Source organism: Microcaecilia unicolor, chromosome 5 (assembly GCF_901765095.1).
Source record: "Microcaecilia unicolor chromosome 5, aMicUni1.1, whole genome shotgun sequence".
Taxonomy (NCBI): Eukaryota; Metazoa; Chordata; class Amphibia; order Gymnophiona; family Siphonopidae; genus Microcaecilia; species Microcaecilia unicolor.
The window spans coordinates 140255845-140327933 of record NC_044035.1 but is presented as its reverse complement, the minus strand read 5'-3'; positions in this window follow the sequence as shown (position 1 = coordinate 140327933).

The following is a 72089-nucleotide window of genomic DNA, read 5'->3' as shown; positions in this document are numbered from 1 at the left end:
ATGCCCCACTATCTTTATTGCAGGTCATACGTTAATGTTCTCACTAGAGTGCAGTACTTCCTGAGAGTTAATGCAGGATGACTTACCGCCTCCCGTGTTTAAGTCTGCATTAGTCACTAAGCATATGGTAAGTGAAATGTGCTAACTAGCTTAATGCTTCTACACAAACTCTCTACCCAATCACCCCAGTCAAGATAGCCCCCCTTACGGCCTATATAAACTCCTTGACGGTCCAAGAGGGTGATGGGGGAGGAGTGAATTCCTAGCGGCTGCTTCTCCAAAATGGCTGCAGTGGCCTGAAGCAGCAGGATTGGGAGGGTCTACATCTAGGAGTGGGGTCCTGACAGAGGGTGAGAGGAGGTTCTGGACATCAACGGAGGGCAGGAGAAGACACTGTAAGCATATTGACCAGTACCAGAAGTTATGGGGCTGCCAGCCAATATCATTGCTGGCACCTGTATAGCTAACTGGGAGAATTTAGGACTGCTTTTTATGTGGTCCTACATGCCCAGTTAGCTATGATGGTGCCAGCACCCGCATAACTCCCAGCTCCTTCCAGACTCCGTCACTCGTAATGCTGCTGTGAGACACAACTCCAAAATTACCTTTATATGCTGATATTCAGTGGTATTGCCTGGTTAAGTGGCACTGAATATCGGTGGTTAGCTGGCACCAACCAATATAAGCAAGCAGGAGTTTCTCCTACCCCTAGGCCCTAGTGGACTCCCCTCCTAACCCACCACAATGAGTCTTTTATGTGGTCCTACCACATGAACCCATCCTAACACAACATCACCTTGTATTTGTTTACCCTGGAGCCTGTAACACCTCCCTGGTGCTATGTAAGCCATATTGAGCCTGCAAATAGGTGGGGAAATGTGGGATACAAATGTAACAAATAAATAAATAAAGTAAAAAATCCATGGTGGTCCTGTGGACCCCCCTCCTAACTCCCATAAATGAACAAATCCCCAGGGATCCAGTGGACCTCCTCCAGACCCCCCCCCCCCCACAACAAAAAAAATCCCAAGTGGTCCGGTGGACCTCTAGACCCCTCCCCCCACAACCTCAAAACAGTGGTCATGGTGGTCTGGTGACCCCTGACCCCTCCACATGCCTTTGAAAGTTGGAGGCAGGAGGGCAGGAGCAATGCCTACTGTCTTCTGCCTCTGGGCCTGTCCTTGTCAAAAGGGTGGTGCCCAGTCCTTGCCTGATGCATCCTAGGATGCATTGGGGGGAGGAACTATGTGTGGCACTTAGACCCTCCCAGTGCGCATCCCAGGATGTACCAGGCAAGGGCAGGGCACCACCTTTTTGACAAGGGCAGACACAGAGGCAGGAAGGGGTAGGCATTGCTCCTGCCCTCCTGCCACCAACTTTCAAAGATGTAGAGGTGTCGGGGGTCACTAGACCACCATGGCCACTGTTGTTTTTGTTGTAGGGGGTGCTCAAGAGGGGATCCACTGAACCACCAGGGATTTGTTTGGTTGTGGGGATCATAAGGATCTTAACTGAACCACCAGGGAATTCTGGTGGGGGTAGTCAGAAGGGGTCCAAATGTTCCTGGACATACACACAAGAGCTGTGCTTACCACATGTCCCTGTTTAAATTAAGATGAAAACTAAATTAAAGTTCCATCCACCAAGCTTGCCATAAATGCAAAACTATCCACGGCTGCCTGTTCACCACTTGTAATATAAAAGGTCTTTGGATTACTTCTTCCAGGGTTTAAAACACAGAAACAGAATCAGACACAGTAGATCAGAAATCATATGCAAATGAGCCTCAAAGCTCCATTGGTGACTTCCAAACCAACCCTTCAGAACACTTTTTTTCCAGCTTCAGTCTCCAAGAAGCTCACTTTCAGGCAATTAAGGTAATGAATAGAAATAAAACATAGAAAAGAAAATAAAACGATATATTTTTTATTGGACTAACTTATTACATTTTTATTAGCTTTCAAAGGTAAACTATCTTCTTCAGATCAGAAATAGGCAAATGTTGGCATATATCAGTATATATAAGTGAAACACAAAGGCATTTCAATGACAGACTCACAAGAATGGGGTGGGGAAGGTTAGGTGAGAAACAGGGGATGCTGGGTGGATGAGAGACAGGGAGAGGTGGATAGTAGATAAGAGGCTGACAAAGCAGTAGAACTTTATGGATTATAATGGATAATGGACTAGATAACCCAGATCTTTGTTAAGTCCTGTCTGATGGGAGTCAAAATATTTAATCATTTTGACTTCAAAGGTCTTACATTCTTGGATTGTCTTAAAGTTTTCTTTAAGTATTCTCACCATAAAATCATTGATGCAGTGTTCTGGTTTTGTAAAGTGCTGTCCCACAGAGGTGACATCCGAGTTGGCATTTGCATTTTTCATATGATGTCTATGTAGATTAAATTTTGTCTTTAGCATCTGGCTTGTTTCGCCAATATAGCACCCTTCTTCACACTTTTTACATTGAATGATATATACCACATCTGAAGATGAACATGTGAAGGATTCCTTTGTATTGAATGTTTTTCCTTTGTGAATGACTGTGGGATCCTGTGAAATTTGTTGGCCTAGATTGCAGCTAGATATATTGCAAGGATGTGTGCCATTCTCTTCTTTTGAGTTTCTATCGGGAGCTTGCTTTTCATTAGTTTGTGTTTTAAGTTGGATGGCTGTTGGAAGGCCAGTACTGGTGAGGATGGGAATATCTCGTTCAGTAGTTCATTCTCCTGTAATAGTGGCTGTAGATCTTTTATGATTCTTCTCAATTTTTCTAGCTCTAGGTTGTATGTCACTACAAGGGAGATTCTCTCTGTGGCTTTCTTTTCCTTGTACTGCAATAGGTTTTTCATGGGTATTTTAATGGTGGAGGCAACATTCTTGGATTATTTTGGGGTTGTAGCCCTTTTGTTTGAAGGATTCAGTCAAGATTTTGAGGTGTTTATCTCTGTCTCTTGGGTCAGAGCACACACAATGGCATATTGTGGCTTGGCTCTGTATAATGGATTTTTTTGTATGTGAAGGGTGGAAGCTGGAGTTGTGGAGGCAACTGCATCTGTCTGTAGGTTTCCTGTATATAGATGTTTGTATATAGTCATTGCTGATGGAAACTGTGGTGTCCAAAAAATTGACTTTTTCTGGGGAGTAGTAAATTTTGAATTTGATTGGAGAATGGCATGTATTCAAAGAACTGTGAAATTGTTTTAGAGTTTCTTTCCCCTTATTCCAAATCATGAAAATGTCATCAATTAATCAGTAATATTTTGGGGGCTTAGTCTGAAATGTATTCAAAAATGTCTCTTCCAGTTCTGCCATGAAGAGGTTAGCATATTGGGGTACCATTCTGGTGCCCTTCGCATTGCCCATGCTTTGCAGATAGATGTCATTATTAAAGCAGAAATAGTTGTGAGTTAGAATAAATTTGATTAATTTTGTAATAGTTTCCGGTGAAGATTGGTGGTCCAGGGTGAATGGTTTTAGGAGTGTATCACATGGGGCTATGCCATCTACATGGGGAATGTTGCTGTACAGTGATTCTACATCCATTGTGACCAAAAGGGATAGCATACACCCCAGGTTACTGAAAGAACTCAAACATGAAATTGCTGATCTGTTGTTAGTGATCTGTAACCTGTTGTTAAAATCATCCATAGTACCTGAGGATTGGAGGGTGGCCAATGTAACGCTGATTTTTAAAGAGGCTTCCAGGGGTGATTGGGGAAATTATAGACCCGTAAGCCTGACTTCAGTGATGGGGAAAATAGTGGAAATTATTATAAAGAATAAAATTATGGAACACATAGACAAACATTGTTTAATAGGACAGAGTCAGCATGGGTTCAGCCAAGGGTAGTCTTGCCTCACCAATTTGCTTAATTTCTTTGAAGGCATAAATAAACATGAATTAAGATAAGCCAGTTGATCTAGTGTATCTAGATTATCAGAAAGCTTTTGACAAAGTTCCTTTTGAGAGACCCCTGAGGAAATTTAAAAGTCAAGGAATAGGAAGCAATGTCCTTCTGAAAACAGAGGACAGGTTTAAATGGCCATTTTTTTCAATGGAGGAGGGTGAATAGTGGAGTGCCACAGGGAACTGTACTTGGACTGGTGCTATTTAACATATTTATAAATAAATGATCTGAGAAATGGAACAACGAGTGAGAAGATTAAATTTGCAGATGACACAAAAATATTCAGACTTGTCAAAACACATGCGGATTGTGAAAAATTTCAGGAAGACCTTAGGAAACTGAAGATTAGGCATCCAAATGGTAGATGAAATTGAATGTGAGCAAATGCAAAGTGATCCAAATTGAGAAGAAAATTCTGAACCATAGTTACCTGATGCTTGTGTCTAACCTAGGAGTCAGCACTCAAGAAAAGGTTCTAGGTGTCACTGTAGACAATACACTGAAATCTTCTGCTCATTGTGCGGTGGTGGCCAAAAAAGCAAACAGAATGCTAGGAATAATTAGGAAAGGGATGCAAAATGAGACCAATAATATTATAATGCCTCTGTATCACTCCATGGTGTGACTTCACCTTGAGTAATGTGTTCATTTCTGGTTGCTGTAGCTAAAAGAAAGAGTAATTAGAAAAGATTCAAAGAGCAACCAAAATGATAAAGGGGACGGAACTCCTCCCATTTGAGGAAAGGCTAAAGAGGTTGAAAAAGAGCCGGCAGAGGTGGAATATGATTGAGGTCTATAAAATCCTGAGTGGTGTAGAATGGGTAGAAGTGAATCAATTGTTTACTCTTAAGAAGTACAAAGACCAGGGGACACTCAATGAAATTACATGGAAATACTTTTAAAACAAATAGGAGGAAATATTGTTTTCACTCAAAGAATAGTGAAGCTCTGGTAACAGTGGTTAGCATATCTGGATTTACAAAAAGGTTTGGTCAAGTTCCTGGAGGAAAATTCCATAGTCTGTTATTAAGATGGGCATTGGGGAAGCCACTGCTTGCCATTGGATTGGTAGCATAGAATGTTTCTACTAATTGAGTTTCTGCCAGGTTTTTGTGACCTGGATTGGCCACTGTTGGAAGCAGGATACTGGGCTAGATGGACCATTGGTCTGACCTAGTATGGCTGTTCTTATGTTCTTATGTTCCTAAGGTTTCATGATCCTGCTGGTGTGCTCACCTCTCCCAGCTCTTAAAGGGTAAGACTCCTTTGGGTTTTCTGAACTCCTCCTTTTCCTTTGGGTTCAGTTGGGACTTTCCCGCCTACCCTTTGATGCATTCCTCTAATCTCCCCTCCCCTTCAAAGTATCTGACATTTGTTTTCAGGTAGGAAAGAAGCCCTTCTCTGCAGTGTGGGTTTTTATTCCTGGCTTCTTGAGGGCTTTTCCCTCAACTGCCGTTATGTTCCATCACCTCATTATCACAGTATGTATGGTTTTGATATATGACATAATGATTTTCACAAAGAAAGACTGCAGTATGGCTAATTTTTAAGTGCATTAATTTATTTGTATGTTATTTTTTATTTATGTATGTATTTTCATGTTTATTTACATAAGTTATAGATTATAAACCCATAATCGTTTATCATTTATTTTTAACTGAGAATTTACTTTACAGCTTGTCAGTATTTGCCACTATAAAGTCGTTCACAGACTAATAACAGATAGAAATGAATATCAAAATTTCAAATAGAAGGGATATAGAAAATAAATAATAAAAGTAAAAGACCGAAAAAGGGACGAAGCCTAGAAGGCAGACGTACTGTCTCTTTCAAGACTCACACTGCCATCAATCTAAAATAAAGGCAAAAGAGAAGTAGTGAGTCTTCAGGCCCACTCTGAATTTTGTGTAATAGAGCTCAGGTCTAAGTGGCAATGATAGCGAGTTCCAAAATGATGATGCCAAATAGAAAAAGGCTAAGAAATTAGTAGAATCCAGGTAGGATCTCGATAATAGTGGGAGAGTGAGCAAGCGCAGGTGACAAGCGATGAAATAACAACATAAAATAAGAACATAAATGTTGCCATACTGGGACAGATCGAAGGTCCATAAAGCCCAGTATCCTGTTCCTAACAGTGACTAATCTAGGTTACAATTACCTAGCAAGATCCTGAAACAGTAAAATAGATTTTATGCTGCTTATCCTAGAAATAAATGGAAAGAGGAGAAAGTCTTTCAGAATATTTGTAATTAGTGTACAGGTGGAGTCTCATATATTTAGTTGCACGGATATTCACATCACTCCCTTGGTGACTCTATTAACGTGCACAGATTTAATCATTGACTGAAACCACCTCCACCCTAAAGTTACAATTCATTAAACTTAACATACTAAAAAGTGCAAATATATATAAATATGTGCAAAAAGACACTTAACTTGCGGAGCATATAAACTCCCTTATTCAGATTGAAGTGTGTAGAAGCCCCGACAGTGCCTGTTTCGCTACGCTTCTTCTGGGGGAACCCACACCATTTAACCTGATAATATAAATCATAAAATGTAAAGTGTCAGTCTTTCGTTCCTATTGCAAATATTCAGAATGCTTAAATTGACGTGGACTTACTGTATCGTGTCTTAACGAAGCTCCTTGGCTGTTCACACTAAAATGGCGCTTCTGCTCTCTTTCAAATCCAGTTACCGGAAATGATTGTACATCACTTCCGCAAGGGGAACCTTGAGTACTCACATAAAACTACCCCATTGCAACATAGTATTGAGACCCTCCGGTTCCACCGTATTTAAACGATGTATCCAGAAGGTCTCACGCTGCAACAGTTTCCTATTAAAGTCCCCACCTCTTGTGGCTGGATCAACTCGTTCAATCACTGTACATTTGAGATCTTCAAAACTGTGATTTTTAATCACACAATGTTGGACTAAAGGAGCCCCAAAATTACGTGCATTGATCCTGGATTTGTGTTCTATAAGTCTAGCATGCAATGATCGAGTAGATTTACCTATATATAGTTTTTGGCAAGGACACTTGATGTAATAAACAATGCCTTGAGTCCGGCACGTTGTGTGTTTTTTAACTTATATATCTTACCATTATGGAAAAAATGGTCACCCTCTTCTGTGATCTCACATGTCTTACAATGGGATTTACCGCACCTATAGTGTCCCATTATTTCTAACCTGTCAGGTGTCTCATTCAATAACACAGGTAATTGTGCAGGACTCAAAATTTCTTTTAAGTTCTGCGAACGGGAAAAAGCAGTCCTTATTGAATAATTCTCAAAAAGAGGATCTGATCTAACTATGTCCCAATGGTAACGAATGATGTCTGCTATTTGCTCACCACCGGGAACGTAACGCAACACGAAAGTAAAAATATCTTCCGCTTGCTTGTTTGAATGACTAGGTTGCAATAGTAGTTCTCTATTGTTGAACTTAGCACGTGTGTATGCTTTTTTCAAGATCTTGTGTGGATAATGTCTTTGCAGTAATTTCGCCCCTAGGGCATCTGCATGTATTTTATAATCTTGTACATCAGTACAGATTCTTTTGAATCTGAGAAACTGGGAAAAAGGCAAACTCCGTTTCAAAGCCCTCGGATGGCAACTATGGTAGTCCAAAAATGTGTTCCTGTCAGTTGGTTTGGAGAAAACCCGGGTAACAAAATGGTTCTGAGTTAAATGCACTTCTACATCCAAAAAATTAATTTTTGTATCGGACCATGTCATTGTAAATTGTATGTTGGTATGACGTGCATTCAACCAATGAAGAAATTTCATTAAGTCATGTGTGTCCCCAGACCACAACATAAAGATGTCATCTATAAATCTGCGCCACAGTATGATCTTGCTGACATAAGATGAACTATATAACCACTTCCTCTCAAACATCGCCATAAAAAGATTGGCCAAAGTGGGGGCAAAAGTGGCGCCCATGGCAACTCCAGATTTTTGCAAATAAATGTCTTCTTGAAATCTAAAGAAATTTTTGCATAGCGCCATGGTGGTCAATTCCATTAGAAAATCAGTTGGGACATCATGGGGTCTTGCCCTGGTTTCCAATATGTCTGAAATTACTTCCAATAGTTCTATTTGCGGAATCATAGTGTAGAGTGCCTTAATGTCAAGAGTTACCATTAGTGTATATGATTCATCTAATTGTACTGTTTGTAGTATGTTCAAAAAATCGGTGGTATCTTTGACAAAAGAAGGACACGATTTTACATAATCTTTCAAAAAGGAGTCAATATAGACGGACAATGGTTCCAATAAGGATCCCCTAGACGACATAATAGGTCTGCCAGGTGGATTGGTCATACTCTTATGGACTTTCGGCAGGATGTATAATACAGGAATAACAGGAGTTTTTCTGTTTAAATACCTATATTCTCTATCAGTCAGAAAACCTTCCTCAATTCCAACTTGGGTTATCTCTTGTATCCTTCTCTGGAGAGTAGTCGTAGGGTCTTCACTTAATAATTCGTAAGCCAAGGTATCGGATAACTGCGTAGAAACTTCTCCCACATATTGGGTTCTATCTAGTACTACCACAGCACCGCCTTTGTCTGCATGTTTCACTACAATTTCCGTCTTGTTCTTAAGCATACAAATTGCTTGCCTTTCTTCTTTTGTTAAGTTGTCTCTCCACCTATATTGTTTATCTTGGTATAACTGATGCACGTCCCTGAGAACTAGTTGTTTAAATACTTTAATAATCGGGTCCGTGGGAATCGGAGGCATCCATTGTGATTTCTCTTGCACCCTTGATATATTTCATTCAGGCTCTCTACCATTGAAGTATATTCGTAACTGTAAAGTACGTATAAACTTTTCCAGGTCTATCCTGAATTGAAATGCATCGAATGATTTGGCAGGAACAAACGATAAGCCTTTTGCTAAAAGAGAGAGTTCTGCATCTTGCAACTGTATGCTGGATAAATTCATCACATTATCGTTATCGTTCATCGGAACTGAGACCGAGTCCGTGGCCGTGACCTGGGGTAGCCTCGATTCATTCCTCGCCTGCCCCCCCTGGCTCTTGGCATCTGTGCTTGACCTTGATCTAAAAAATCATCTGTGTCACTGCCTGATGAGTTGTCTGAAAATTGAAATACCCGAAAGGTTACTCTTTTTTCAGTACATTCCGGTATTTCACCCATATTATCCGAATTACTGTTCTTTTTCTGTGTCCAAGGATATACTCGATCATGAATATAATCATTTTTGTCTCTTGAAAACTTCTTGAGTTTGGATTTGCAAATAGTGTCCTTTAAAAGCTCTAGACTTTCTTTTAATTGTGTATGTTTATGGTTGAAAACTTGATCAGAAACTCCTTGTTTCAAACGTTGTAATTCTTTGTCGAGGAGCTCTTTCTCTTTGTTTAAAACTAGTCGTGAATGTTCTATGATCAATAACATTAGATCAAGTGAACATTGATTTAAAATCATGTTCCATTTTTTGACAAATTCTTCATGCTCCTTGAAGATCTGCGGAGCTTTGTTCATTCTAAGCCCTCTTGGAATTAATTCTGATCTACAGTACTCAACCAATGAGGAGCAATTCATCTCCAATCTTAATGATGATTTGCAATTAGAAAGCATTGCTTCCCATTCAGTGTCCAAGGTTTCACCTAATATTGGAGCCAGATCTGTAGATTTCTGTAACAGGTCTGACGCTGTATCTGCACTGAATCTAAAACCAGTCTTCCACGAACTGTGAGCCATTTCCTCAAAAACTAGCAAAAACAAAAAAACTATATGGCTTGACTTGCTCCTATTATGATATAGGTTACTACAATAAATGGAAAGAGGAGAAAGTCTTTCAGAATATTTGTAATTAGTGTACAGGTGGAGTCTCATATATTTAGTTGCACGGATATTCACATCACTCCCTTGGTGACTCTATTAACGTGCACAGATTTAATCATTGACTGAAACCACCTCCACCCTAAAGTTACAATTCATTAAACTTAACATACTAAAAAGTGCAAATATATATAAATATGTGCAAAAAGACACTTAACTTGCGGAGCATATAAACTCCCTTATTCAGATTGAAGTGTGTAGAAGCCCCGACAGTGTCTGTTTAGCTATGCTTCTTCTGGTAACTGGATTTGAAAGAGAGCAGAAGCGCCATTTTAGTGTGAACAGCCAAGGAGCTTCGTTAAGACACGATACAGTAAGTCCACGTCAATTTAAGCAATCTGAATATTTGCAATAGGAACGAAAGACTGACACTTTACATTTTATGATTTATATTATCAGGTTAAATGGTGTGGGTTCCCCCAGAAGAAGCGTAGCGAAACAGGCACTGTCGGGGCTTCTACACACTTCAATCTGAATAAGGGAGTTTATATGCTCCGCAAGTTAAGTGTCTTTTTGCACATATTTATATATATTTGCACTTTTTAGTATGTTAAGTTTAATGAATTGTAACTTTAGGGTGGAGGTGGTTTCAGTCAATGATTAAATCTGTGCACGTTAATAGAGTCACCAAGGGAGTGATGTGAATATCCGTGCAACTAAATATATGAGACTCCACCTGTACACTAATTACAAATATTCTGAAAGACTTTCTCCTCTTTCCATTTATTGTAGTAACCTATATCATAATAGGAGCAAGTCAAGCCATATAGTTGTTTTTTTTTTTTTTGTTTATCCTAGAAATAAGCAGTGGAGTTTCCCCAAGTCCATAATGGCTTATGGACTTTTCTTTTAGGAAGTTATGTAAACCTTTTTTAAACCCTGCTAAGCTAACTGCTTTTACCACATTCTCTGGCAACAATTTTCAGAGTTTAGTTACACATTGGGTAAAGAAATATTTTATCTGATTTGTTTTAAATTCACTATTTAATAGCTTCATTATGTTCCCTCTAGTCATAATATTTTGGAAAGAGTAAACAAGCAATTCATGTTCACCCATTCCATTCCACTCATTATTTTATAGACATCTATCATATCTCCCCTCAGCTGTCTCTTCTCCAAGCTTTTGCTTCCTCATAGGGAATTCGTCCCATCCCCTTTATCATTTAATCGCCCTTCTCTGTACCTTTTATAAGTCCACCATATCTTTTTATCACATGAGGTGACCAGAATTGCACAATAAGGGAAGTTAGACATTGCAGGGAACCAGTGTGGGGTGCTTTATGTGTGACAGTGAGGATCTTAAATTTGAAATGATAAGAAACATGATGAAGACTGAGGCCGAAACAGAACGGCTTCAGGTGTTTTTTTTTTGTACAAGAAACACATTGGTATGCCATATTACTTGTGATGTGGTTTATGTGATCCAGCTTTTTGTCTGTGTGTGATACCTTTTGAAATACATAGGAATTTATTTTTGTTCTCTGAATAGTTATGCTTCACAGCGATCACTATATCAATTATTTAAATGCCTTCTTAGTATACTTTATAAACCTATAGTAATAACTTCATAGGCAGATTTTTGAAGCCTTGGCTAATGGATAGCAAGTTTGAACGCTTCCTGTGTCACAGGCCGATACTCTGATTGATATTTATTTCTGAAGAACCAAAGTTCCCCTTCTCATTCTACTCTTCAGAGAAAGAAGCTCTTTTGGATAAAGGGACCTATAACTCCAAACTAACTAGAAAATGGTGAGTTGGTAGCAAAACCGTCATTACTCTGGCTTTAGCTTTTTATCCGATCTAATAATAGTCAGAAAATGCACACTGCTTGAATCCCAGATGTCATTATACTACTGTCTTAGTGTAGAACATAGAGATTAAACATGTCAGACAAGTACAGATTGCATCATAAAAACAAGGACAGAGACTCAGCATAGGGTTGACGGATACAGATCTGTCTTCTGGATACCTCCTGCAATGTCGAAATGAAATATCCCATTGGTATCAATCTCTACTTGTAAGTGTCTAGCCTTTTGTTATAGAAAAATAAGACACAGAATAGCTGAGTTCCACTAGGTAAAACTCTCTTTAGCAAGAAAAAATAGTTTGCTGCCATCAATAAATCAAAAAATATCATAGTTCACCTTTGCATGAATGTTTTTATAATTTATCATTTTTATTAACTTTTCAAAACTTAAACAAAATATATTTGCTAAGTAAAATACAGCCAATAGGAACATTTTATAACAAAATCAGCTACCATAACATATACTGGCTTCCTTAGACCCCTATAATAAAGGTGTGGGGGGGGGGGGTGGGGGGTGGTGGTGGTAAGAATTTAGCGAAGATTATAGTTCAAACATTTTATACATGCATTGAAAGTAAACATGTCGCCGTACTTGTCATTGTACTTCTCAATGTCCCTATCGTTGTTTCGAGTCTAGGAAAGACTTAAGCTGTTCAGGAATATAAAATACATGCTTAACTTGATTAAACCTCACAATACATTTACATGGATATGCTAGGAGGAAAGATCCTCCCAATTTTATTGTTTTTAATTTCATAGAAAGAAACAGTTTTCTCTTTTGTTGAGTTACTTTAGTCACAACCGGATAAAGCCATATTTTTTACCACTAAATTTATGGTTCGCTGATTTAAAGTAAAGTCTCATGATAGAATTCAAGCCTTGTTGAAAAACAAAAGATACAATCAGCGTCGCTCTTTCGGTGACATTGTCCAATGATTGTTCTAACATCATAGTAAGGTTATTCACATCAAGTGCATTTCCTGCTTCAACATTATTTTCTCCATCTGCTTTTTTAATTGTATTTGGTATAAAATATATTTTATTTAAAGGATGAATTACCTCTTGTGGATAATTTAAATTCTCTTTAAGGAATCTGGTAAACATTTCTAAGGGGGAAACCCCGTAGAGTCTAGGAAAATTAAGCAGACGGAGATTCAATCTCCTATTATAATTCTCTATTTGTTCGATCTTCCTTCTGATATCGATATTGTCTTTCACTGCTGCAACTTTGAATTCACTTGTTTGTGCCATCTCATTTTGTAAAGTCTCAATTTTTACAGAGAAATCTTGTTTAATCGTTTCTACTGATTCTTTCAGAATTTAAAGCTTTTACCTCTCCCGAGGATTGTTGTAAGGTTTTATCCATGTCTAGTTGTTTCAGCCATATCTTCCCAAGGCTAACCTCCGAGTCTCTCCCTGCAAGTGTAGATATTACAGCTGAGCCGGTTGCCCCACAGGGTCCGCCAATTTCCACTCTTCTGGTGTCCGTTGGGTTCACCTCTCGACTCGCTAACATTGCAGGGCTTGGAGGGATCATAGAGAGCGGCGGGGGGGGGGGGGGAAGAGAGATGTTTCACCTTCCAGTGGGGGAGTCGCTTCACCGAGTCCTCCAGCTATGGAATCCACCCCGCTTACCACCTGAGAGAGAGCGGGGAAGAAGCGCTCCAGTCCCGTTCTCGCTAGTGTGGACATCCCAGTAGGTGGGGGTACAACCGCATGACCCCTTTTCTTTTTGAATGGGGCATTATGTAGCAGGAAACAGAAAATCTTAGCGAGACTAGCTGGAGCTAACTCACAAAACGTCCGCTCTCGGCGCCATTTTGACACACACCCCGAATGGATGTTTTTATGAATACTTCAGATCTGTCACACTGAACTTTTACCAAAGATATGCAATTTGATCTTTTTGTTCTATATTTGCCAAAGAAAACATGAAATTCTTTCTTGCTGGAGTGCTTTGTGAATGTACTTCAGGAGTATGCTTTTATGTACAGCTACAGGGAAAGCCATTTAAAAGCTTTCCAAAGAACACTCTATTAGGTATTTCAATAAAATAATATTTAATGTAGTGCACTTCTTGTTTCACAAATGCCAGGTATTGCATAATAGAGCAGTAACTGTGGGTTCCCAGAACACATTCCATTTGCTATTTGTTGTGTTATTGCATGAAACATTGGAATATCTCTGGCCATGGATATCTAATGCTTTGTTTGAAAAACAATGTTGCAATATCCCTGTAAATGTGTTGTTTAATTTGATAACCATACCTCTATCTTTTATGTTTCTTCTCAGCTATAATTTTTCTTAGAATGCTAAGAATTGCCAAGACGCAGGTACTGAGTCACTTTCTACTGAGCCAATTGAAGTAACAGTAAATACTTGGTATTATTCTCAATTCTTTAGTTAGTATTATATACCTTCTTCCTCTGGTATTCAGACCTTTTGCTTCCCCAGTGTAGATTGTATTTGAAGGGAGATATTATAGAGGTCTATAAAATAATGAGTGAGTGGAACGGGTAGACGTGTTGGAAAGTGCTCATCCAATGAGATAAAGCAGCTTGGAGTTCTGCTGCCAAAAGTCCGAAAAAGTATGAATGCTGTATAGGCAGTAATAATTACTTTGAAAAAAGGCGTGGATAGTAATTCCCCACACATGTGTGTGGGAAAAAGCAGGAAGAGAGGAACAGTGCATTCTATAAGTAAATGGGCTAAAATGAACAGTATAAGAGAGGAATAACAACATAAGAAGATAAGAGTAGCCATACTGGATCAGACCAATGGTCCACCTAGCCCAGTATCCTGTTTTCCAAACAGTGGCAAAACCAGGTCACAAGTTCCTAGCAGAAACCCAAATCGTGGCAACACTCAATACTATAAATCCCAGGGTAAGCAAAATGAAAACCAAGGGAAGGAGGACAGTAAGAATAGATACTATCAGGCTTATTTTCAAAAGAGAAGGACACTTATCTTTCAACACAAATCGGAAGATGGGTGACCTTCTCACAGGGTCGCCCAAATCGGCATAATCGAAAGCCAATTTTGGGCGACCCCAACTGCTTTCCGTCGCAGGGATGATCAAAGTTTTGGGGGGCATGTCGGAGGTGTAGCGAAGGCGGGACTTGGACGTGCCTAACACATGGGCGTCCTCGACCCATAATGGAAAAAAAGGGCATCCCTGCAGTGGTGATCCTAGGTTGGCTGCCACCCGGGGCGGATCGCCACTGTGCACCCCCCCCCCGGGTGCAGTGGCGTCCGTCCCCCCAGGGTGCAGCAAGACACCCCCCCTGGGCGCAATGACACCCCCCTCCCCGGCACATCAAGCCCCCTCTGGTGCAATGACACCCGCCTCCCCAGCGCATCAAGCCCTCCCCCCCCGGGTGCATTCTTGGCTGCTGGAAGGTGCAGAGAGCAGCCACGCGCCTGTCGGCTCCACTGGCTCCCTGCTCCCTCTGCCCCGAAACAGGAAGTAACCTGTTCCAGGGCAGAGGGAACAGGGAACCAGTGGAGCCGACAGGCGTGCGGCTGCTCTCTGCACCCTCCAGCAGCATGCACCCGGGGCGGACCGACCCGCCCTTGCTATGCCACTGCATCCCTGACAAGCATTTGGATGACTTTGCCTGGTCTACTACTACTACTACTACTACTACTACTACTACTATAAATCACTTTTATAGCGCTACCAGTCATACACAGCACTTTACAATTGAACATGAAGAAGAAAGACAGTCCCTACTCTAAAGAGCTTATAATCTAAATCAGGACAAACAGACAGGACCAAAAGGATAAGGGAAGGAGAGAGAAAAGGACACATAAGGATAAGATAAAGTTACAAGTCAGGAGTCGAAAGCAGCATCAAACAGGTAGGCCTTTAGCCCGGATTTGAAGGCTGCGAGGGATGGAGCTAGACGTAATGGCTCAGGAAGCCTATTCCAGGCATAAGGTGCGGTGAGATAGAGTCTGGAGTTAGCGATGGAGGAGAAGGGTGCAATTAGGAAAGATTTGCCCAGTGAATGGAGTTTTAGGGAAGGAGTGTAGGGAGAGGTTGTGACATTTTGGTATCTGTAATATTACATTAAATAGAACCTAATCAAAATCTTTTCCTCACATGGAATAAAGGAGAGGTCTTGAAACTTCTGACTATAACCTCTGGAACTGTTTAATCTAGGTTTGACCAAGTTCAGTCCTCAAGGGCTGCAAACAGGCCAAGTTTTCAAGATATCCTAATGTGTATGCATGAGAAAGATTTGCATGCCCAATACATCTATTGTATGCAGATCTTTCTCACACATGTTCATTAAGGATATCATGAAAACGTAATCTGCTTGCAGCCCTCGAGGACTGAACTTGGACAAACCTGGTGTAGACATTCTCAATATTACCTATGTGAGAACTTAGCAAAACATTGAACCTATTAGCATTATGAAGAAAAGATCCTTATGACCACAAAGACCTAACCTTGTTTGATAAGGGAGAATAAATGTCTGATTCAGGCTTATGGATTAGATAGGGAGATATAGGCCCAGCTGTGAGATATAAATAGAACAAAGCAGACCATTATAGCATCTATGATGGACAAGAGATTCATTTCTATGTTAATTTACAAAACTAACAACTTGCTTTAACAGAATGAAATGTGTAGTTCTGAAGGAAACTTGCAAGACAGAATGTATTTTGAGATGGGGTTTCAAAAAAGGTACAAGCCAATTTATATAGTTACACAGTATGAACATGCAATCAACAGGGCAAAAGGACTAGGCTCATAATATTACTGGCACAGCAACAAATATGTAATTGTGTATGAAGTCCTTCACAGATAAAATTATGTCTTAAGCTTCAAAATAAAAATATTGTCCAATATAATTGTTTATTTACAAGCTATCAACAAACATACAAATTGCGTATTTGTAAGTTCACTGTACTGGCTGAGAATTTGCCCCGATATATCTGAAACTGATTCTAAATACATCTAGCTAAAGACTTGACTGACACTACTAATTGGCAATTATGCACGTAAATAGGTACTATTCGGTAATATATGTGCCACCCGTGTGAGGCGGCAGCCAAAAAAGCAAACAGGATGCTAGGAATTATTAGAAAAGGGATGTAAAATAAGACCAAGAATATAGTGGAATTAGAAAAAGTACAGAGAAGGGCGACAAAAATGGTAAATGGCTTGGGACAACTTCCCTTTGAGATAAGGCTAAAGCTGCTAGGGCTCTTCAGCTTGGAGAAAAGATGGCTGATATGATAGACCTCTATCATACCTGTTTTCAGATATAATAGAGGTCTATAAAATGATGAGTGGAGTGGAATGGGTGAACATGAATCGCTTGTTTACTCTTTCCAAAAATACTAGGACTAGGGGGCACGCAATGAAGCTACAAAGTAGTAAATTTAAAATGAATTGGAGAAAATGTTTCATTACTCAACGCGTAATTAAACTCTTGAATTCATTGCAGAGTAAAGGTAAAGGTGGTTAGCTTAGCAGAGTTTAAAAAAGGTTTGGATGGCTTCCTAAAGGAAAAGTCCATAGACCATTATTAAGATGGGGAAAATCATTGTTTATTTATAGGATAGCAGAACTATCAATATGTATAGGCAATAATTTACTATGGCTTCTCAAATATACATTACAAAATGTAGTAACATTAGCACCTGGAAAGATAAGTCAAATTATGATCTTATTCTTACTATTTGTATAAATGAGCACATCCTTGGTATATTTGTTATCAACACTGTCCAACATATGAATTTATAGTGGGCACACAGAGATATTGAATTAAAAACCTCCACTACTAAGTGATAAAAAGGATAAAACAGACAAAAAAAAAGATACAATAATTGTGGTTGGTGGAGGGTTAGTCGATGATTATAACTGTCACTAAGTAGGGGTACGCCGTGATTGGCGTTACAAACACCCCACGCCATGATTGGTGTTAACAAACAACCCCAGTGACTTTATGAGACTTCCCTTTAAAAATGTATCTATATCAACAAGACGTGAGACACACAGGCTATAATCTCTTCTACCTTTTGTATTGCATATTTATAGGATAAGCAGCATAAAATGTATTGTACTGTTTTTGGATCTTGCCTGGTATTTGTGATCTGGATTGGCCACTGTTGGATGCAAGATTCTGGGCTTGATGGACCTTCAGTCTGTCCCAGTATATCAATGCTTCTGTACTCACCTTGAGTATTGCATTCAGTTCTGGTCTGGACAAATAGGATTATGGGTAAAGGAATCTGACCGAGTATGAATAACTGTGTAGATCAGGTATATATGGAAAAACAAGGAAACAATACCAACAGTGAAACAAGGAGCAAAAAAGGACAAAAAATAATACTGATTCTGACAGGAATAGAAAAGAGCCAAAGGACACAATATAGACACACTACATGAAACAAATAACAAATGATAGCGCTACCGGGCAACACTCATAAAAGACAGGATTAGAAGTCTAGAATCCAAAACAAATGTGAGTGAGAAGAATAAAACATTAGGAATGAACTCCATATTGATAATCAGAGAAACAAGATGTGTAATAGACAAAAAGGAGAAGGGCAACCAAAGTAAAAAGGGGAAACTGAAATGGAGAGCAACAGATTGTGATGAAACCAACATCATGGGAAGGGAAAAAGCATAAGTGCACCATACGAGTGGGGACAGCTGAGTGATGATAACAGAAGTGTGCAGGGAATCACATAGAGAAGTGCTAGCAAAATCAGGGATGCGGACATATGTTGAACAAATATAATGGCCAAAGGTGTGGCTCCACCAAACATACCTTTAAAAAGACTGTTGGAAAGTGCTCATCCAATGAGATAAAGCAGTTTGGAGTTCTGCTGCCAAAAGTCCAAAAAAGTATGAATGCTGTATAGGCGGTAATAATTACATTGAAAAAAGGCGCGGGAAGTAATTCCCCACACGTGTGTGGGCAAAAGTAGGAAGAGAGGGACAGTGCACTCTATAAGTAAACGGGCTAAAATGAACAGTATAAAAGAGGAATACTAACATAAGAAGATAAGAGTAGCCATACTGGATCAGACCAATGGTCCACCTAGCCCAGTATCCTGTTTTCCAAACAGTGGCAAAACCAGGTCACAAGTTCCTAGCAGAAACCCAAATCATGGCAACACTCAATACTACAAATCCCAGGGTAAGCAAAATGAAAACCAAGGGAAGGAGGACAGTAAGAATAGATACTATCAGGCTTATTTTAAAAAGAGAAGGACGCTCATCTTTCGACACAAAACGGAAGATGGGCGTCCTTCTCACAGCGTCGCCCAAATCGGCATAATCGAAAGCCAATTTTGGGCGTCCCCAACTGCTTTCTGTCGCAGGGACAACCAAAGTTTTGGGGGGCTTGTCGGAGGTGTAGCGAAGGCAGGACTTGGGCATGCCTAACACATGGGCGTCCTCGACCCATAATGGAAAAAAAGGGCGTCCCTGCAGTGGTGATCCTAGGTTGGCTGCCACCCGGGGTGGATCGCCACTGCGCACCCCCCCCCCCCCGGGTGCAGCGGCATCCGTCCCCCCAGGGTGCAGCATGACACCCCCCCGGCGCAATGACACCCCCCTCCCCAGCGCATCAAGCCCCCCCCCCCCCGGATGCATACTTGGCTGCTGGAGGTTGCAGAGAGCGTCCGCGCACCTGTCGGCTCCACTGGCTCCCTGCTCCCTCTGCCCCGGAACAGGAAGTAACCTGTTCCGGGGAAGAGGGAACAGGGAACCAGCGGAGCCAACAAGCATGCGGCTGCTCTCTGCACCCTCCAGCAGCATGCACCCGGGGCGGATCGCCCCCACCGCCCCGTCCTTTCTACGCCACTGCATCCCTGACAAGCATTTGGACGACTTTGCCTGGTCAGTTTTACTTATGACCAAGGCACAAAAAGATGCCCGAACTGACCAGATGACCACTGGAGGGAATCGGGGATGACCTCCCCTTACTCCCCCGGTGGTCACTAACCCCCTCCCACCCTCAAAAACATCTTTAAAAATATTTTGTGCCAGCCTCTATACCAGCCTCAAATGTCATACTCAGGTCCATCACAGTAGTATGCTGGTCCCTGGAGCAGTTTTAGTGGGTGCAGTGCACTTCAGACAGGCGGATCCAGGCCCATCCCCCCCACCTGTTACACTTGTGGTGGTAAATGTGAGTCCTCCAAAACCCACCAGAAACCCAATGTACGCACATGTAGGTTCCCCCGTTTACCCCTAAGGGCTATGCTAGTGGTGAGGAAGGCATCTTTTGGCTGAAACACGGACTGTGTTGGGTCCTAATAAAAAATTTTTTGGTGTTCTTACCATCTGTGGTTTTGGTCTGGTTTTTTGGGGTTTCTTTCGCTCTTTTTTGTTGGTTTGTGTGTTTTTGCGGGAGATTTGGACCCTCTTTTTGCTGACTTTTGAACAAATACCAGATCAATAAATTCTGGAAGAACAAGAATAACTGAGGTTCTTGTGGTAACATGACTCTTGGGCTCATTTTTGAAAGAGAAGGACGTCCATCTTTCGACATCAATCGGAAGATGGAGGTCCTTCTCCCAGAGATGTCCAAATCAGTATAATGGAAACCCGATTTTGGTCATCTCCATCTGCAGTCCGTCGCAAGGATGTCCAAAGTTCAAGGGGGCATGCTGGAGGCGTAGTGAAGGCGAGACTTGGACGTCTTTAATCCATAATCAAAAATACAAGGACGTCCCTGATGAACACTTGGACATTTTCACCCGGCCATGTTTTTTAACGAAGTAGGCACAAAAAGGTGCCGGAAATGACCAGATGACCACCGGAGAGAATCAGGGCTGACCTCCCGTTACTCCCCCAGTGGTCACTAACCCCCTACCACCCTGAAAAAACATATTTCAAAATATGACATCCCAGCCTGTATGCCATCCTCAGATGTTATACTCAGGTCCATGACTGTGCATGCAGGTCCCAGGAGCAGTTTTAGTGGGTACTGTAGTGCACTTCAGACAGGCAGACCCAGGCCCATATCCCCCTACCTGTTACATTTGTGAAGGAAATAGAGAACTGTCCAAAATCCAGCACAAACCCACTGTACCCATATATAGGTGCCCCCTTCACCCGTAAGAGCTATGGTAGTGGTGTACAGTTGGGAGTAGTGGGTTTTGGGGGGGATTGGGGGGCTCAGCACACAAGGTAAGGGAGCTATGTTCCTGGGAGCATTTTATGAAGTCCACTGCAGTGCCCCCTAGGGTGCCCGGGTGGTGTCCTGGCATGTCAGGGGGACAAGTGCACTACAGATGCTGGCTCCTCCCATGCCCAAATGGCTTACATTTGGACGTTTTTGACATGGGTGTCTTTGGTTTAGAAAATCATCAAAAGTCAGAAACGTCCATGTCTAGGGACATCCAAATCTAGGGCTGTCTAAATTTAAGGTTTTGGACGTCTCTGACGGTATTTTAGAATTGAAAGATGGACGTCCATCTTGTTTCAAAAATATGGGTTTCCCCGCCCCTGGATTTCACCGTTTTGCAAGGACGTCCAAATCACAACTTGGACGTTTCTTTCGAAAATGCCCCTCTCTGTGGCCAGGTCTGGAACTCTCAGGAATACAGTCACACACTATGATTGTAAGTAAAACATTAGCTTTATTAAATTCAAAGTAAGGACTTCCAAAGTGTGTTATCTCCATAGGCTGGGCACTCTAAACAAAAATTACTTAGAGATTTACTATAGTTCCTTTTAATTCCTGTCCCTAACACGCGCTATGATTCAATGAACACTACTTTCCATCTTGCTTTAGGGTCCCTACAGCCAGTCCCAGACTTGGCTTCTACCGGTTCAACACAGTCACTTCTTAACTCTCAAGGCTCCTGTAGTCTCTTCTCAACTCAGCTTCACAGGTTTATTCAACACACTCTTAAGGTTCTAAGGAAACTTGTCCTACCTCATTGAAGCCTCTTCTTCTGTCAAACACAGGGTAGCAATATCTGCTGAGGGCCGCTCCTCTTCCCCAGGCTATCCTCACATGCTGCAGCCAACAGGAACACCATGGGAGGATTCCTTCACCTGGGCTATCACCTCATCCACTCTGCTCCAGGGCATTTAACTACCTCCTGTTCTGAGCCTGCCCCTCTGCTTCATCCTCTGACATGGAACGTTAGCGCCACCTGCCATAAGATGGTTAAACTGCAACCTCAGCAAGGGAGTGTTCCTAGAGACACCTGCAGCTTTATCACTCATTCCCTCACACTTCTCTTGATTTAGTTTATCATGAGATTACACATGTCAAACTGAGATAGTCAGGAATAATACTCAATTTAAAACTGCAGTGGAAAAAGTACAGGAGTGGCCTAATGGTTAGTGCAGCGGGTTGCGGACCTGTGAGTTCAAGTCCCGCTGCTGCCTGTCGGCAGTGGGTTGAGGTTCTGGGGAACCAGATTCAATTCTCTCTGCAGCTCCATGTGACCCTGGTCAAGTCACTTAGCCCTGCATTGCCCCAGGTACAATATATAACTTAGAGCCCTGTTTACTAAGACACTGTAGGCACGCTAACATTTTTAGCATGCTCTAATGCTAGAGACACCCATATATTTCTATGGGTGTCTCTAGCATTAGTGCATGCTAATTTTTAATGCACAGTAAAAACACTAGTGGACCTTAGTAAATGGGACCCTTAGCTTCTGAGCCTACTAGGGACAGTGCAAAGTTCCTGTAATAGATATTTTAAACCGCATAGTTACCTCAGGGATCACTTGCGATATATCAAGTGCTGGAAATAAATAAATGCAATGGACAAAAAAGTGAGGACAGCTCAAGGAGGATGTCAGGAAGTCTTTAATATCAACAGCTAAAAAACGACCTGAGACGGCTGTGTTTCAGCACCAATGCCTGCATCAGGGGTCTATTGAATCTCTTATGTTGTGGCTGATAGCTTAACCAAGAGGAGTATAGCTGTGTGGCTTCCGTGGATTGAAAAAAAAATCTTTGTTCTGCAGTCCGCCGTGGCAGCAAAACTCGTGTATGACATCAAAGTAGTAAATAATTAAAATAAAGTTTGTGTAAAGGTGAATCATGGTCATAAATACATTTGTACATTAACAGACAAATGTCAAGGTAAATGTTTCTTGCAATCGTCCTTATTTTGAAAATTACTATATTTATCTGATCTTGTGTTTTTAGCCTTTTATAATAATCACTTTTATGATCATTGTTTAGTATTAATGCTTGACAAATAACATGCACATCCCCTAAGTAATGTTCAGCATTTTGGAAGTGTTATATTGACAGTATCTCCACTGAGCTATAATTAAAACAAATTATTTTTTCCCAGCGGGTTTCTGCTAGAAATTTATCAACAGTGTTTTTTTTTTCTAAGTGTTAGGCATTAAAACCAATCATTTCTTGCTGTGACTAAAAAGTATGCTTGTCATTGTACATGAAGCATGTTTTTATCTCTTTAGATTTGACATGCAGAAAAAAAAAGTACAGTCAAAAATATTCAACAGGTGCAAAGACAGTCAGCAAGGGATTAGCAACTTCATTAAACAAATTCCTGTCATGCATATTTCAGCCATCTATGTGCAGAGTTTATTTGAAAGTAAAAAAAGAATTTCTGAGTAAAGTGATTGACTGACAGGCACATGACCAGGCAAGAAGTTTTAGACAAGAGATTTTATTGAAGCCTGATATTTCCAAGCTTAAATCCCATGTCACTGTGTTTGAACAGTCTGATGTTATTGACCAGTGTTTTCCCATTTCCATTTAAATAGGACTTGGTTGCTTAGATCATTTGTATGGAAAGCTTATGGCATCTCCTGAATATTCTACTGGTATTTTCAAACTATCTAGCAGATGTTTTATTAATAACTTTATAAATGTTTCTTAAAATGGACTCTACAAAATGGCAGTTGTTTTAGAGTAATTATTTAACATATGAGATTGACAGAGAATGAGAAAGGTACTTAAATGAAGGGAAATTCTAGAATGTATTCTTCTAAAATAGTTGTGATATTTATAACATACATTATTAAGAAACAGTGGCTCATTGGTCTCAGTATGTGCTAAATGACCACTCCAAATAACCAAGGTGACTAAAACCAAGAACAGTTCTAAAAAGCATATATTCTGACACCATCCCCAGTGCCACCAACTAACCACCTAAGCCATCATGCACCAACCCCCCTGAAAATCCAGACCAAATCCATGCCCTCCTGACATGTCTGAGAAAAACTCCAGATCCCAAGAGGAAACTGGAGAAGACTGCAAACACACACCCTGTTAAAATGTCTTAAATAGGTGTCCCATAAACATAGATTTTCCTTAGTATTCACAGGTATCCTCAAAAAATGATGTCATCACACCATACCCACTGTCAGACATGCTAACTGGCAAATAAACACTCTGCCCATAGGAATGACTCTATAGGCAAAATTGAACTGACCAATCAAAGACTGACCTGTCATAAAGTAAGTTTCTTGGCCTGGAAGGCCTCATCTACAGTCTATAGTAGCTTGAAAACTCTATCTGTATAGAATCAAGCTCAATCCCCAGGAAAGTAAGCACTGTATTGGACCCTTCCAATTTCTCCACTGCTAAAGGTACTCCAAATTCCTTTGCCACCACTTGAACAGCCTCCTCCAAATTACTGCACTCATCTGTCCCCGCTGCCCCTACGAACAAAAAATCATCAAGATAATGAACAACCTCCTCCTTACCAGCAACTCTCTGTACCACCCACTGCAAAAATATAGCAAAGGCCTCAAAATATGAGCAAACGATAGAGAAACCCATAGGCATATAATGATCAAAATAATACTGTCTTTCAACTTAAAACCGTGTAAGTGGAAAAATTATGGATGACTAGGCAGAAGGCAAAAACCTGCCTCTATGTCACTCTTGCCATTAACGCCCACAGACCTTCGGAGCAACACCACTGCCTGGTCAAAAATGCATATTGCACTAAACATAATAGTGGAGTAGACACTACATCCCCAAGGAAACAAATTATGAATCAATCGGAATTTGCCGGCTTCCTTCTTGGGATCTAAGACGAGCGGTGACACTACCAAGTTCTCAAAGGGCAAAGAATCAAATGGCCCTGATATTCCATCTAATATTCCATCTCAAAAGAGTAAGACCTTTCTTCCCAAGGGAAATATTTTGCAACCTGGTACAATCAATTGTGCTAAGTCACGTAGATTACTGCAGTTCACTCTATGCCAGATATAAAGAACAAATCATCAGGAAGCTCCAAACAGCCCAAAACACAGCAGCCAGACTCATATTTGGAAAAACGAAATACGAAAGTGCCAAACCCCTAAGAGAAAAATTACATTGGCTCCCACTAAAAGAATGTATTATGTTCAAAATCTGCACTCTGGTTCATAAAATCAATTATGGAGAGGCCCCAGTCTATACGTCAGACCTTATAGACTTACTGCCCATGAACACTAAAAGATCAGCACGTGCATTCCTGAATCTCCACTATCCTAGCTGCAAAGGTCTAAAATATAAATTAACATATGCATCAATCTCCATTTCCCTAAGTGCAAAGGCATATCAATCTCCATTTCCCTAAGTGCAAAGGCATAAAATACAAAGTACTGCACGGATCGACTTTCGCATACATGAGCACACAATTCTGGAATACACTACCACGCAGCCTGAAAACGATATACGAATTGACCGACTTCTGCAAACTACTAAAGACTTATCTCTTTGAGAAAATCTACGGCAAGGATCAAAACACATGAAGCCCATACAATCTCATAGACATGCACCAATACACTCTCTGAAATCTCTTCTCCCGCGCTCTCACCACTCTTAAACCCTACCCACAGATAAAATTGTCAGACCTCCCTGTTCCCTCAATACTGTTACTACTACTACTACTACTATTTAGCATTTCTATAGAGCTACAAAGCATACGCAGCGCTGCATAAACATAGAAGAAAGACAGTCCCTGCTCAAAGAGCTTACAATCTAATAGACAAAAAATAAATAAAGTAAGCAAATCAAATCAATTAATATGAACGGGAAGGAAGAGAGGAGGGTAGGTGGAGGCGAGTGGTTACAAGTGGTTACGAGTCAAAAGCAATGTTAAAGAGGTGGGCTTTCAGTCTAGATTTAAAGGTGGTCAAGGATGGGGCAAGACATAGAGGCTCAGGAAGTTTATTCCAGGCGTAGGGTGCAGCGAGACAAAAGGCGCGAAGTCTGGAGTTGGCAGTAGTGGAGAAGGGAACAGATAAGAAGGATTTATCCATGGAGTGGAGTGCACGGGAAGGGGTGTAGGGATGGACGAGTGTGGAGAGATACTGGGGAGCAGCAGAGTGAGCACATTTATAGGTTAGTAGAAGAAGTTTGTCCCCCTCTCAACTCACCACTGTTATATTACAATGTTCTATTCCCTAATAATATCCTGAATTTACTCTGTCTTATATAACTCTTCACAATGTAACCCTTAATTGTAGTGCAACCAATTGTACTTCCATCATTTACAATGTATTGTAAGCCACACTGAGCCCGCAAATAGGTGGGAAAATGTGGGATACAAATGCAAATAAATAAATAAAATAAAATCCAGCTTCCCCTACATAAGCACGCAGCTATGGGATGCATTACCACTTGCCGTGAGAAAAATTCACGACCTAACCAACTTTAGGAGATCACTGAAGACCAGCCTGTTCAAAAAGGCATACCACAACTATACAGCCTAACTACCAGACAACGAAACTGAAGCCTGAACTAGATAAGACCCAGCTCCCTATACTTGACTACCAAAGTCTACTGTACCACGAATGAACTTTAACGCAATACCACTCTATCTCTAATTCCGAATATGAACTCTTTATACTTGACTGTTTAATCTACTATGCCAATCATGATCTCTAATGTAATACCTCTTGTATCTCTTACTCTGGAAATGGAGATCCCCAATGACGGAACAATGCAAGCCACATTGAGCCTGCAAATAGGTGGGAAAATGTGGGATACAAATGCAACAAATAAATAAAATCTAAGAACAGCTCTTTTTTGTAGTTTATCATGAAACATATCTGGATGAGCACTAAATGAAGGGGTATTACTACAACAATGATGTAAAGAGGGGCCAATAAAGGGGGATGACAAAGCCAAAAGAAAATCCCTTCCAAAGAAATTGAGCCAACTCCAAATCTGGATAGAGATGTAACCAAGCCACCACAGAATTGGCCATAATGGGAGATCTGAGCTTGCTGAATGGCTCCTCCCAGCCCGGTTAGGCTAGGGTGGATAATTGGCAATTGAGGTAATCCTCTAAAGGAAGCCCTACATTGAAAGCCTAGATGCAAGCCCCCACAGACAGAACATCTGTGCTGAAAATGACACATTGGGCATTCACATATGAAAGCAAACCCCAGAGGACAACCCACCCCTGCATCTCCACCCCAAACTGGAGCTGAGAGAAAGCCTAAAGCCCTACCATGGCCGGTTGGAACAGGACTTGATACCCCCCACAGCATGTATATATATGGCCGCCCTTGCTCTCAGTAAAATACAGGTCAATGGCTCAGGCTAAAGAGCTAGGCCTCTGCAAGCAAATGGCTCATAATAAGAGCTAGGCTTCTTAAAATCAGAATAATCTCTGATACAAAAGAGAGCTAGCTTGTAAAAATCAGAGGTCACCTTTGACACAGTTACATTTCACTGTGGCAAGTGCTGAACTGGCAAGGGTGGGGGCAATCTACTCTATAAACAATCCTGAGATTGGCACCTGCAAGACGTCATAAGCAAGAGTTGCTATGGTTACGTAGAGATAGTGCTGGGTCAGCTGCACCCCGGGTGAGAACATCCAAAGTCATTCTGATCAACTGATAAGGACTAGGAGCCCTGTTGAGACAGCTGGGGTCCATTGAAATGAATAGGGCCAAAATTGTATATAAACAGCAATTTGAGGAGTATTAGTTCAGACGAGACGAGAAGAAGAAGGAGATGAGAGGAGAAGACGAACAGAGAAGGGAGACTCCAGAAGGCTAGAGAGAGAGAGGACGTGCCATGATATGCGGTTCCATTATGTGAATGCTTAACCTACCTGTATTACCATTGGTAAGATTGTAATAAACTATCTTATTATATCTACTACATACTGGGTTCCTTTCTAATTACAAGAGTCCATACTGCCTGACGGTGTAAGCCTGTCATGAGCAGATTCAAGGTTGGGAAAGCTATATATTTGGAGGGCATATGTAACTTTGCCCAGAGAGATGAGACGGGCCACTGCTTCCGCTGCTGGATTAGCAAAGGCAGATTCAGAGAAAATAAACAAGCACTACGGCCAGGTGACCAAAGGCTATTCCCCGGCACCAAAACTTTAAATAGCCCATGACGAACTGATCTCATATCGGTCAGCCAAAGGCCCTCATCCCAAAATCCCTCATGAATCTACTTTGTCAGAAGCAAATCTCTTCTGAAAATTGTTTATCTTTCTGCCCTCTCCCAGGTATAAAGGTACTAGTTACCTGTAACCTGGAATGTCCAGGACTCCAGGGATTATGGTCCTAACACCACCAGGTGGAGAGACAGAAAGACACAGAAGGCTTTAGTAATATGAGAATAATCAGTTTATTACACATACCAATCAGGACTACAATTAGAATACATAATATAATTAATTAATTCTCATATGAGACAGCAGCTGGGACACAAACGTGACCTCTGACATTAGTTATCTGATTGCCTCTGCCTATGATTCTCCTTTTATACCCTTTTCTACCATAGACTAGTATTGGAAGTACAAAGTCAGCATTTTCTAACATATTCCAGCATATTCTAGTAAATTCTTTCTTACAGAAGCAAAGTTCTTCATAACATATTTGCTTATCGTAAGTAAAGTCAGTAAGGTTATCCTACTTTGCAAAAATCATCTTCCCAGCAACCAGAGTGTCTCTGCTTTCATGGTCAGCAGCAAATTTCCCCTTACATTACTGTATTCAAAATGTTCATTATAAGAAAGCAAAGCCCAGCCTGCAAAGGTCCTGTACATTCTCAAAATTAAATCTGAATATTTGAGCAATCCCTAGTAAAGCTCTGGCTTCATCTCCCCCAGGACGCTGGCATAAATGTGAAAACCCAGGAGCCAATTGAAAATGGACTTTGGTACCTTATGCTTCTTTTTGTTATCATACTCCTTTCCTTTATTCCCTTTTTCATAGTGACTAAGCTCCCTGTTCTTCTCCAACAATATATTTGGAACTTTTCTTCTCTCATTGTCAATTTTGCTGCCTTCAACTTATTCAAAATACCGCCATCTAATTAATACATGGAGCGAGAAAGTATGACAGTGTCATTCCCTTACTTTGATCACAACACTGGTTACCTAGTCAATATCAGATCAGTTTCAAAATTCTCATCTTAACTTTTCAAATTCTTCAATCCAGCATAGCATTGTTTCATTTCAAATACCTTGTTCCTTAGATTCCAATATGATCTCTTTGCTTATCCCAACAGGCAGTTCTGATAGTACCCACTTACTTGCAAATGTGTTCACATTTGGCTAGAATGTCCTCTTTTTCAGTTGTTGCACTCGCTTTTTGGAATACCATTACACAGAGCTACTGTTCCCACGGTTTAAGGCTACCCTCCGAGACAAATTTTTAAAGTCTTCCCCTCTGGGCTATGATGAATTCCGTCTAGCCTTTTGTGGTCTTAATAGAGTATGATGATGTTATTCCACTGTCACACTTTCCACTACCACAATTACTCCCCTTTCCTGTGTTTTATACTATCATTAGTTTTATTTAATTACTTTAGGGTTCTTTTATTAAGGTGCGCTAATGGATTTAGCACGCTAATAACTAATGCACTAAATGATAAGATGCCCATTATATTCCTATGGGAATCTTATCATTTAGCATGCACTAATCATTAACATGCACTAAATCTGTTAGCACACCTTAGTAAAAGGACCAGTTGTATTTTCTTATTGTAACCTAGGCAACCTTCTGTAATTTTCCTTTTTCCCTTTTCTCCTAATTTTTAATTATTTTTATTTGTACACTGCTTAGCTATACATTTTATTTGAAGTTATGAAATAAATTTGAGCTATGAACTGTGAACTACTACTGTCTGGCATTCCTTATGAAATTGTTTCCTTCTTATTACTCTTCATACTAATCCAGTCCCTAGAAACTCCTCAGTCCCATACTCTGAAGCAAACAGTAGAATTGCCAGTGAAATTCTGACAGTTCATTATGAGATACCACATTTCCTGCCCAAAGAATCCAAAGGAAAAGTCCTGCATTTATTATTATTGTTTTGAGAAATCCATTTGTGTCTGTTCTAACTTTAGCAAAGTTCACTTACAATTGGAAAATAAAGCACAATATAAAAATCGCCAAAAAATGTTGATTTTTTTTAAATTAAAAAGCCTGATTTCATTCTGTCAATCTCATGATAGAATACCAACTGCAAACACTGGCATATTGCAGCGTCCACATTAAGACATATTTATAAATTTTTGAATAAAGCCTCTGCTAGATGGTTTGAAAATACCTGCAGAATATTCAAGAGATGCCATAAGCGTTCTGTACTAGTGATCTAAGCAACCAAGTCCTATGGAAATGGGTATATATTAGGCTGTTCAAACACAGATATTTGGGATATAAGCTTGGTAATATCAGGCTTTTAAAAAAATGACTTCTCCAATACATTTTGGCTGAACTTATACCTGTCAGTCAATTACTTTTCTCAGAGTAAGCCAGAGAAGGAATATGTTTCATTAGGAAGAAATAGTGGTCTTTGGATGTTCAGTGTGTGAAAGTTCCAATACCAATTTTGATTCTTATTACATTTGAATTCAATTTATTTTAAAGGGAGATTTTTACTGTACCTTTCTTGGCTAGTCAGTCACTCCAAAGTGCATCAAATGCACAAAATAAATAAATAAAATAATGTGAAGAAATGTTACATAAACAAATGGGTCTCATTTTCAAAGCACTTAGACTTACAAAGTTCCATAGGTTATTATGTAACTTTGTAAGTCTAAGGGGTATGTTTACTAAGACTCGCTATAGGCGCATTAGCGTTTTTAACATGCGTTGATGTTGGATGCGCATTAAACGCTAATGTGCCCATAGAAATGTATAATCTTATCAGCACCTAGCTATAAGAACTGTGCTAGGGAGAACTATATTTGAACCCTGCCACCCCAGTGATAAGAAATAGAAGTTTGGAGGAGTTGAACACTTCTAAAATACTGAAGTGAAGTACAGGAGAGATTTTGTATATATGTTGTACTGTCTGAAGTTCTGTTGGTTAAATGTTGAATTGCCTTCCCACTATTATAATTATAAATTACTTTAAAAGACTAGTAAATTCTGGTTCAGAGCAACATCTTTGAAGTCAACTGAGCTATTTTGTGGAGATTTTAAAATTCTGAACTGCTTATTTGGTCTCCTAGATGTTTATCTAGTCCTGGCCTTGACCCTGAAACCAATACATTTGATCGGGAGCCCAGTTCCCACACTGAATTGTAAGCCTTAGGCAGCTGCCTATGCAAATAGGAGTTACACACATGTAAATGTTGATACATCCACATGGAAGCTGTCAGGTTCATGCCATTATTCCTAATGAGTATGTTTTTAAAATGGTTGCTCCTACTGTGTGTGCTGACAAATACATGTGCACTCCTGCAGATATTCTAGAAAAGGCTTTTTCTAAAATAACACTGGAAATGAACACATCCCAACATGGACATCTCAATTCTGATCTCTATTTTCTATGTAAAATAGTGCTCTATGGGGACAATTCTATAACGTTGTGCCTATAAATAGCCACTTAGTGCCAGATAAGAAATATTTTATAAAGGAGAGGTTATAAATGGGATCCCGCCTTCCCTGAGGCTCTCTGCACCTCAGTAACTTCTTGGGTGAAATTTACACCACAATTAACAAACATGATGTGATTTCCTATGCATGAAATATGATATACTGGGGTAAAATCTATATATATAAAAGGCAAGACCAACGTTCTATGAAGCCTCCAGCCGGAAGTGTGAAGCGCCAGAGATATCCGGTTTCCCCATGAGTGAAGGAAAACAGCACAGCACGAAATCTCACACAGTGAAGGACTCAGAGGGGGGAGGGGAGAGAGATGTCCTCACTCTCTCTGTAACAAAAACACAGAACAGCAGGAAACTTAACACTGAAGGACTGGACTCAGAGGGGGGAGGGGGAGGGAGAGAGGGCAGGGACACACACTTCCACATGCACACTCTGAAGAAAACCTTGCTAGCCCCCGTTTCATTTGCATCAGAAACGGGGCTTTTTTACTAGTGTTTATATAATAGCATGTACTTTGATAGCACCATATAGAACTGTATGATTTTTTTAATAGAATAACCTGCTTGCAGTCTGCTTATTAGTATTTTTTTTTCCTTTTTGCTTCTTGCTTTTACTGACTCTAAATCCCCCATATTTATGGGCTAAATAGGTGTAGAAACATAACCTTTCTTTAAGTTGCCTTTTTGTCTTACCATAGGTTAAAAAGCACTACCATAATGTGTACTTGGGCATCCAACAGCTTACCGCTCACTCTTCCTGTATTACAGCTGGCCCAACGCGGCCACTGGTGGTAGTCCTGCCCTGAGCATGTGCCATTTTTGGTGGAAATAGCTTGCACGGCGGTAACCCAGCAGTAATTGGGCACCATGCGCGATGCCCAGATACCGCCAGGTTAGCGCAGGAGCCCTTATCGCCACCTCAGTGGGTGGGGGTAAGGGCTTCCCATCACATGGCCATGTGGTAAGCGTTCTCTTATCCCATAGCCATGTATACCTGGGGTCTGTTTACCCACTGTGGTAAAAAGGTCCCTGGCGCAGGGCCCTTTTTCCCGCAGCTTGATAAAAGGACCCCAGAATTTATTATTATTGATGTGCACTAACCGATTAGGATGCCCATACCACCTGCAAAATAGATGGTAGTAAGGGCTCATGTGCTAATAGCCACTCATTAATGGGTGAAAAAGCAACAAGGCAGGGGGTCAGTCAGATCCAACATGGAAGATAAAACCAAGAGGAAGACCTTGTAAGAAACTACAGTCTTTATTGGTAAATTCAAAGCTCCCAGGAGTTTGGGCTGAGAATCTGGAACTCCTGGGAGCTTTGAATTTACAAATAAAGACTGTGCTTCGTACAAGGTCTGCCTCTAGGTTTTATCACTCATTAATGGGGAAATTAGTGCATGGCCACTGATAGAAAAAAATGGAAAACCGCCATGCTAAAAGTGGCCTCAGCGCACAGGATAGACTCACGCTGGGGATAGCACGACCCACTTTTTAGCCATACTTGCTAAAAGGGCCCCAGAATTTCTAATTGCAAGAGTTGTCTTGTAAATTTTGGGGCCCTTTTACTAATCTGTGGTAAGCACTAGCACGTGTTTACTGCAGGTTAAAAACCACTTCCGTGGAGCATGCTCAGACATCCTGCAGTAGTTGTGGCATCTGTGCGCACTTCCCATATGCTAAAAAATACATTTTATTTTTTAGCTCTAGGAGCGTGTTTGGAGGCAGAGAGTAGGCGTGTCCAGCACTAATCAGTTAGTGGAGCTACATCACCTCACTCTAAGGCTGCAGTAAAAGAGGGCCTGCAGCGGCCTCAGCGCATGGATTTGCCATGTGTTGAGGCCCCCTTTTACCACAGTGGGTAAAAGGAGGTTGTTTTTTTTAAAAAGAAAATGGCCAAATGGTAAGTTAAGCACTTGGCGAATGGCCGTTTCTTGGGGGAACCCTTAAGGCCTCTTATTTAGGAGGCGGTAAGGGTTTAGTGCTAACCAGCATGAAATACCAAAGATTCATCACGTACTTTCCTAAACTTCCACTACCCCAATTGCAGAGGTCTTAAATACAAATCAATACACGCTTCTAACTTCACATACCTCTGTACACAATTATGCAATAAACTACCGAATACTATAAAAACAGCACATGACTTGACAACCTTCCGGAAGTTATTGAAGACGCACCTGTTCAAAGAGACTTACAAAAAGAATCCTCCTTAATGAAATGATTCCTAATCTATACCAGAACCAACTAATACTGCTCCCTTCTAATTTGATTATTTTAATCATATTATCATTATTGAACATTATATCCTATCTTGCTCTCGCTTATATGTTATGTACTATCATTTTATTTACCCTATTTACCTGATATTCTTTCACATTAACTGTAACAATATGTTGAACATCCAACTCTGTTAATGGTGATACCATTGCAACATAATGTAAGCCACATTGAGCCTGTAAATAGGTGGGAAACTGTGGGATATAAATGCAGCAAAATAAATAAATAAATAAATAAATAAATAAATAAAGAAATATTTTCAGAGTGCCAGAAAAACTTTGCATTTTTTAGCAATGGGGGTGGACAGTAGACATGCCCAGTACCAATCAGTTAGCACAGCTACATTACCACGCATCATCTGATTAGCACATGGTCAATTAGCATTAGCGCGTGAGCCCTTATTATCTAGTAAATTGGTGTCGGTAAGGGCTTCCACGCTAATGGCCACGTGCTAATTGGGAAATTAATGCCTGAAAAATCAGCCATTTTTCAGCCACTTTAAAAGTGGCCTCAGCGCATGGGGAAACCCACACCTTTTAGTGCAGCATAGTAAAAGAGCCTCTAAAACATTTTTTCTTATTTCTAGATGCCATCACTAAAAGCTCAATGAATATGGGTCACACTGGAATAGTGAGAAAATTATAATACATAAATTGGCATTTGGGATCATAGTACATGAAGTATGAATTTATTGTATTGCTTGATTTGAGAACTATAAAAATTCATACAATGTGATTTAATCACTACGTATACCGTACAGGTATTTTACATTATGAAACAGATATTATTCCAAGAGTAGACAATTTTAACCTTTATTTTAGTGACTTGTGAGCAGCATCAAAATCTGTTTTTCAGTAATCACATGCAGTGCTACAATACTTATTAACATTTTGAAGGAAATTCTCCTTTTTTGTAACATACATACAAAGAATATTATGGGTAAGGACACATATACCCACCTTTTATAACAAGTATGTTTTGGATCACAGTTTTTCTCTTTCTTATCCTTCTCTAAGTAAGGAACACATGTGTTATTTTTGAATTTATCATACTCCTTTTCACCTTAGTGCATGAGCCCTTATTGCCTACTAAACAGGCGGTGATAAGACCACATAGCGGTAATGACCACATGCTAAATTTGACATTAGGCAGTCACAGTCACAAAAGAGAGGGTAAAATAGCTTACAAGCATAAACAGAAACAAAAAAGCAACACTGGGCCTTCAGGAAAGAGATAAATGTTGTCTTTTAATATGAATATGACCCGACATAGGCCGTGTTCGGCGTACAAACGCCTGCTTCAGGGGTCTGACATAAAAACACACAAATATAATCAAAAATAAACATTTAGCGTAATGTTTATTTATGATTATATTTGTGTGTTTCTGTGTCAGACCCCTGAGGCAGGCATTTGTACGCTAAAACAATGCCCGTGTTGGGTTATTTTCATATTAAAGGACAACATTTATCTCTGTCCTGAAGGCCCAGTGTTGCTTTCTTGTTTTTTCTTAAATTTGACATTAGCACATGGTTATTAATGACCTCCATTTAAAATTGCCTTTTTTCCAACCACTGTTCAAAATGGCCTTGGCATGTGGAAATTTCACGTGCCCATATAATGAGTGTCTCTATTGTTAGCACTCGCTAAAATGTTAGCGCATCTACAGCACGGCTTAGTAAACAAGGTCCTAAGTATCTTGCTCACAAGGAGTGTCAATAGGATTTGAATTTTGACTTTGCTAGTTCTCAGTCTGCTGTTTTAACCATTAGACCGTTTCTCCACTCCAACTCTCATGAATTCTGTTCTAAGTTTTGTGTCCACCACTTCCACTGAGATACTATTCCAGGAATCTACCATTCTTTTCTTGAAGACATATTTTGTAATTTTATTACTTCATCTTCCTATGAGAGTTATAAGATAACTTCTTGTGTACGAATTATTTTTCTATTAAAAGTGTTGCTTCTTTTGCAATATTTACACCTGCTAGGTTTTTTATGTGCCTACGATATCACTTCTGTTATTCTTTAACTCCAATGCAATAGTTCTCATCCATTCTTTGGAATGCATCCTTCTAGTCTGCCCTAACAAATGTCCACAGTGACAGCATTCAAAAAGGCAAAGAATAAACACAGATCATCCCTGTTTAGCAACACGATGCACTCCAAGCAAAACTTAAGGGTGTCTTTTAGTAAGCTGCAGTAGTGTTTCTAGCTCCCGGTAGAAATCAGCTGGCGGTAAGCGCCAAGAGATGCCCATAGGAATATACTGGGTGTCTTGGCGTTTACCATCAGCCAAGCTAAAATCACTACCATGGCTTAGTAAAAGAACCCCTAAATGATTTTTAATTTCAAACAAGGCATAGAGGACTGTAACCTGCATGGAGTGGAAGATGCTGCCCCCAACAAGAACATAGCGAGATCTAAATCTGCACAGACCAGCAGGTACAACTCTACCCTACCTCTCTACCCTCATCTCCCCTTACATTCCTACCCGTAACCTCCGTTCTCAAGACAAATCCCTCCTGTCAGTACCCTTCTCCACCACCGCCAACTCCAGGCTCCACCCTTTCTGCCTCGCCTCACCCCATGCCTGGAATAAACTCCCTGAGCCCATATGACGTCAGGCCCCCTCCCTGCCCATCTTCAAAGCCTTGCTCAAAGCCCACCTCTTCAATGTTGCCTTCGGCACCTAACCATCATACCTCTATTCAGAAAATCTGGACTGCCCCTACTTGACATTTCGCCCATTAGATTGTAAGCTCCTTGGAGCAGGGACTGTCCTTTTTTGTTAATCTGTACAGCGCTGCGTAACCCTAGTAGTGCTCTAGAAATGTTAAGTAGTAGTAGTAGTAAACAATGGCAAAGTAGGTACAAATTTAACCACAAAGTATTCTGTTAGCATCAACTTTCTATGTAGTATTCTATAGTAGTTTGACTTGATCAGTTTTCTTGATGTATTGATATTTTAGGGCCCCACTGTAATATTTAGGGCATATTTGGGGGAAGCATATGTGTGCTGGCAGACCGTGGCTTAGTGGAGGATGAAGAGTACACCCTCTTATATTTCCCCTAGCTCTCAATGTGGCCTACAGCCAATGAGGCCAGCACTGCTACTCCCATTGAAATTATTGGGAGTAGGGTAGGTGTGTGGTAGGAGTAGGGGGCGTGGGCAGGTCATATCAGGTGGCTGGTGTTTCTCTAGTGCCCATCCATCCAACCTGTTGGCCCACCCAAAAATTGCCTTCTGGCTATGCCACTGGTTGGAATGGTGGTACAGCACCCAGCTAAAGTCAGAGCAGACTGCGTAGGCACGACAGACCACATGAAAATAGGCATCAGCGCCACTGAAAGTCCATTTGGGGGAGCAGTCTCTCCCCTTGAGCACCACCTAGCTATGCCACTGAAAAGGACCCCTAAGATAACTATTTCGTCTAGAGAGAGAGAGAGAAATTCTGCAGTACTATATGTGAGTCAGTAAAAAAAAATTATATGCATATAATCAAAATCTGGAACAAATGAGGAAGTATGGAGAATTTCTTTATTTCTTTGCCGTTAGAGATTAAAAAAAAAAGTCTCAGGCAAAATTAGTCATAAAAGCCAGTCTGCAAATAATGATAGTATGCCACATTTCAACATGGTCTATAGTGGATATTACTTTTCTACCATAAATTTTAGTATAGCTACTTCATAAAATAACAGATTATAAGAGACTACCAGCAATTTTTAATTTTTATTTCAGTTGCTGCTAATTTCATCTCACTATACATAGATGAGTTCCTTGAACAGATTTGATGAGGTAGAAATAAATCACATTCTAGTAGAATCCTAGCCATCATATATATTTGTAATTCTAACATGTACTATTAGATGTTGAGCTGCACAAGATCGTGCATACAGGATAGGAACAGGCCCTATCAAAAAATAATTTCAAGAGATGAGATGAACTAGTAGAAGCTGATGCTTTTCAAAATATGGTCAGATCTATTAAATACTGAGCTGTTCAGTATTTATTAATAAAGTTAAGATGTTATTTTAGAAGCACCTATTCACATACTTGGGTAAATGTTGATTTTAGAAAACTGCTAATTACATATCTAGACCCCTGGACACAAATTTATTCAAGTGGTGTGATCTGAGTGTGCCAAAAATATTTGCATGTATTCCTCATCATATACTGGGAACACATGTATGTTTTTAAAAAAAATTATCGTTGAGTTTTGCACCAGCATAGTTATTAAAAACAAGTGTTTAGCACTTTGGAATACTGCAATATTGTATACTTGGGTTTGCCTGATTTGTGTATACAGGAACTGCAGACGGTGCTGAATTCTGCTGCCCGTCTGTTGTATGGTCTCTCCTAAATCTGATCATGTTTCTCCTTTGTTGCGTAAGCTGCGCTGGCTCCCTGTAGCACAACAAATCAAATTCAAATTGTTGTTACTAGTACATTTTGGATTTTATCATTGGCTTCTTCTTCTTATTGGCGTACTTCATTACAACGATATGTATCGTTAAGGGCTCTGAGCTCAGCAAGTGCTTGTGCACTTTCAGTGCCAAACCCAAGACACCTGTGGTTGAATATTACAAGAACTGGCACCTTCGCTGTGGCTGGTCCTTCAGAGTGGAATAAATTGCCCAAAGCATTGAAGTCACAACAGAATGTTGAATCTTTTAAATTGATGATGAAATGTCATCTGCTAAGTCAGTCTAGTGAAGGGCCATGACCTGCCTATACTTCATTGATTCCATTGCTGCTGGTTACTGCCGGCAATGCCCCCTGCGGTAGAAATTAGAAAATTATTTCCTACCGTGGGATTTGGCACATGCCAAAATTGGAATTATCACCAGGTGCATGTGCTACCTCAGCATTAGCCTTCCCATACATTTGTAAAAAAGGCCCCTATATTTGTAGGTTAATTGGTAAATTGTGCTAACTGGTACTAACAATTGACACTAATTTTACTTACATGCATAATGCACCCTATGCTAGTGGTGGCAGCTTTTTTGTCACTCACCAGAGCCCCTTTTACTGCAGTGGGTGAAAATAAACAAAAATGAAATGCTATGCAGTAAGTTTGCATTTGCCATGTGGCCATTTCGGGGGAGGGAGCACTTACCGCCACCCATTGAGGTTGCGGTAAGGGCTTCTATGCTAATCTGGCGGTAATTGGCAGCATGCTGGGTAACCCCCTGTGGAAATATTTTTTTCAAGATTTCTGCTAGCGAAAGAAATGGCACATAATGGGGGGTGGAACTACTGCTGGCACCCGCGTTGGGCAGGCAGTAGTTCTGGGTTACTGCGTGGTAACCCTTTAGTAAAAGGGCCCCTTAGATGCTATTCTAGAATTTTAGTACGCAAAAGTTATAGCAAGTAACTGCAAGGGAGGGAAGGGAAGAAATACTTCAATAAGTTATTAAGATCCAAGTGCATATAGATAGGTTAATAAAGTACCTACACCCAAATATAATCACTGTGCTTATTCATTAAGACCTCAGAGGTGACTCGTTTCACTTCTCATGATTCACCGAAATCTTCATCGGTCAATAACCTTTATTCTATAACTCAATTTTTAATGAATGAAGCTGAAAAAGCTTAATATTTAACTTTCACAAGTAGGACCCAGTGTTACATGCCAGTGGTGTAGCTATGGGTAGGCCTAGGTGGGCCCGGGCCCACCCATTCTTAGCTCAGGCCCATCCTGTCTGGTCTCCCCCACACACTTCCGGGGTGGCCACATGGCTCCCCTCGCTTCCTCCCTTCCTTCCCCAGATCTGTGCACAGCCTGGCAACTCCCTCCCTCACTACATTTGTGAGCAGTAGCAGCAACACAGCTTCCCTCTGCCACATCACACCCTTGCTGACATCACTTCCTGTTTCCTGTGGCAGGATGTGGCAGTGGGAAGCTTGCAGAGACCAGCACTGCCAGAGGATGTGCATTGCTGTTGACCGTGAATGTGGAGGTACATTGGGGAAGGGAGGTTGCTGCATCGCAAGTGGGGTCAAATACTAGGTCAAGGGTAAAGGAGAGCTGCAGGGGAAAAGTTTTTTTTTTTTTTTTTTTAAACCCCCATAAAAAAACTGTAGTCCTGCCCAATATAACTGTTCTGACTTTGCCACTATTACATGCTAGCAAATGTCGATGCATCCTACATATTCTTATATATATTTTAGAAAAGGCTCTGCAGTCAACAAAGCCTTTTGTAAAATTGAGCACATCCGAACTTAGACATCACGTTTCCAATCTTAACAATCTGTGTAAAATGGGCTTCAAAAGTGCTACTCTGCCAAGCTGATAGACTCAAACAGTGAAATTTGAAATGGTAAAGAACTGTTTTTGCCCATCTCTGCTTTCTAGCAACTGTTCCATTAAAAGCATCTGAAGAAAAAAAGGCTTTCTTAATAACTGAAAACAGATGATACCATTGGAAAAAATGGCATTTTATAAGTCTAGTACATAGGTACTTCACTAATCCTTTAACGATGACTGACAGAAGCTTTAACATCATTGGCTTCCTGTCAGATTCTTTGCTATTCTGGTTGGTCATCAGCTGTTCTGTAAAATATCTCCCATGTGCAACAGTTTCAGATGGCATGGGCCTTGCTGCCCAACCACTTGCTAAGTTCTTAAGATGTATGAATTTCATTACTATTACTTTAATATTTTTCCCAATTTCCTTGACTTCCCTCTTTTTTTAATATTCAGTTAAGTTTACAGAAAGTAATTATATTCTGTTCATTCTACACCAGCTGGTATTTACTTCATACTCCATCAGGCATCAACAGAGCATGGGACTGCAAGACAGAAATATTACTCTGGCAAGCATAAATATTTCATTTTTCACACTACAAATGCGTTGATGATTTATTAATTAGCCTAAAGGCCTGCTGCTTTTGCAAAATAATTCGACTATGATGGCAAAGAAATTCTGCAGCTTATATCCCACTGGAAAACTTTGACCAGCAGCACATCACATGTCTAAAATATATTTTAGTTGGCTCTGTCCAAAATTACTAAGATAAATTGTTGGCTATTGCTGCTGTTGAATTAGACTTGCAGTGAAGACATCCCAGAATTTCAAACACCAAGTGTCATGCTTTTTACTATTGCCCTGTATCGAGAAAAAAACACTAGGTTGATTGACTGCTGTCAAACAAAATGCCATTTGAAAGAACCGTGTGAATTGCATGAATATTTATGCATTTCAACCATCAAGAAATGGAATATACAAAACAGCTAAATCACCCCCAAAGTATTACAACTTCATTTCTGTATTTATATCATTACCATGTTCTTGAAAGGAGTGAAGTACTGCTGGTATTTTCTGAGGTATTGAATATAGAGAAATCTGAAGAATCGCTAGATAGACAATTAAATGTTGGAGCTTGATGAGTATAACCCAATTCTTGCTTTAACTTCGTGATTATGGTAAAACTCTTTAATGAATACAATCCTTAGGGACAATAGAATTTTACTATATCTACTTTCATATTATATAAGAGAGCTGTTGCAGAGTTCAAAAGTCATAACTTTATATGTATAACCTGATCCCAAAGCACTGAACAGTACTCTAGTAGTCCTTTTACAAAGGCGCACTAGTTTTTTAAATATGCACTAATGATTAGCACATGCTAAATGATGCCTATAGAAATATATGGGCTTCTCATATACAATAACATGCGGGTAATTAGCCTAAGTAAATGGGCTATTTGAAAATGATCCACCCTTCTTGAATGCTGTTGGTTCTTTGCCCTCATATGGCAGTGTGACCCTGAGTGGTATTACTGGGGGACTACTGCCAGGGGTCACCAGCACCTATTTAAACCCAGTGCTGGCAAGGGCAGAAGCAACTGAAAAATTGCTTTTGCTCCAACCCCACTAATTTACATATTTTTTAATGCATTTGTATATTTTGCATCTCACTACTGTATAGATTGCTTGTTTTACTTCTATATGGGGGGGGGGGGGGGGGTCCAGAGCATGGCTGACATATGTAAGTGTAGTGATTAAATGAGACTTTACAACATCTGGGTCTAACAAATTGAACTTGTTTTGAACTTTGTAATGTGAAAATATGGAACATTTTCACATTACAAAATAAATGTCAATATGAGGGGCATAATCAAACTGGGCGCCCATCTTTAAGGATGCCCATCTCTAAGGATGGCCTGGTGAAGGGGCGGGGCATCCCGTACTATCGAAAGAAGATGGGCATCTATCTTTTCTTTCGATAATACGGTCGGGGATAGCCAAATCCCAACATTTAGGTCGACCTAAGAGATGGTCAACCTAAAGGTTGAGATCCTTAGAGATGGCCGACCTCGGTTTTCGCCGATAATGGAAACCGAGGACGGCCATCTCAAAAACGGCCAAATCCAAGCCATTTGATCGTGGGAGGAGCCAGCATTTGTAGTGCACTGCTCCCCTCTCACATGCCAGGACCCCAACCGAGCACCCTAGGGGGCACTGCAGTGGACTTCACAAATTGCTCCCAGGTGCATAGCTCCCTTACCTTGGGTGTTGAGCCTCCCCCCCCAAAACCCACTACCCACAACTGTACAACACTACCATAGCCCTTAAAGGGTAACGGGGGGCACCTAGATGTGGGTACAGTGGGTTTCGGGTGGGTTTTGGAGGGCTCCCATTTACCACCACATGTGTAACAGGTAGGGGGGATGGGCCTGGGTCCATACACCCATACACAAATTATCTAAAATGGTGCAGGGGCATGTTCTAACTGAGAATTTTAAGTTTAAAGCAGAACTTTTAAAGTATGGCGGTCCTTAGATTGTCTGAAAAATAAGCAGTCCTCTAAAATTTGTGTTATACAGACCTTTCACAAGCTTGACTGCATTATAGCTGATTTTATTAACAAATTGCCATAAAAGCTATATACTGCAGATTAAGACGACTGACCTAAGAATTAACTGCAGAAACAATAAACAGGAATGAAACACTAACTCCAACAGTTGGGTATAACTCTTAGGAGAACAAAATGTTCATACAGACAACAATATTTTGCAGAGAAAATAGTGGGCAACATCAAAACGCTATCTTGAGTAAAAGTTAATAAGATAGGGGTTGGTATTCAATGTGGTTTAAGGGAGCAGGAGAGATTCTTGTCTGTGTAAACCATGCTGAGTGAGCTCAGCACTTATACTCATCAGCACTTCACCAGCAGTGTTGCTGCATATCAGTTCTGACTGCCTCAGTACTACCCAAGTAATGCCAGGGAGGAGCAGGCAGTTATGTAGGTACCATCCATATTCAGTGAGGTGTCTGCATAGCTAAGCAGGCACATAGGACCACACAAGAAGGAGTCCTATCTATGCCTCCTTAGCTATGCAAATGATAGCACTGAATATTTTCTATCACCTGCATAATGTTTAGTGCTATATCTTGGCCTTAAACACCACTGATTGCTGCAAGCTGAATAATGACAGGAAGATTTTATGAGAATATCTTGGGACTGATATTCAGTTGGTGGGAGGCAGTCCACATAAGGGGCCATGGGGGCCTGGGCCCCTCAAACTGGCTCCAGGGCCCCCAATTTGGCTGGAGGGGGTCCCCAACCCCCGCCAGCTAAGGCCTTTGACCCATGCTGGTCTTACATTGCTGGCACTCTGTCCTGTTTTTCAGCACCATGCACGCTCATTTTAATGAATGCTCAGTTTCATTAAAACGAGTGTGCATGGCACTGAAAAGCAGGACAAGGTGCCAGACAATGTAAGAGCAGCGCGGGACAAACACTTTAGCCAAGGTGCCTTCCAGCACCAGCAGCAGGGGGGGGGGGGGAGTGTCGGCGGCAGAAGCAGTACCTTCCAGCAGTGGCAGGGAGGCACAAGTGGCGACGGGGGAAGCGGTGGTGGTGAGGAGGCAGAAACAGTGGTGGGGAGAGGCAGAAGCGGTAGCGGCGGGAGGGTGGCAGCAGGGAAGCAGGCCAAAATGTTCCTCCCAACCGTGGGCTCTGGCCCCCCTCCCATCGAAGTCTGACTACGCCCCTGGTCGGTGCTGACCCTGGAGATTTAATGCCAGTGAATGGCACTGTATATCCGGTTTCAATCTTGGCTGCTGGAACTTTGGGCCTCCTTCCCTCCCTGTGTCCCACCCTCGTCTGACGTAACTTCTGCGAGGGCGGAACACAAGGAGGGAAGGAGGGCCGAAGGGAGGTGATCTGCTGCCTGCAGCACTTTCACACGGAGGTGAGAGGTGCTTTGATTTCAATGCAGGGGGTTCGGCCCAGTGGCGGACGGAGGGGGACAGGTGGAGGGAGGGGGAGCGGCGGCAATATCAGGGGGGTGGAGGGGAGAGCAGCAGCGGCGATCTAGGGGGGAGTGGAGGGGAGCAGTGGCAGTGACCTCAGAGGGGTGGAGGGGGGAAGCGGTGGTGGCGACGTTAGGGGGTGTGGCCCCAGGGGCGGGGGCGGCCTTGCGACAGGGGCGGGGCCCTGGCCCAGTCTCTCGGCAGCCCTGCTGGCAACTGCAAGTGCGACTTTGTAAAAAGGGAGATATAACATTATAGGAGTACCTCAAAAAAGGTAGCCCCTTTAGCAAGAACTTGAGCCTTTAAGGCAAGAAATTGTTTCCTATGAAGCACGGGCCATATCAGGAAAGATTTGAATTCTTTGACCAAAAAAAATACATTTTATTGAAATAACATTTTTAACACCAAATGTTTTGGGTCTTGGATGCAAAAGAAACCAGAAGGGTGGCATGAGTATTAATTACATCATTAGAATTTTCAAGAAAATTTGTCTAGTCAAAACTGGGCTCAACCAAGTTATCAAAGCCCTCCTGGGATCCTGCAACCCATGAATGTTGATAAATAATAACTTTGAGAAATCACAATTTCATTAGAGTTCAACACCTCCTTGAAATATTGTCTCAACAAAATATAAGAAGAAAGAAGCCTTGTCTGGGGAAAATTCAGAAACCTCAGGTTCCTGGAGCGCAGCACATTTTCAAGCCTTTTTATATCAAAATATACAGCGAGGCTATTTTACCCAAGCCCCAGAATTGAGGTTCCAATCTCTGTCTCTTTATCAATCAAAATAAAATGATTATCTCTTCAAATTTCATGTGAAGTTACACAGTTGATGTACCTATGTTTCAGTCCTAATGACTACAGCCCGTATATCCTGAAGAATCACATTTTGGGATACTAGCAAAGGAGAAACCTCTTCCAAAAGAACCAGAGAAATAGACGTTGTTTTAAATGGTCCTCTTTTAGACCCCTTCTGGGCTCTTCCACATGGGGGACTAAACATCATAAGTTCATCCAAAAGGTTCTTTACAGTTTCCCTCCAATCCCAGGGGGGTCTGTTCTGGGGAGGCATTAGCAGCCACAATACGAAACTAATTCCCATAACCACTGCTTTCTGGCTTTCTGGATCTAGGTGTATCCTGGGTCATTTATGTTCCCACATATATATATATTTTTAATCTACTCTTTGTGGTTCAATGAGTGTGGCTTATTTGTGTATAGCAGATAATAAGGAAAGAGCACATATAATACAGTATGTAGGAATAAAGACAAAGATAATTATCAGGAATAAGATTCTGTTTATTCTTACCAAGATAAAGTCTTCAGTTTAATACATACATCTAGGTTCAAATGCACAGAGCTCTGCTGTCGGTCAAGTGTTGAAGAAGCTTCTAACTTTTCTGTCTGAATGTTAGCTCCTTTATAGGCACAGATCTCAATAGAAGCTTATGGCAGTACCTATTTTTTTTTCTTATTGGCCAATATCTCTGTACCAATTTTTTCCCTTTTCCGGCAGATGTTCATTTGTACTCTTTGTACCATCTTGTACCAACTTCTTTTTCCTGTTCTAATTATTTTGAAACATTTCTTTTCCGGCCAGGTGTCCATCTGTACCCAACTGTCTTTTCCGGTAAACATCTCTTGCTTTTGCTATTTCAAAACCTCGCATCTTTTCCGTCACCCTGAACATCTTGTCTTTATCTTTTATAGAAACATCCAGTTTCACAATCTATTTTTATATGATCTTATGACCTGTGTGCCATGTTATAGAAATACAAGCTAGATTTTACAAACCATTTTTATCTATTATTCTATCATCATATATGCTATATTCAATTTGTAATTTGTTTCAGGTTTTATTAAGACTTCATCATATAGCCCTGCGTTTGCAGGTTCTCAACTGTTATGCCATTAGTGGGTTATCAGGCCTAGTCAAGGCTCCTCTGCTGACCAAAGTCCTGTAACCTGGCTTACCACCATTCCAGTGGATACTCAAGCTCCAATCCATATTAACAACGTGGAGGGGCATAATCGAACAACGCCGGCCAAATAGCTGGGGGCCAGCGCCGCAAGGGGGCGGAGCCAACCGTATTTTCAAAATACGGTTGGAGCCGGCTAAATCATTATCCGGGTGTAGAGGAGATGGCCGGCTTCGTTTTTCAGCCATAATGGAAACCAGGCCCGGCCATCTCAAACCCGGTGAAATGCAAGGCATTTGGTCATGGGAGGAGCCAGCATTTGTAGTGCACTGGCCTCCCTCACATGCCAGGACACCAACCGGGCACCCTAGGGGCACTTCTAAAAATAAAAAAAAAATAACAATAGCTCCCAGGTATATAGCTCCCTTAACTTGTGTGCTGAGCCCCCCAAATCCACCCCAAAACTCACTACCCACAACTTTACAACACTACCATAGCCCTAAGCAGTGGCGTAGCCACAGGTGGGCCTGGGTAGGCTGGTTCCCACCCACTTAGGGCTCAGGCCCACCCAACAGTAGCACACATTTAGCAGTAGCTGTTGGGGATCCCAAGCTCTGCTAGCTGAAGACTTCCCCCTGATGGTAACAAAAATGCTGCTATCCATGATACTGGCACCTGCGAAGGTTCAGTTTTCAGCGCATGCCTGCTGCAGACTGCCAAGGTGAAAAGAAGCATTTTCCCACCAACTGAGATATTTTTTTGGTGTCTGTGTTGGGGGAGGGGGGGGGAGAACACTTGCAGCCTTATTTTCGAAAGTGATGGGCGCCCATATTTCGACCCAAATCGGGAGATGGGCACCATCTCGCAAAGGCGCTCAAATTGGTATAATCGAAAGCCGATTTTGGGCGTCTTCAACTGCAATCTGTCGCGGAAATGGGCAAAGTTGACGGGGGCGTGTCAGAGATGTGGTGAAGGCGGGACTGGGGCGTGTTTATTGGCCGAGGAGAGATGGGCGCCTTTGGCTGATAATCGAAAAAAGAAAGGCGTTTCTAGCGCGAATTTGGGTCACTTTTTTTGGACCCTTTTTTTCACGAACAAGTCCCAAAAATGTGCCCTAAATGACCAGATGACCACCGGAGGGAATCGGGGATGACCTCCCCTGACTCCCCCAGTGGTCACTAACCCCCTTCCCACCAAAAAAAAAAAAACAACTGTAACAACTTTTTTTCCCAGCCTGTATGACAGCCTCAAATGCCATACCCAGCTCCATCACAGCAGTATGCAGGTCCCTGGAGCAGTTGTTAGTGGTTACAGTGGACTTCACCCAGGTGGACCCAGGCCCATCCCCCCCCCCCCCCCAGCTGTTACACGTGTTGGTAAATGGGAGCCCTCCAAACCGCCCCCAAAACCCACTGTACCCACATGTAGGTGCCCCCCTTCAGCCATAAGAGCTATGGTAATGGTGTAGAGTTGTGGGCAGTGGGTTTTTGGGGGGGGGGGGATTTGAGGGGCTCAGCATCCAAGGGATGGGAGCTATGGACTTGGGAGGTATTTAAGTTTTTTTTTTAATTCTTACAAGTGCCCCCTAGGGTGCCCGGTTGGTGTCCTGGCATGTGAGGGGGACCAGTGCACTATGAATCCTGGCCTCTCCCACGACCAAATGCCTTGGATTTGTTTGTTTTTGAGCTGGGCGCCTTCGGTTTCCATTATCGCTGAAAAACGAAACCACCCAGCTCAAATCCACACAAATCCGATGCATTTGCTGGGCACAAACCATATTATCAAAAAAAAAAAAGATGGGCGCACATTTTTTTCGAAAATACGGTCTGTCACGCCCCTTCACATACCCGTTCTCGGACATAGAGGCTCATGGAGATGGGCGTTCATGTTCGATTATGCCCCTCCACGTGTACACCCACTTCTTGCCTAGGCCCACCCAAAATCTGCTGTCTGGCTACGTCCCTGGTGAAGGGGGGCACCTACATGTGGGTACAGTGGGTTTGGGGGGGGGTTGGAGGGCTCCCATTTACCACCACAAGTGTAACAGCTAGGGGGGGTTGGGCCTGGGTCCACCTGCCTGAAGTGCACAGCACCCACTAAAAACTGCTCCAGGGACTTGCATACTGCTGTCAGGGAGCTGGGTATGACATTTCAGGCTGGCATGGAGGCTGGCAAAAAAAGTTTTGTTTTTTTTTTGGGGTGGAAGGGGGTTGGTGACCACTAAGGGAGCAAGGAGAGGTGATTCCCGATTCCCTCCGATGGTTATTTGGTCAGTTGAGGCTCCTTTGTGAAGCTTGGTCATGAAACAAAAGAGACCTAGTAAAGCCGGCGAAATGCTCATCAAGCCTGGCTTTTTTTTCCATTATCGGGCAAAGCCGGCCACCTCGTGAGCATGCCCCTGTTCCGCCCCCATCCTGCCTTCACTACCCTACTGACACGCCCCCTTGAAGTTTCATCACCGTCTCCGTGACGGAAAGCAGTTGGCGCCGGCCAAATCAGCTTTCGATTATACCGAAAGTTTGGCCAGGTTCAGGAGATTGCCGGCCATCTCCCGATTTGTGTCGGAAGATAGCCGGGGATCTCTTTCGAAAATGAGCTGGTTAGTCACCTGGAGAGTGTTACCCGACAATGAAGGGGTATAGGATGAAGATGGAAGGGGACAGATTCTGGAGTAATCCAAAGAAGTATTTCTTTGTGGAAAGGGTAATGAACATGTGGAATGGCCTCCCAGTGGAGGCTACATGGAAGAGGACTGTATCTGAATTCGTAAAACATGATACCAGCACAGAGAATCTTCAAGGGAAAGAAAGGGATTATAAAGCTTATTAATTGGTATGAAATGGTAGACTAGATGAATAGATTTTCTATGTTTAAGCTTCAGGATGAAACTACAACTAAACTGGCTGTATAGTATTATGCAGCCTCTATATTTTTATAAGGAAATACATGCCAAGCCTGTATCCCTAACATGCTGATTTGTGGATTTTCTCCAAATACACTGATTTGTGGTTTCCTCCCTCTCTGGTGTATATCTGTACAAACTGTCTGGCCAGCCTGTGTCCCTCTCCTTTCAGATTGCTCTTAACATTCATTTAATTAAGTCTAAATGCCCATTTTTAAATGTTGCTTATTAATTTTATGCACACAGTTTACTCTTACTGAAACCTGGCTTAAAGACAATTAATTTTCTTATATTCTGTAATCTAGCCCCTTAATTGTATTCCTTTAAACATTTATTGCAAAAAAAAAAACCCCAACAACAACAACCAAAACAAAACAAACAAACATCAAGTAGTGTGGTAGGAGTTTTTATAAACTTGTTATGTGATCCCAAAGAGCTTTGAGCATAATCATGTTTTACTATAGGCTTTTCATTATTTACAATATAATCCATATTAGCTACGATCTCTTTATAGTCTATAATGCTGCTCCTCTGATTATACTTATCTTTTGAACACTTGAGTGTTCTTCTATATGATTTCTCATTGCATTCTGGACGTCTTAAATGACCCCAATTTTACTGTATTTACAACAGCCCCTACTCATCAGGCAGGCAATTCCTTTCATTTATTAGCTGTTTAAAGATGTTCCAGCCATTCACCCTATTGTTTATTTATGCCAATATCTTGGTCAGATCATTATTTATTACAGTTTTTCTGTTCTTTTGTTGCTTCTCACTTTAATTCATATACCTCTTTCAGGCAAAACAGAAGTAACTAAGGGGCCCTTTTACTAACTGATTAAGAGGCTCATTTTCAAAGCACTTAGGGAGCCCTTTTACTAAGCTGCATAGGTGCCTACGCATGCCCAACGAAGGCTAAATTGGAGTTACTGCCTGGTTACCACATGGCCCTTGCTGTAATTTCAATTTTGGTGCATGTCTGCTACGCACATCTGAAAATATATATTTTTATTTTCTGGTGCGCAGCAGCTACGCGCATCAAGTGGCATTTAACACACATAGACCATTACTGCCCAGTTACTGTGTGAGACCTTACCGCTAGGTTAATGGCATGCGGTAAGGTGTCGGACCCAAAATGGACGAGTGGCAATTTTCATTTTGCCGCATGTCTGTTTTTGTCCAAAAAAGGCATTTTTGTAGGTGCGCTAAAATATAATTCTGCGTGCACCCAAAACCTGCGCCTACATTACCGCAGGCCATTTTTCAGTGCACCTTAGTAAGAGGACCCCTTAGACTTACAAAGTTCCATAGGTTGCTATAGAACTTTGAAAGTCTAAGTGCTTTGAAAATATGCCTCTGAGGAACTAATGCAGCAAAAAATGGACTACTGAGGGATGCACTTACAACATCACACAGTAGTTTATTAAAATGTGAGTGCATTAACCCAGATTTTCAGTAGCATTATCTGGAGAATGCCTCTGAATATCTGGTAAGACCGCTTCAGTATCACCTGAATAATACCTATATGGTGAAGAAGTAGAGCTAAGGAGGAGCTGAGACTTACCCAGTTAGTGATGGTATTCAGTCCACTAACCAGGTAACTATCTGGATAAAGTTAGGATGGCAAAAAGGCTATCTTAACTTTATATGGGTATTTATCCAGGTACCAGTCTGAATATTGCTGGTACCCAGATAAGTGCTAGCGACCATATACCAAAGTTCTAAACTTTGTGAGAGTACTCCAACCTCATTCCTGCCAGAGGGGGATGGTGTTTCATTATCATTTTTTCAATCACTAGGGACAGGCAAGTCCCCTGGTGTTCTGCAGAATTTGCTTGTCCTTTGCTATTGAAAATGTAATATAGAAACAGCACCTCCACCAGCAGGAATGCAGGTGCAGGACTCCCACACAGCTAAAAGGGAACATTGCTCTATACTTGGATATTCAATACGAGAGGTGGGGCAGGGAGGGCAAAATTCCACGGGTCTGGCCTCCAAGGGGGGGGGGGGGGGCCCAGTGCTGGCAAGCTGCTTCCAGGTCTGTCTCCCTCCTGTGCCAGGACCTGGATGATTGTATTAATGTGTTATTGCGATAATGCAATCATCTGGGTCCCAGCACTCAGGAGCAGGAGAATACAGACCGAGGAAGAACAGTCAGACACAGGAAGGTAAGAGGACGGTCAGGGGCCCAAATGTGTGTGTGTGGGGGGGGGGGGGGGGGGGCAGCACTGGTGAAGGAGGGTGGCTGAGGGTGGCTGTGGTTGGCGTTCCTGCTCCGGGCCCGACTGTGTCTCTCGGCGGCCCTGATCCAGGTACTGCCCAACACTGAATGTCAATGTATAAAATATGCTGACCTCTGTGGGCTGAATATTAACCCAAAGCTACTTGCTGTATTTTATGAACTTTCAAAAATATATGTGGAAGGAAGTAGTCACTACTGCATCATAAGCCTCTTCATCAATAATAATCTCTACTATTTATTTTACTTATTTATTCCAAACTTGCTTTACCACTTTAACTGTCTAGTAAAAAAAAACCAGAAAGTAGAACTGCAATAAAAATAGGAAAGGGACACACATGCACAAACCTTCCGAGGTAATGGTATCAGACCAGGTTGTATCTATACACCAAATCAGGTAATATAGGTGTGTTCAAATAACTACTGGAAGAAGCCAAGTAATGTGTTCAGTTTCACTTAAAACCTCATATTAGAAAGTGGGCATGCCTAAGCAGTGCTTTTTTTGTAGGAAAAAAGGTACCTATACTCATTATGGGTGGGGTCACCATCTATGGCCCCACCCATATGGTAACCACACCTACAGTAGCCACACCCCTTATACCAGCCATGGCGCATATAAACAGGTATCATTGAAAATACTATACCAGTATAGGAGAAAAAAAATAACTTGTGATTTTTTTTCGTTATAAATAATTTCTGTAAGCTGTTACAGCTCCAGTATACCCAGTGCAAAAAAGACAGATGTAAATTCTCAAATTGGACATATTCCAAACACTAAAATGAAGATAAAATGATTTTTCTACCTTTGTTGTCTGTGAGCCCTCTAAGGACAGAGAAACAACAAATCTAAGTTTTTGTACCTGGGCAATGGAGGGTTAAAGGGTCCTTTTTTCAAAGGTGCACTGAAAAATGGCTTGCAGTAGTGTAGGCGTGGGTTTGTGCGTGCGCCGATCCATTTTTTTAGTGCGCCTGTAAAAAAGGCCTTTTTATTTTTTTGTCAAAAATGGACATGCAGCAAAATCAAAATTGCTGCGCGTCTATTTTGGGTCTGAGTCCTTACTGCCAGCCATTGACCTAGCCGTAAGAAATCTGGGCTGTAATGACCTAGGTGCATCAAATGCCACTTGGCATGTGTCCATTACGCGTGCTCAAAAATAAAAACAATACTTTTCAGACACGCTATTGGATGTGCGCCAAAAATGAAATTACCACAAGAGCCATGCGGTAGTCAAGCGGTAACTCCGTTTGGTGTGCATTGGGCGTGAGTAGACGCTTACGTGGCTTAGTAAAAGGGCCCCTAAGTGACTTGCACAAGGTCACAAGGAGCTGCAGTGAGAATTGAAGAGGAAAAGCTAAAGAGGTTAGGGCTCTTCAGCGTGGAAAAAAAGATGGCTGAGGAGAGATATCATCTATCTATAAAATCCTGAGTGGGTGGAGGTGAATCAATTTTTCACTCTTTCAAAAAATACAAAGACTTGGGGACACTCAATGAAATTACATGGAAATACTTTTAAAACAAATAGGAGGAAATATTTTTTCACTCAAAGAATAACTAAGCTTTGGAACTCATTGCCAGAAGATGTGGCGGTTAGGGTATCTGGGTTTAAAAAAGGTTTGGACAAGTTCCTGGAGGAAAGGTCTATATTCTGTTATTGAGATGGACGTGGAGGGAGCCACTGCTTCCCTGAGATTGGTAGCATAGAATGGTGCTACTAACTGGGTTTCTGCCAGACACTTGTGACCTGGATTGGTCACTGCTGGGAGCAGGATACTGGGCTAGATGGACCATTAGTCTGACCTATAGGGCTGTTCTTATGTTCTTATGATTTCTGCCTGCTTACCCCTAGTGTTTTCTAAAGATTAGGGGTGTAGAGCTCCTACATTGTTGGTTCTTATTGTTTCCTATGTTGTACACAGGAATTTTTATTTTGTTCAGGTGATTTTTGTTTTGTATTTTTCATTACTGGAGCAATATTGCAAAGAGTGTACAGCATTCACAAAGAGTGCACTTTCTGAAAAATGTGCATTGTTAATGATACATAAAAAAATGAACTGGAAGGAGGGTTTGGGGGGGGGGGGGTTATGTCATTTCAAGAAAAAATGACACACCATTTCATTTCAAATGAATGAAAACATCCCTAAGGAAGATGCTTTAATGGTTGTCCTTAAGCAGTCTATGAAATAAATTAACCTTGGAACTTGACAAAAGCACCTATGTGTTTTTATAAAATAAGTTTGAAACAAATCCCTTCTTTACCTTTACATATAAGTCACCCATTAAAAAATTGCATACTTCAAACATTGTCATGTTTATTAAAAAAAAAAAAAAAATTATATATATATATATATATATATATATATATATATATTATAGTGATAAAGTCACCTCCAGGATAGTTGGGTTAAGGCAGTTTCAGTCTGAACTACAAATCCCAGAAGGCATTGCAGGCAAGGAGCCAGGGGGTGAGATGGAAAACCCAGACTGGACTCCTAGCTGCAATAAGGGAGGACATGGGTGTAAGCTAACAAGAGGTGTAGATTGGCTGCCACTAGGGGGGAAGAGAGATAGGAAACCCTGTGTGCAGGAGCTCCTCATTAGTCTAATGCTTAACTCAGCTGGTATGGGTGTGTAGAGAAGCTAATGAGTGGAGAATGATTGGTTGTGAAGGCAGAAGCCAGGGATTGATTAGGCAGGTGGGAAGGAGTCTCAGGAGTTCAGTTCAGGAGAGAGAAGGAGAGAAGTATTTGCAGGCTGAAAACCCTTGGGCAGGGAGGTCCCTAAAGTACTGAAGCAGGCTGAAATTCCTTGGGTGAGAGGAAGTCCCAAAAGTATTGAATTCACTGTGAAGCTGATGCAGGGGAAAACCCTTGGGTAGAAGGAGTCCCTAAAATATTGAACTCTCCTGAAGGTAAAGAGGATAGAAGGTAGAAAATGCTGCTTGGTGACTGAACTGTGATGATGAACTGAAAGAACTGTTTGTCTGGGGAGTTGAATTATTGTTTATTGTGCACTGAATAAAGAGCCCAGACTGGAGCCTGTAAGCCTGTATTGAATCCTGGTATGTGCTATGCTGCTGTTGGAACTGTGTACCAGAAACCTGCATGGAATAAAAGTCCTTAAGATTGAAGTTACTGGTGGACATCTATTTCTTCATTGTGCCGGGAGCCTGTGGCTGGAGGGGATTGTTCTATCCTTGGCTGCACAAGACAGGCGCCTGGTTACTATATATATATATATATATATATATATATATATATATATATATATATATATATATATATATATATATATATATATATATATATATATCTAGTGTGTGTGTGTAAATTAATATTTATAAGGCACACCTTAAAATCTCCAGCCTGTGTCATACAGGGAGGAAAATTCTATAAATAATGCGCAAATATTAGTGCTGGAAAAATCAGTGCTAAGAAGTATTCTATAAAGGGCACCTAAAGTGAGCACCAGTATTTACGCAAGCTGAATCCTGGTGAAAATTCCTGTGCTCAACGTATGGAATTTTGGAGCTTAAATGGTGCTAGTCTATAAAATTACATCAACATTTTCAGAACGTCCCTGACCCACCCATGCCCCTTCCTTAGCTACACCCCCTTTTCTGTTGTGTACTATGAGATTTAGGCTCTTAGGGTTATAGACTAGCATAGAAACAGATGTGCACAGAAACCAGCAAATGACATTACCAACTACCGTCCAATTGCCTCCATCTCTCTAATCACTAAACTGATGGAAAACAGAGTGGCCTTACAACTCAACGAATATATTCAGAAATTATTTGTCCTTCATGAGTCGCAGTTGGGCTTCCATTCTGCCCACAGCACAGAAATGGTCCTTCTTACCTTAATATCCAAATTCAAACAAGAAATAGCAACTGGAAACAACATCCTCCTTTTACAATTTGACCTATCCAGCGCTTTTGACATGGTTGATCATACTATCCCTACTAAACTTTTGGACAAACTTGGGTTTGGCGGCAATATTATCAACTAGATAAAAACCGTCATTACCACAAGATCCTACCAAGTCAAAGGGACCACAGAATGTGGGGTACCACAGGGATCTCCACTTTCCCCGATACTTTTCAACCTTATGATGATTCCCTTGGCCAGTTTACTAACCAAACACGGCCTTAATCCCTTCATATATGCTGATGACGTCACCATATTTATGCCCTTTAAATCCAATTTATCAGAAATCTCCAATAAAATTACTACTGGCATGACCACCCTAACCTCTTGGGCTAATGCTTTTAAGATGAAATTAAATAAAGAAAAAACACAGTGCCTAGTCCTTTCATCTCAATACTCCCCACTCCTCCCGACTACTGTCAGCACACCCGACGTTAAACTTTCCATATCCGATAGCCTAAAGATCCTTGGAGTAACGATAGATAGCCATTTATCTTTCAATAACCATGCTAAGTCCACCACGAAAAAAATGTTCAATATGATGTAGATACTGAAATGAGTGAAATCATATCTTCCCTTGGACACTTTCCAGAACCTGGTACAATCCACAGTTATTACCCACGCAGACCATTGCGACAGTGTTTTCTTAGGATGTAAGACCCAAGTCCTGAAAAGACTTCAGACTGCCCAGAACACAGCAGCCAGACTTATCTTTGGCAAGTCAAGAATTGAAAGCGCATCACCTCTTCGAAAGAACCTTCATTGGCTCCCCATCAAAGAAAGAATAAATTTCAAGGTCCATACAATGATTCATAAGATCATATATGGAGAATCCCCTGGCTACATGAATGACTTAGTCAACCTCCCAATCAGAAACAGATCAATGTCCTCACATACTTACCTCAATTTACACCTTCCCAACTGCAGAGGAATTAAATACAAAACCTACTATGCATCCAGCTTCTCCTTTTTGGGCAGCCAGCTTTGGAATGCTCTACCAAGATCTATCCGAACAATTAACAGCTACCTACCCTTCAGGAAAATGTTGAAGACACATCTCTTTAAGCAAACTTACCCTAATGACCCAACTTAATCTTATCAGCCCACCCACACAACTTCTGCTCTGACACTGATACTGACTCTGACACCGATTATACCTTAGATCTTGTCTCCCTATCTCCTTATACTCATCCCCTAATCTTTTCTTCTCTATCTTTCCTATACCATACCCCTCCCAATCCCTTTTCCTTTTGCCTATCTTATCTTTGTTTACCTTCCCATATCCAATTCATATATTCTTAAAACCTTACCATTATTATGTTTATTACAGTTTGTAACATTCTCCTTACAAGACTCTGTAATTCTATTTACTATGTAAGCCACATTGAACCTGCTGTGTGTGGGAAAGCACGGGGTACAAATGTAATAAATAAATAATTGATAAGATCCATTAATTCATGATTGATAGCTCATTATGTAATTGAGTTGTGCATACAGCTTGGATCTGGGCAGAAATTTCAGTGATGATATTTCAGCACCATATATAGAATCCGGGGGATGGTGTTGAGAATTACAAGCTACTGGCAGTCTAAGGCATCCTGCACCAAATTGCAGGTTGCATTAAACCTACATTTATTCCACTGTGAGATCTGATCATTTGAGATTTCACAGGCTAAGATGGATAAAGTCTAATCAGTGCTTGGTCACTGGACCTACTGTGAACGCTCAGTGGTATAACACTTAATAGTAGTAATCTTCTCTCAGCGTCAACCTTAAATGAAACCCAAGGAAGTGTCATTATGCCCTGTGTAGGTAATATCTTTTAAATATAGTATAGGAATTTGGATTTTTAGCACTTTTTATATTAAGCTCAAGCTACTTGTAAACCATTAGTGAGCTAGGTACAGTATGGCCTTTCTGGAAGGAATTTAAGTTTAAATGAAGACTGAGGTGATTTACTTTCCCAAAGTCACATGGATTATCCGTGGTCAAACTAGAATTTTCCTGGTTGACAAAGATTGCTCCAACTACTAAGTTAATACATTTTCTGTGGCAATTGAACACATTGAAGACCCCACATGGCTATTTGTATAAGCTTATGGCTGGTAATTTTGGTACAAAGCATACATCTCAATGCATGATATTTAGGTCATGTTTACTGAAGATTTATGGTATCTTTTCTTATATAAACTATCCAGATCTGACTCCACTTGGCAAGTAAATATTATATTAAATATCAGGAATGTGTGAAGTGAAAACGGCAACTAAACACACACACAAATGAACATCCCTTTTTTATTTAATTTTACATAAGCACCCATATACCTTTTTAAGATAGATTATTGGAGTTAACAAGCACTTAGGGACCCTTTAACTAAGCTGTGTAAGCATCTACGCATGCCCAACGTGTGCCAAAATGGAGTTACCACCAGACTACCATGTGGCTCTTGCGGTAATTTCATTTTTGGCGCACGTCCGATACGCGCATCTGAAAAATATTTTTTTTATTTCCGGGGGCACGTAACAGATGTGCGCCAAGTAGCATTTGATGCGCATAGGTCATTACCGCCCGGATTCTTTACCGCTAGGTCAGTGGCTGGTGGTAAGGTCTCAGACCCAAAAAGGAGGCACGGCAATTTTGATTTTGCCACACGTCCATTTTCGGCAAAAAAGGGCCTTTTTTTACAGACGCGCTAAAAAATGGATTGGTGTGTGCCCAAAACCTGTGACTACACTACCGCAAGCACGCCTTTGTAAAAGGACCCCTTAATTGGCACTAATTATGATTTGGGCACCGATCTGGCTGCATGGTATTCTGCAACACTGGGGGGGTCCTCTTACAATGGCACGCTGAAAAATGGCTTGTGATAGTGTAGGCATGGGGGGCGGGGGGCTAGTTTTCAGCACTGTTCTTGTGCTGTAAGATGTGCACTCTTGCCTCTAGCGCCGAAGTTTTGAGCATCCGGAACTATGATAGTAGACAGTTTTCACAGTCCCAGCTAAATTGAAAGTCCCTACAGATGCTTTGCCTCTCTCAACCTTTGTCTGTTCTCCCTGCAGCTAAATTTAGCCACCTTGTTGCACTTGAAGATATGGGGAATGTGGTACTTATTTAGTTAAATCCCATTGAAATTTATCAGTAGAGGATTGCTCTTCAAAAGCTGAATATTTGTCCCATTGTTTAAAAATATATAGTAGAACACTCAAAGCAGAGATCAATCAATAGCATGAATTAAAAACCAGAAAAAAAGAATAGGGAAATGGGTGCTTTAGAATAGTGGTGGTTAGAAGAGTAATGTTTAGAAACACACACAAAAAGATAATTTTAAATGTCTTGTAAAACATCTACACTTGTAAATGATAGGATTTAAATGTGTAGATTACATATGCTTGTGAAAATGCCAAATAAATGGGGCTTTTTACTAAAGGGTGTTAAGCCCTTAACATGCGGTTAGCATGTGAAAACAGGCTACTACACAAACATGTTAAAATGTTTTACAGTATTTTTCCTGTTTCCACCTGTTAAACCATGTATTATCTAATTCTTACGATTTTTCTCTGCCCCTCCGAAGGGACACCACCTTGTAGTGGTGGATGGGCTTCCGTGTTTCAATGACTCAGAGGGCTATGCTGAAGGGTTACCCATATCAGACAGGCCTCTGAGGAGAAACCAGACAAAGAGTGTCCCAGTTAGGGAGAGTGAAAAGATGGCGACCTGAAGCTCATACACTCAATGGCCCAGCTGACCTCTGAAGTTTTGTCTTTGTTTACTTGAAATTTCCTCTCTGCAATTGCAGTTACCTTAACTGAGAGGAAGGGGACAATCGGGGGGTCAGCCGCCGATGGCCAGCGTTTTGTCCCCTGTGCAGCAAGTGTGGGACCGCTGTGTGACAAGCTGCCCACAGATGACTGGGTTGGTGAGTCCTTTGATTAGCGCTGGCGAAGGAGCGTCTACGCTCTTGGACCTGGAAACAACTTCATCGCTCCCGAATCATTTAACCACCATGTCCAAAGGAGTGGAGGAGTGAGTTAGGAGTGTGTGCTGAAACGGAAGTCATTTACAGCTGAACTCGTGTCGGCGGTGCCACTCCTAAACCCACAAGAGCTATCAGCTTGGAGTTTTAGGCTCCCGTGGAGGTTACATTTAATATCATCTGGAAGGTGCTCCAGGACCTTAACGGTGGTAGTAAATAAGTTTGCTTCTGAAGTAATCTTATTAGTGAGCCACATGGATAATCTAATCAAATCCTTTGAGAATGAAAAATTGATACGACAAATTAAGTTCTACAGGAGTAGGAAATGGTTAAGATTTTGAAGATGATAATAGACCAGAAAAATTTGAACAAAATGAATATTATTACAGATGATTGATATCGAGATTGTTGTTTTCCCAGAGTTCCGGGTATGACTCCTTAAGTTTTTTTCCTCTGAAATGATTCCTCTTAGTATATTTATTCAAAATGAGTGAAGCCTGTGAAACTGGGATTACCTTAATCAGTGGGAATTGGATTAGAGACTCAAGTGTTTGTATTGTTAAATAATTTCTGGTTTTAAAAGAGAAAAAATGAAATCAGTTGTATTATTTCCACTAATATTGGACAATAAGTATGTTTCCAACGAAATAAATTGACTATACACCGTTTTGGGTTTGAAGAAGCCAACCAGACGATCAATGTGGAATAATGATTCAGATAATAAATAACAGGGGATAATCAGGTTAATACCACGTTTTCTTTGTTTACTGTTGTTTAATTGATCTCCTTGTCTTGTTTCACTCTCCCTATTTTGTGGTCTAAGGAAGAGTTTATAATTACCTGATTGAAATAATTCTTGTATTATTTTGTCTGTATTTATGGCAAGTTATTTTAGTGCTTGTAAAATTAAATTCTTATATAAAAAAAAGAAGTTTTCTCTGACGGGATTTCATGGGCGGAGCATGGGTGTGGCAATGTTAACCAGCTATCACATTAGCGCATACTAACTGGTTAATGAAAGTCAACACATTTACTAAATAGGAGGCGCTAAGAGCTCCCGCCCTAACATTTTGCAGATACTGTGCACTAATGGGAACATTAGCACATGACCTGCATGTAGAAGAAAGAAAAAGCTCTAAAAAACTGCTTTATTAAAGGGTCCTTTTACTAAACTGCATTAATCACTGACTCCTCCTAACGCAGGGTGTTACTTTTGGCATGTGTGAGTGCTAATTATTTTTTAGTAATATTTTTGAGTGGGCATGTCGGGTGGAGAGTGGGCATTCCTGCTCTAAACAGTTAACATATTTTACATTACTGTGTGTTAACTGGTTAGTGCATGGTTAACGTGGTAGCTCTTACCACCTCCTAAATAGGAGGCAGTAATTGCTCATGTAGTGATTTTAAAAAACAAAACAAGGCCATGCATTAATGGTAGCATTAGCGCATCACCGTAAATGAAACTAATGGAAAATAAAGGGGTTTTACAGCCATGGTAAAAATGGCCTTAGCATGCAGGAAAGACCAGTGTAAGAGTACACTAAGGCTAATCCTTTCCACAGCTTTGTAAAAGGACCCCCTAACTCTGGCCTTAATATGTGATAAAATCCTATGTTATAACGTGTTAAACCAGGATTTTACCACACTTTAGTAAAAGGGCCCTTAGAATGCTGCCACGATTCAAATGGGGCAATGTTTGTGGCATAATCTGAACCATCCAAAATGTATTTTCCATTTTACAGTGGGAATACACACACACACACATATATATATATATATATATATATATATATATATATTATATATATATATATATATATTCCTTTATTGGCTTTTGCACCTCCTCAAGGAACATGTGGAGGGGTATTTTCAATACGACATCTAAATCTGATTTGGATGTTTTACGAAAAATGTCTAAAAACCCAGTAGTGAACATGGCCATTTTTAAACCAGAAAAAATGTTCAACTTTTTGTTTTGAAAATGGCCATTTGCTAGATGTTTTTGTGCACCACGTGTCCATATTTTAGGACCATTAAAAAAAAGTTCAAGGGAAAAACACACTAAAACAAGCTATTGGGATGTATTGGGAGCCAGCATTCTTATTAGACCTCCAAGAGTTACAATAAGAAACATTTAAAATTATAATTCAAATCCAAGCCGTCTCTTGTGCTGTTTTTTGCAGTTTATGCTGAAAATATTTTCCTAGGTAAATGTGAAAAATGTATTTATTTTCTCTTATAATGTAGAAAGGTTGTTGCAAGAATAGTATGAAAATGAATAGACAAAATAAATTTAGGGGCCCTTTTTTCTAAAGTTGATAGTTTTTTGCACATAACACTCCTTAAGTGCAAAATATAAGGTATTGCAAGTACAAAATCTGTGCCATAAATGTAGGTGGTATGCCCCCTCTAAGACACAAATTCATCCCTCTCTACTGAAGATTCACAAGGACCAGATTCTAAAGGCACTACCACAGAGAAAACCTTGTCTTCTGAGTTGTGACTCAGAGGAAGAAGAACTTCCAACTCAAAAGATCCTGAGTGTGTATGAATAACTTGAAAAGCTAAAGGTGGACAAAGCCATGGGGCCAGATGGGATCCACCCTAGGATATTGAGGGAGCTCAGAGAGGTTCTGGCGGGTCCTCTTAAAGATTTGTTTAATATATCCTTGCAGACGGGAGAGGTTCCGAGGGATTGGAGAACGGCGGATGTGGTCCCTCTTCACAAAAGTGGTGATAGGGAAAAAGCGGGAAACTACAGGCTGGTAAGCCTCACTTCGGTTATTGGAAAAGTAATGGAAGCGATGCTGAAGGAAAGGATAGTGAATTTCCTGGAAGCCAATAAGTTGCAAGATCCGAGACAACATGGTTTTACCAAAGGGAAATCGTGCCAAATGAATCTCATTGAATTCTTTGATTGGGTGACAGGAGAATTGAATCAGGGACGCGCTATGGACGTAATCTACTTAGATTTCAGCAAAGCTTTTGACACGGTTCCCCACAGGAGGCTCTTAAATAAACTGGATGGGCTGAAGATAGGACCCGAAGTGGTGAACTGGATTAGGAACTGGTTGATGGACAGACGTCAAAGGGTGGTGGTGAATGGAATTCGCTCAGAGGAGGGAAAGGTGAGTAGTGGAGTGCCTCAAGGATCGGGCCGATTCTGTTCAATATATTTGTGAGTGACATTGCCGAAGGGTTAGAAGGTAAAGTTTGCCTATTTGCGGATGATACTAAGATCTGTAACAGAGTGGACACCCCGGAGGGAGTGGAAAACATGAAAAAGGATCTATGGAAGCTAGAAGAATGGTCTAACATTTAGCAATTAAAATTCAATGCAAAGTGATGCACTTAGGGAATAGAAATCCACGAGAGACGTATGTGTTAGGCGGGGAGAGTCTGATAAGTACGGACGGGGAGAGGGATCTTAGGGTGATAGTATCTGAGGATTTGAAGGCGACAAAACAGTGTGACAAAGTGGTGGCCATAGCTAGAAGGTTGTTAGGCTATATAGAGAGAGGTGTGACCAGCAGAAGAAAGAAGGTGTTGATGCCCCTATATAAATCGTTGATGAGGCCCCACCTAGAGTATTGTGTTCAGTTTTGGAGGCCGTATCTTGCTAAGAATGTAAAAAGAATTCAAGCAGTGCAAAGAAAAGCTACGAGAATGGTATGGGATTTTGCGTTACAAGACGTATGAGGAGAGACTTGCTGACCTGAACATGTATACTCTGGAGGAAAGGAGAAACAGGGGTGATATGATACAGACATTCAAATATTTGAAAGGTATTAATCCGCAAACGAACCTTTTCTGGAGATGCGAAGGCGGTAGAACGAGCGGACATGAAATGAGATTGAAGGGGGGCAGACTCAAGAAAAATGTCAGGAAGTATTTTTTCACGGAGAGAGTAGTGGGTGCTTGGAATGCCCTCCCCCGGGAGGTGGTGGAAATGAAAACGGTAACGGAATTCAAATATGCGTGGGATAAACATAACGGAATCCTGTTCAGAAGGAATGGATCCTAAGGAGCTTAGCTGAGATTGGGTGGCAGAGCCGGTGGCGGGAGGCGGGGATGGTGCTGGGCAGACTTATACGGTCTGTGCCAGAGTCGGTGGTGGGAGGCGGGGCTAGTGGTTGGGAGGCGGGGATAGTGCTGGGCAGACTTATATGGTCTGCCCTGAAAAGGACAGGTACAAATCAAGGTAAGGTATACACAAAAAGTAGCACATATGAGCTTATCTTGTTGGGCAGACTGGATGGACCGTGCAGGTCTTTTTCTGCCGTCATCTACTATGTTACTATGTAAACCTGAAACAAATAAGACTCAACATGACACTCTTTTTTTCCATGTCTAATCACTTCACCACTCTATTCAAGTTCTTCATAAAATTCCTATCCCTTAACATTTTCTTTAAATGATCAACAGAAACACTTCCCTTACCCTGTCATACATCCCATGCCTTCCCCGCACCCACCTTCACCAATTTCCCCCACCTCACCATCACTACTGGACTCACCCACAAACAAATTTCTCCCCTCATCTGTTGAGTCCACCATGGTTCACATGCTCTGGGCTCTCTTGTCAGAACTTGGTACTGGTACTGAAACCTCTTCCTCTTGTTCTTAGCACTACTCCCCGTTTTATAGAATTTTCTGCCTATTCCCTTGTTCATCCCCCTTGCCTGCCGACCCCCCCCCCCCTTTTATTGATACCAGAGTCTATCTACCCTTCTGCATTTCATTCCCTTTCTGCTTCCTAGAAGCCATGACCACCACTTCCCACTTCATCAAAACCCACCCACCAGCAAAACAAAACTTGTAACTACCCAATAATAACATAAGATTAGCCATATTGGGTCATACCAATGGTCCATCTAGCCCAGTATCCTGCTACCATCAGTGGACAATCCCAGTCACAAGTACCTGGCAGAAACCCAATTAGTATCAGTATTTCATGCTACCAACCCCAGGGCAAGCAGTGGCTTCCCCTATGTCCATCTCAATAATAAACTGTGGACTTTTCCTCTAGGGGAAAGTGTTAGAACAGCTGTTGTAGTTGCTGATTCAATCAGGCATGTGGGTGGCTGGTGGGTGTATTTTCTGGTCACATGCTTGCCTGGTGCGTAGGTGGTAGACCTATTCAAAATACCCAAATAATATACATTAACCCACTTTGTCACCCCACAACCCCATAAACAATCACCCCTCAGTTAAATAGACTCACACTACCAGCCCAACCCGCAAAGTAAACTGCCTCATTAGCTGAACACGACAGGCACTAGGACCATGTTGTTGCAATCAGCCAGCTCCCGACGCTCTTCACTCACAGAGCAGGAACACATTGCCGCTGCTCTGCAACATAAGCAGGACACAAACTTAGCCTGGGTTGATCCAAATATGAAGAAAAACTCCTACAACACTCAAAACCCAGGTAAACCAAAGCCAACAAAATGGAGCCTGCATCAAAGTGCTGAACCAACTGGGCTCCTCGCAAAACTAAGCCTGGGAAACCCTTGTACTCATTACAGCCCTTCCTGCCTTCTTCTCATTGGCCCATCTCCAGCCCCTCATGCTAACCCTCCATCCGCTGATGCAACCCTCTAAAAATCATGTGCTAAGCATGCATTATTTTTCAAAGATATTTTTTGTAGAGGGGGCATTCCTGCACTATTCAGCTAACACATTCTGATTAGCATATGATAATGGATAATGCAAAAAAATGCAGAAGCATTTAGGGGCCCTTTTACAAAGGTGCATAATGGCCTACATTCCTCCAGCGCATGCCAAATCGGCATTACCGCCCGGCTACTGTGTGCCCTGAGTGCTAATTCTTAATTTGACGTGTGCCGAAAACACACAGTAGAAAATATTTTCTATTTTCTACCATGTGGTGCTTACCCGGTAGTAAACAGCAGTAGACGCATGCTGCATGCCTGCCACCCAGGTAGCGCATTAGACTTTACCGCTAAGTCAATGGGTGGTGGTAAGGTCTCAGGTTGAAAATGGAAATGCGCTGGTTTTTATTTTGCCACATGTTCATTTTCTGGCCCCAGGACGTGGCAAAAACTGGCTCGTTGCGGGCCCAAAAGATGTGCTTGCACTGCCGTAGGCCACTTTTTGCTGCAGCTTAGTAAAAAGGCCCCTTACTACCTCCTAAATAGTTACTCCCATGTTAATTTTTTGTGGGTCTCACATGCTAATGACACCATTAGCACACAACCTGCAATAAATAAAAAAATAATTAAAATAAAAAGCATTAAACCTGGGCTTAGGTATGTGTGAAAGTCCTGTGTTATGATGTGTTAAGCCCAAATTTCAGCACACTTTAGTAAAAGGGCCTCTATATTTTGGTTTTGAAATCAATAATTGTCATTCAAAAATAATTGTGCACCTGTGAAATAGTTATAGAAACTCCTTAAAACCCTCACCCCCTTTTCTGTATATTATTCATTGTACATTTTCGTTTAATGGAACCTCTTTTGGAAATAAAGGGCATGCATTTTGCAGTTTAAAAAATGTCATTAGCAATGAAATTGTGTTGTACATGGCATAATAACTGAGAAAACAATTTATAGCATCCTTATTGCATGTACCTAGTGCAAAAATCTAATAAAAATGATTTCCATAGAGATTTACAAAAGATAAGGGGCAATAGAAATTATTCATCCAAGTATTCTGCTGCTAGGCAAAATTTTTATGTTTAAACTGAACAAATTCACTTCTTGACTTTGAATTTTGTTTACTATTTTGAGGGCAGAGCATTTCAAAGGACCCAAGGAAAAGCACATTATTTTAATGGTGCTGTGGGCAAGAGAGAATCCCAGCTATCTTTGTGTAGTAGGATCTGTGAATCTTGTCATAGACTAAGCATAACAATTATTATTATTATAGAAGAACATACACCTATTCATGAAAAGCATGGTGAAGAAGCCTATGCATCCTTTCTTCATCAGTACTTGCATTTTTTAACCATAATCTCCTGAAGAGAAGTCTCCTACTCATTGCAAATTTCCAGTAGGACATGTAGCTGCCTATAAATCCTGCCCACCTACAAATTTAGTGGTTTTTATTTTTATTTATTTATTTGCACATTTATACCATACTTTTTTCCACAGGGATGCAGACTCAAAGTGGCTTACAAAGTTGCACAAATACAATTACATGAAATTAAATGAAATAGGAGGGAAGGAACAAGGTTAGAAGGCACAGGGAAAGGGTAAGAGAGACTATCTGAAGATGGCAGTCAGAGATAGGCTGGTCTGTGTAGGACTCCAGATGCTGAGACGGCGCAAAGTAGCTTGTACATCTGCATGCAAGGCAATCCATGATGGGGAGCTGGTGAAATTCCCATCCAGACCAGGAGAAAGAAGCAGGCCACAACTAGAACTGCTGAAGGCAAGAAAAGATATGAAGAGGCCGGACTGGCCAAGCCGGAATAGCATGTTGCAAGCAGTGTTGAAAACTGCTTCTGCACTGTCCACAGATGCAGGAGCGGCCCGGAGAGATGAAACGGGAACCGGGGGAGGTCCAACTGGAGGTCGTCAGTCTTGGAGAGAGAGAGCAAAGAAGTTGTTGCCAGGAACAAATGCCAATGCTCACAGCACAAACAAGGCAGACCGCAGCTGGCCAGCGAGCAGATCCAACGAGACAGACAACAGCCCAGGGTAGCCAGTCCAAGAGAGGCACAGGTCCAGTGATAAGGAGCCGATCCATGACCAAGCACCAGCGGTTAACCCAAGGGCCCCCGAGACCAACAAGATGGGCAATAGCGACGTAGCAAATGGTTCTTTAACTAAACAGTGTTAAGCACTTGCCCTCAAATTCTATAAATAGTGCCAAAAGTTAGGTGTGCAGTTGGACATGCAGTTATAGTAAATGTCCAGTTACCAGTGTAACCTAATTAATTGGCACTAAATTGGTGAGAAATAGCAATAGTTGACGTTAACAAGCACTAATTGGTGCTAATTTGCCAATATGCACGCAACAGACTTATGCCCCTATTCAATAAGTAGTCCAACCAATATTCAGCATGAGTTAACCAACTGGGAATGGCTTCTGACCAGTTAACTCACATCTCAGTGAATAACCAGTCAATTTCAGTAGTACTTCAATTCTTTGAAGGAGTGAACAAACATGTGGACAAAGGGGAGTCGGTTGATATTGTGTATCTGGATTTTCAAAAGGCGTTTGACAAGGTACCTCATGAAAGGCTACAGAGGAAATTGGAGGGTCATGGGATAGGAGGAAATGTCCTATTGTGGATTAAAAACTGATTGAAGGATAGGAAACAGAGAATGGGGTTAAATGGGCAGTATTCACAATGGAGAAGGGTAGTTAGTGGGGTTCCTCAGGGGTCCGTGCTAGGACCGCTGCTTTTTAATATATTTATAAATGATTTAGAGATGGGAGTAACTAGCGAGGTAATTAAATTTGCTGATGACACAAAGTTATTCAAAGTCGTTAAATCACGACAGGATTGTGAAAAATTACAAGAGGACCTTACGAGACTGGGAGACTGGGCGGCTAAATGGCAGATGATGTTTAATGTGAGCAAGTGCAAGGTGATGCATGTGGGAAAAAAGAACCCGAATTATAGCTACGTCATGCAAGGTTCCACGTTAGGAGTTACGGACCAAAAAGGGATCTGGGTGTCGTCGTCGATAACACACTGAAACCTTCTGCTCAGTGTGCTGCTGCGGCTAAGAAAGCGAATAGAATGTTGGGTATTATTAGGAAAGGTATGGAAAACAGGTGTGAGGATGTTATAATGCAGTTGTATCGCTCCATGGTGCGACTGCACCTTGAGTATTGTGTTCAATTCTGGTCGCTGCATCTCAAGAAAGATATAGTAGAATTGGAAAAGGTGCAGCGAAGGGCGACTAAAATGATAGCGGGGATGGGACGACTTCCCTATGAAGAAAGACTAAGGAGGCTAGGGCTATACAGCTTGGAGAAGAGACGGCTGAGGGGAGACATGATAGAGGTATATAAAATAATGAGTGGAGTGGAACAGGTGGATGTGAAGCTTCTGTTCACGCTTTCCAAAAATACTAGGACTAGGGGGCATGCGATGAAACTACAGTGTAGTAAATTTAAAACAAATCGGAGAAAATTTTTCTTCACCCAACGTGTAATTAAACTCTGGAATTCGTTGCCGGAGAAAGTGGTGAAGGCGGTTAGCTTAGCAGAGTTTAAAAAGGGGTTGGACGGTTTCCTAAAGGACAAGTCCATAAACCGCTACTAAACGGACTTGGAAAAATCCAAAATTCCAGGAATAACATGTATAGAATGTTTGTATGTTTGGGAAGCTTGCCAGGTGCCCTTGACCTGGATTGGCCGCTGTCGTGGACAGGATGCTGGGCTCGATGGACCCTTGGTCTTTTCCCAGTATGGCATTACTTATGTACTTATGTACTTAACTGGTTATCATCACTGAAACTGCTGGTGATGTTGGGGGCATGACCAGTTCAGTCCCAATAGTCGGAATGTAATGGGCCAGGCTTAGCAGCCAAATAAGGCTGCATAAAAAGCAGGCCTATCTTTGCCCTCTAAGTCAAGACTACATAAGTATAAATATTGACTTAACCGGTCATGCGCTAACTGGTATTGAAAAACCCAGTTAGTCCATGCCAGTTGTTGGAAATGAACCAGCGTTGAATATCTAGGTTTAAAGGGCAGCAGTGGGCAGTCAAAGCGTTGCCTGCCACTGGCTGAATATCAGGCAGAGTGTGCCTAACCTCTCTCTCATGTGCAAATGCAAAGGGGGCATGGGCATATTACTGGGTTCTATTCTTAAACACATTTTATAGGATATTTCATTTACACACAGAACTGCTGCATTTAGGTACCACCAATTACATCAGCCATATACATGGCATTAGTGGCTGCGCCTGAAATTTCACATATAACTCTGGATTTACATTAATATTCTAGAACAGATTTGGCACACAACTCTGCCATTATAGAATACTTGCTTAGTGCCCAATTTTTTGGTGCCTAATTTTAGTGACCTATGTAGAATTTATCACTTAATATGTAGTTTGCCATGCAGTAGCTGCTAGTGCAGAACTGCATTAAGGGGCTTTGTGGTATTTTGAAGAAATTCAGACAGGAATGGAGAGCAAAACAAAGAATATTATAATGTCTTTGTATTGCTCCATGGTGCGACCGCACCTTGAATACTGTGTGTGATTTTGGTCACTGTATCTCAAAAAATATATAGCAGAAATAGAAAAAAGTACAGAGAAGTGTGATAAAAATGGTAAAGGGGATGGGACAACTAGGGTTCTTCAGCTTGGAGAAAAGATGGCTGAGGAGAGATATGATAGAGGTCTATAAAATACTGAGTGGAGTAGAACAGGTAGATATGAATTGCTTGTTTACTCTTTCCAAAAGTACAAGGACTAGGGGGCACGCAATGAAGATACTAAGCAGTAAATGTAAAACAAATTAAAGAAAAATATTTCTTCACTTAACATGTAATTAAACTCTGGAATTTGTTACCAGAGAATATGGTAAAAACAATTATCTTAACAGGGTTTACAAATGGTTTGGACAAGTTTCTACAAGAAAAGTCCATAAGCCATTATTAAGATGGACCTGGGAAAATTCATTGCTTATTCCTAGGATAAGCAGCATAAAGTCTCTTTTGGGATCCTGCCAGGTACTTGATAGACCTTCACTTTGACACAGTATGACAATGTTGATGTTCTTATGAAGTTAGTGCATGATAACCGCATGTTAAGTACTTTTTGTGTTAGATGGGGCGTCATGGGTAGTAGTATTCTTTTACATGGTGAAGTCATAACACTGTGCACAAGTTTTGCTCCATTTTGCACTGTTTTTCTGTACAAGATATGACATCGTCCAACATGATTTTTATTACAAACATTTTTTCAAACAAATGTTTCTCATTAACCCTGATATCCATGTAAGCAAGGTTTTTCTGGATATTTAAGCCATACCTCTTGTCAGCAAGCACCCCTCCGTGCTGTCCGTTCACCACCTCTCCGTGCTGTCCGCTCTCCACTCAACAGCTCTCCGTGTGGTCTGTGCGCAACTTAGCACCTCTCTGGGCTGTCCTTCTTCACCCACACAATTGGGGCTAATCCATCTCCTAAGCCGAACTGCTCCTGCTCACTTGCAAAGAGTAATTTACAGTACTATTTATTCAGCAGAGTACTTTATTCCAGAGCACAACCAGCGAGAAAACAGCAAGTCCACTGTACTATAGCTGCTGGTCTCTGTGCACCTGGCTTCCCTTCTTCCCCCACCCAACAATCCCCAATAGTTCAGAACAGTTCAGTCTTGAAACTTCACAACAACTTGAACTAAACCTTTGGATCAGTCAATTCCTCTACTCCCTTTCTCCTACTGCCTAGGAGATAAGGCATTTTCTCCACCCTCGCTTGTCAGACACCAACACTCTGACAACCTCCCACAAAAATGTCCAGACTGACCTTCTTCAAGTAATTAACCTTCGTCCTGAGCAGAAGAACTCCATTTGCTCCTGCTCAGCCTCCTTCATGACATTTTCACTGTTCTCCTCCAGCTCAATCTCCTCCCACTCCATGGAGTCTTCCCCCACCCTCTCTCCCAGGTGCTGCTCCTCCACTTGATTATCCTCCATCTCCCAATCACCTCCTGACTTTTCTGCCTGCTGGGAGTTGGAGTGCTGTTTCTCATGTTCCCTCCTCCCTTGCAAGTGCTGCTGGGTTCTGTAGTTCTCTTCCTTTCTTGCAAGTCTCCTACCCCCTTTTCCCGGCAGAGAGTGCTCTTCATTTCTTGGCTGACTGCCCCTGTCAGCTCTTCTCTGCTTTCCCTCTACCTCCTCCTTACACTCTATACTTAAAATCTGCTTTGTACATCAGTCGCCTGTTTGTAAGATCTGTTTCTGAGTACAAAATGTTTAAATATATTTTCTCTCATAGGTTATCTATAGTAGAAGAGTATGTAGCAGACTAACCTAAAATATTTGTATACTAGTAAAAAAAAGCCCGTTTCTCATTGAAATGAATCGGGCACTAGCAAGGTAATCACCTTCTGCCATTAATGTTTTTAAGGGACGTTCCAGTGTCCCCCCTCCCTCCCAATTCCAGGATCCCCCCTCTCTCCCTACGTCCCTCCCAGTTCCAGGGCCCCCTCCCTCTCTCCCAGTTCCAGGGTCCTCCCTCCCAGTTCCAGGGTCCCGCCTCCCTTCTTCCCAGTTCCAGGGTCATCGTCCCTCCCTCCGAGTTCCAGGGTTATCGTCCCTCCCTCCCTCTCTTCCAGTTCCAGGCCCCCCTCCCTCCGAATTTTAAAAGTCATCCTGACTTACCTTGTCGGGGTTACGGCAGACAGCAGCAGCGGTAAAAAGCATGCAGGCTCGGCACTTACTTCAGTTTTTCCTTCTCTATCTCTCAGCTCTGGTCCCGCCCTCAATTCCTGTTTCTGCAATTAGACAATACACTGAAATTTTCTGCCCAGTGGCAGCGTCAGTCAAAAAAGCAAGCAGAATGCTAGGAATTATTAGGAAAGGGTTGCAAAAGACCAAGAATATTCTAATGCCTGTGCAGTGCTCCATGGTGTGACCGCATCTTGAGTATTACATTCAATTCTGGTCGCCTTATCTCAAAAAAAGATACAGTGGAATTAGAAAAGGTTCAAAGAAGATTAACCAAAATGATAAAGGGGATGTAACTTCTCTCATATGAGGAAAGGTTAAAGAGGTTAGGGCTCTTCAGCTTGGTGAAGAGATGGCTGAGGGGGTTATAATTAAGGTCTATAAAGTCCTGAATGGTGTAGAACAGGTAGAAGTGAATCAATTTTTCATTCTTTCAAAAAGTACAAAGACCAGGGGACACTCAGGGGTCCTTTTACTAAGGTGTGCTGAAAATGGGCTGTGCTAGTGTATGTGCATGTTTTGGGCACGTGTAGATCCATTTTTCAGCATGCCTGAAAAAAAGGCCTCTTTAAAATTTTTGACGAAAATAGACGTGCGGCAAAATAAAAATTAGTGCGAGTCCATTTTGGATCTGAGACCATACCGCCAGACATTGAATTATCGGTAAGGTCTCTCGCGTTAACCATGCAGTAAACACCTATGCATGTCAAGTCGGAGTTACCACCTGATTTTTGCTGCGCACCAGAAAATAAAATATATTTGCTTTCTGCGTAGCGGACACGAGTAAAAAATGAAATTATCACATGGGCCACACGGTAGCCAGGAGA